The 71,714-nt window shown below is 44.6% G+C and overlaps 1 protein-coding gene across 1 annotated transcript; it reads left to right on the top strand.

Moving 5' to 3' along the window:
* Positions 1-48,742: 48,742 nt before the first annotated feature.
* LOC111140161 (rho GTPase-activating protein 17-like) lies at positions 48,743-71,329 on the top strand. Its single transcript, XM_022492507.1, has 9 exons — positions 48,743-48,804; positions 51,946-52,050; positions 57,485-57,558; positions 58,710-58,821; positions 59,079-59,155; positions 62,444-62,555; positions 65,963-66,031; positions 66,191-66,272; positions 71,061-71,329. Exons 2-9 carry the CDS (start codon positions 51,976-51,978, stop codon positions 71,264-71,266), a joined length of 807 nt encoding a protein of 268 aa, XP_022348215.1. The 5' UTR covers positions 48,743-48,804; positions 51,946-51,975; the 3' UTR covers positions 71,267-71,329.
* Positions 71,330-71,714: the final 385 nt, after the last annotated feature.

Below are 71,714 nucleotides of genomic sequence, written 5' to 3'. Positions count from 1 at the left end.
GTAGTTGTGAGAACGCTTAAGATCTACTCTCAACAATTTTTAAGTATATAATATAGAATTACTATAATCCCCAGAGCTTATTCTTTTTCATTTCATTTATTTATTTATTTGACAGAGAGAGAAAGAGAGATCACAAGCAGGCAGAAAGGTAGGCATAGGGGGAGGGGGAAGCAGGCTCCCCGCCAAGCAGAGAGCCCAATTCGGGGCTCAATCCCAGGACCCTGAGATCATGACCTCAGCCGAAGGCAGAGGCTTAACCCACTGAGCCACCCAGGCGTGCCCCGCCCCCCCAGAGTTTATTCTTTTTATAACTGAAGGCTTGTACTCCTTGACTAGCATCTTCCCACCCTTTAGCCCCTGGTGACCATCATTCTATGTTGTTTCTATAGATGTGACCTTCTTTTTTTTTTTTTTTTTTTAGATTCTACATATAAGTGAGAGCATACAGGATTCGTCTTTCTTTGTCTGGCTTATTTTTAAACACAATATCCTTCAGGTTCATTCATGTTGTTGCAAATGGCAGAATTTCCTTCTTTCTCATGGCTGAATAATATTCCTCTGTGTGTGTGTGTGTGTGTGTGTGTGTGTGTGTGTGTGTGTGTGTGATGTATGTGTGTACATACCATAGACACATATATGTATGTACCACACTCACACCCCCTACATCTTCTTTATTGATCCGTCAACCAAGACTTAGGTTGTTTCCGTACCTTAGTTGTTGTGAATAATGCTGTGGTGAATATAGGAGTGCAGATATCTTTTGAGATGCTGACTGCATTTTCTTCAGATATATACTCAGCAAGTGGGTTTGCTGCATCACATGGTAGCTCTATTTTTAATTTTCTGTGGAACCTCTATACTGTTTTCCATGATGACTGTGTTCTCATCAAAATACACCTGGATCCCAATTTCTCCATATTGTCACCAACATTTGCTATCTCTCGCCTCTTTTATAACAGCCATTCTTACAGGTAGGAGGTGATATCTCATTACAGTTTTGATTTGCGCTTCCCTGATTATTAGTGATGTTCAGCACCTATGCATGTACCTGTCGGCCACATATATTTCTTCTTTGGAAAAATGTCTAGTTAGGTCTTTTGCCCATTTTTAAACCAGGTCATTTGGTTTTTTTTTTAACCACCGAGTTGTATGAATTCATTATGTATTTTGGGTATTAGCCCCATATTTATAATTTACAAATATATTTTCCCATTCTGCAGGTTGCTTTTTCATTTTCATTGTGTCCTTGCTGTGCAGAAGCTTTTTAGTTTCTGTAGTCCTACCTATGTATTGTTGCTTTTGCTGACAGTGCCTTTGGTGTTATATCCAAAAAATCAATGCCAAGGTAGATGTGAAGGAACTTTTTCCCTATATTTCTTCTAGGAGATTTGTGGTTCCTAATATTACATCTAATTCTCTAAATCATTTAGAGTTAATTTTTTTAGAGTGGTACAAGGTAGGGGTCCGGTTTGCCTTCTTTTCCCAATGTTATTCATTCAAGAGATTGTCTTTTCCCCATTGTGCATTCTCCGTGCCCTTGTCAACAATTAGATGACTATTTACATGTGGATTTATTTCTGGGCTCCCAAATTTTCCACTGATTTATGTTGTTGTTGTTGTTGTTTTTTAATGCCAAGACCATACTATTTTGATTACTACAGCTTTGTGACAAGTAGACCCTTGGACAACACAGGAGTTAGATGTGTTAACCCCTTTGCAGCCAAAAATCAGCATATAGATTTTAACTCCCAGAAATTTTAACTACTAATAGCCCTACTGTTGACCAGAAGCCTCACTGATTAACATCTTTATATGCTACGTGCCTTATTTACTGTATTCTTACAATAAATTCAGTTAGAGGGAAAAAATGTGATTAAACAAATTGTAAGGAAGAGAAAATACATTTACTTTACTGGACTGTAAAAACTCTGTATGTAAGCTATTCAAACCCATGTTGTTTGTTCAAGGGTCAAGTAGTTTGGAATCAGGAAGTCTGATGGCTCCAGCCGTGTTCTTTTTGCTCAGGATTGTTTTGGCTATTTGGGCCTATTGTGGTTGCATGTGGATTTTAGAAGTATTTTTCTCCTTCTGTGAAAAATGGCACTGGAATTTTTTTTAAGATTTTATTTATTTATTTGACAGAGAGACAGAGAGCACAAGTAGGCAGAGGGGCAGGCAGAGGGAGAGGGAGAAGCAAACTCCCCACTGAGCAAGGAGCTCTATGTGGGACTCAATTCCAGGACCATGGGATCATGACCTGAGCCAAAGGCAGCCGTTAACCAAGTAAGCCACCTAGGCACCCCAATGCCATTGGAATTTTGATAGACAGCTTTGGGTAGTATGGACATTTTAATAATACTAAATCTTCCAATCCATGAATACAGGATATCTGAGAAAGATGACTTTTAAGTGACAAATCATGATTCTGGAATGTAATATACAAATTGGGGTGGCTCCTTCACACAATAATACTCCCGCTGGCCTATGCTATCCCTACCTTCATTTTAGGGAGCCACCACTGCCCCTACTTCCCCCAACATGTGGTCCAAATAACTTGATCTTCCTCATCACTGCAACTGGTCCAAGTCTCAGTCCTTTGTATGTTGAATTGTTTTGAAGTGTTCATCTTTACCAGAGACCTAGAATTTTTACCCAAGGCAAGTCCAGCAAGTATTCAGAATACTGGCTACGGTGCCCATTTAAAGGATTTATAAGCCCCTTGGTTTTTACTGAGATGTGATTTTTTTTTTTAAAGGATTTTATTTATTTATTTACTTGAGAGAGAGCAAGAGTGAGAGAGCGTGAGCAGGTGGAGCAGCAGGCAGAGGGAGAAGCAGGCTCTCTGCTGAACAGGGAGCCCAAAGCAGGACTCCATCCCAAAGCCCTGGGGTGACAACCTAAGCTGAAGGCAGACATTAACCGACCAAGCCACCTAGGCGCCCCATCTGAGATGTGATTTTTTTTTATCAGATTTTAAAAATTCATTAATAAAGCAAAGAGGGGAGAAACATATTAAACTTATCAAGGCACCTTAAAGTGATCCAAAAATTTTAAAAATAATACTCGCTAAATCAGATTATTTTAAATCAGACATTTTGCTACACAGATACAAACTTTTTGTTATGTGGGCCTTTTTTCTGCTTTGTCAGAGCCGTCTTTGTGTGCAGTGTTCTGTGCTTGAAAACACACTTGAATGTTTCCTGTCTGTAACTGGGAAAACAATACAAAGCAGGAAAGCATTTCCCGCTCAACATTTTACTCTGGAGTTTGTTTTTTCCTACGCACGCCACTGTGCAATTTCACAAGTCATTCAAACAAGGCTTACAGCAAGCAGCAGTTGTAATTTCTTGATTACTTTTTGGTAAAGCATAACCTTTTTCCTTATAACTCCCAAAGCCTTATAGCAGCAGGGCTATGCAGACCTTTATGCCCCCCACCCCCTTCTCCCTTGACTGGTTGTAGTTCTGTCCCACCTTGCAGTTGAGGCTAACCAAAGTCTCACTCAGCCCCCTTCCCAGGCCACGAGAAAATGGAAATGCATCCAATCTAAAGTCATTCAGCTCACCAAAAAAGACAGAGATGCTTCAACTAGGACACAGGGCCAAAGGAGAATCTCCAGTTGGCCCAACAACTTCCAAGCCTAATGGCAGACTGACTTCTGGAAAGGTTTCTGCCAAGGCTATGTTCAAATGCCTGACACTATGATTGTGAACTGCCATCTTGTTTCCCAGGATACCACCTACCACACTCGGGCCACATACACCTACATGAGGCATGTATTCCAAGCGCCACAGAAATCAGTGCTTGAGGCCACATCTCCAATGCATGCTGTGATCATCCAAGCACTGCATATTACTAACCTCGCCCCTGCCAGCAGAGAGTTCCACAGAGGCAGAGACCAAGTCTATCGTAGCCATCGCTCCCCAGGCTCCAGCACCCTTCTTGCCACCTGCCTGCCACACAGCAGATGCTTCGTAAAAATACACCAAATGAATCAGTGGAAAAGTAAATGGCTGTCCCAACAATAGGGCAATGGCTTGAAAAAAGGATCTTTCTTGATTTCAAAAGAGGTAGCAAGAAAAAAAAAATTCAATAGCAGTAGGCAGGAAAGCAGACGTATGCATAGAATTGCCTTCCACAATAAAATCCACAATGACTACAATTCAAAGGTGATAGTGCCTTCCCAAGTTAATGTTTTTTTTTAATGAAAAAAAAAATACAGAAAGTAAACTATCCATATTACCAGGGGTCAGCAAACAATGGCCTACAGGTACAATCTAGCTCACTGCCTGTTTTTGTATGACCAGTAAGGTAAGAATAATTTCTACTTTAAAATGGTTGGGGGAGGGGCGCCTGGGTGGCTCAGTCAGTTAAGCATCTGCTTTTGGCTCATGATTCTGCTTCTCCCTCTGCCTCTGCTCCTTCCCCTTGATTGTGCTCTCTCTCTCATTCTGTCTCTCTAAAATAAATAAATCTTAAAAAAAAAAAAAAAAGGTTGGGGGGGAAAAAACTCAAAAGAGGAATATATAATGCAATGCACCAGAATTACTTGACATTCAAGTTTCCATGTGCACAAATAAAGTTTTATTGGAACACAGTGAGGCTGACTGGTGGATGTATTATCAATGGCTGCTTTCATGCTACAACAGCAGAGCTGTGTTGTTCTAACAGAGACCAGACGGCCTGTGGAGCTCAAAGTATTTACTCTCTGGCTGTTTGCCAACCAGTGTGCCAACCCCAGGTCAACACCAGTGACTCTCACAGGGTGTGGTGCAAACCTCACTAAGGAGAGTTTTGGGAATCGCTCTGAGGACTGGTATGTGAGGCTGGTCTGGAGGTGTATTTCGTCTTCTCAGACATTCCAACTCATGTCGGAGAAGCTGCTGCCAGAATGAATGGGGGTGGCTGACTGTTAATATGGCCCAAATGTGAGACACAGCCCAGGGCTGGTGATGCTGGTGACAGGGCGGGATCAGAAATTATGTCTCTCCTCCACCCACTCACCTCCCCTCAGACCACTGAAATATTGTAACTACTGTTTTCTTCCTGATTCCTACTCACAAACATATTTCAGGACAAGATCTCAATAAATACAACTGCCTGGGTCAGGAGTCAGCCAGCTTTTTCTGGAAAGGCCAAATAATAAATATTTCAGGCTTGCAGGCCACACCATTGCTGCTGTTATCACTGAGATCTGCCGTTGTAACACAAAGGTCACCAGAGACAACATAGAATGAGTGGACCTGGCGATGTTCCAATAAACTTGACTTATGGCCACTGCCATGTGAATTTGCAGAGGTTTTTTTTTTATCCTTCTAAGTAGGCTCCACGTCTAGCATGGAGCCCAACACGGGGCTTGAACTCGTGATCCTGAGACCAAGACCTGAGCTGAGATCAAGAGTCAGATGCTTAACTGAGAGCCACCCAGGTGCCCCATGAATTCACATAATTTTCATAGGTCGCAAGATATTCTTCTTTTGATTCCTTTTTTTAACCATTAAAAAAAAGGGAAAAACTCTTCTGAGCCGACTGGGGCTGGATCTGGCCCACAGGCCACAGTCTGCTGACCCCTGATCTGTGTACAAGTGAAGTGTGCTTTCCCATGAAGCTTCAAGCCTTTCTAATCACTTCCAAATTCTTCTTACTTTGATGGGGATTTCTGTGCTTTCCCAATTCGCTCTTCCGAAGGCAACACCTCACCAGGATTGCTCCTTTCAACCCCTGCAGGCATTCTGAGCCCCTGAGAGCAGTGCCTCGCTCACCTCTTCCCACTCAGTCCATCTCTACCCACTGACAGCTAACAGTTGGCCCAAGAGCCAACACTAACTTCAAACATCTGTGTCTTCTCATTGCCCCAGGATCACAGTTCTGATGGTTTGGGTTGACAAATCCACACGAGAGATGATAAATCTGTGGGTTTTTCACTTAAATAATGACTTCGATATATCAATTGAAAGGAAAGAAAGGGGGGCGGGCATGGGGAGAATTTTTTTGTTGTTGTTCATTTCTTTTTTTTTATTTTATTTTTTATAAACATATAATATATATATATATTTTTAAAGATTTTATTGATTTATTTTGACAGAGATCACAAATAGGCAGAGAAGCAGAGAGAGAGAGAGAGAGGAGGAAGCAGGCTCTCTGCCGAGCAGAGAGCCCGATGCGGGGCTCGATCCCAGGATCCTGGAATCATGACCTGAGCCGAAGGCAGAGGCTTTAACCCACTGAGCCACCCAGGCGCCCCATAAACATATAATATATTTTTATCCCCAGGGGTACAGGTCTGTGAATCGCCAGGTTTACACACTTCACAGCACTCACCATAGCACATACCCTCCCCAATGTCCATAACCCCACCCCCCCTCTCCCCACCCCCCTCCCCCCATCAACCCTCAGTTTGTTTTGTGAGATTAAGAGTCACTTATGGTTTGTCTCCCTCCCAATCCCATCTTGTTTCATTTACTCTTCTCCTACCCCCTTAACTCCCCATGTTCCATCTCCTCTCATGGGGAGAAATTTTAAAGCGATTTGAAATTCTGGTTACCTGCAAAGATCGAAGCGCATGTTTGCTAAGTGATAGAAACTGGGACCAATCAGTCGAGGAATCTTAATACTGTCTATGGGGCAACGACACACGTGGTCACTGCCTGCAGTGAAATTCCTATTTGCAGGGAAATTACAGAGGCCAGCCCCACAGCTAAGTGGTGTACTTCATCCTGCCAGGAACCAGATTTTGTGCAATGCCGTCTTCTCCTGGTACAAGTGTTTACAAAATCCATTTGAGCTTCTGTGCTGCGTTGGGACACACTCGTCTGGTTTCACAGCGAGCCAAGGGACGGCTGGGTGAGTTTTTCCTGTTCTATCTCATTAGATTAGCTGTCTTCTTAAATTTCTGGGCAGGGATCTGAAGGCTACTTAATTGGATGCTTTATAAATGCAACGATTTGTTACGCATTCCACAAAGGAGTTTAAAAAGTCTTACAAGAGGGTTTGTAGCCCTCTAAAGGAAAGTATGGGAAAAGAAAAACAAAAGATTCCCATGCGTAACACTGAAAAGAAAAAGGATATTTATCAGCAGAAAAATGATCAAATAGAAAGAATTTTGGTAATAACATGGGTGAAATACACCTAATACGTCTACACTCTAGGCTCTGAATTATTTCCCCAAATGAGGAAAGTCTGGCCACATAGTTACAGCTTTTCTGAGATAACATTTATTTTTTACTTGAAACAGCAGTAACACAACCCTTATCAATCTTAACTGACTCTCCACAATATTATTTGAATTCTAATCCATGACTAAGATGAACTATTATATTTTTTAAAATCAACTGAATTGAGGGTTTTTTTTTTTCTTTTTTTTTCTTCCTACACATGTAAGCTTATATGGCAGCTGTTTGTTTGGTCACTTGGCCTTTTTCCTCCCCTCTCTGGCACACGAAATGGAATCTCTTTGCTGTCCCGGCTGTAACCACGTGCTAAGTCTGAAAGCTCCACCAACAATTTCTGCTTATGGCAAAGTGGGAAGGAAGCTCCCTGCCACCCGCCACTCTGCAGACTCTGCCTTCAACAGTCTCCTGCCTCAGGCTGCTCAAGTCAATTACAGCACTGACTTGGACCTGGAGGCAGCTGAGTTTGAGATTTCAAAATGTATTCAAGCAGGCAGAAATACAAGCGATGTGCAAGGATCTCACTGTGGACAATGCACGTGGAGCTAAACCCTTTGGGGTGGGGGAGATCCGGGAGGGGGTCCGGTTTACTGGCACCCCAACGCAAAGAGGCCAGGCCAGGTGGAGCTGGACGGCCACACACAAAAATTGGAAGCAGAAGTGCCAGAGGCAAGGCCAAACAAATTCGAGGGCTCGGCTCTGACTCAGTGCTCGGGCCACTGGCCGGGAGGCCCTCTGCATCTTTTTTTTTTTTTTTTTTTAAAGATTTTATTTATTTATTTGACAGAGAGAGAGAGAGAGAGAGAGAGATCACAAGTAGGCAGAGAGGCAGGCAGAGAGAGAGAGAGGAGGAAGCAGGTTCCCCGCGGAGCAGAGAGCCCGATGCGGGGCTCGATCCCAGAACCCCGGGATCATGACCAGAGCCGAAGGCAGAGGCTTTAACCCACTGAGCCACCCAGGCGCCCCGGCCTTCTGCATCTTAAGACAGGTTGTGCAAGCCCTCTTCCAAATGCTTCTTCCTGAGTCAGCACACTTGGACTTTCAAGAGCATGTTCCCATAAAAGCAGGTTATAAATGATCATTAAGTTCTCAGGCCAGGATCCATTTTGCTTATAGCTTATCTGAGGGACCCATTACACTTGCAACTTATCTAGAAGACAGCCCTAGTAGGCGCCTACTGATTTCTCTGAGCCACGGTGATCCAGGGAACAGTAGTTAAAAAAAAAAAAAAAGTCTGAGATAATGATGATTCTCAACCATGGCTATGCATTATACCCCAAGGCCTTTAAAAATAATACGGATGATTCCATTTTTAAGAAAAGGCCAGAAAAAGCAAATCTAGGGGGGCCTGGGTGGCTCAGCTGGTTGAGCCTCTGCCTTCAGCTCAGATCATGATCTTGGGGTCCTGGGATCAAGCCCCCGCATCTGCTTCTCCCTCTCCTTCTGCTCTCTCTCTTCTCTCAAATAAGTAAATAAATATCTTTTTTTTTTTTTTTAAAGATTTTTTATTTATTTACTTGACAGAGAGAGATCACAAGTAGACGGAGAGGCAGGCAGAGAGAGAGAGAGAGAGAGGGAAGCAGGCTCCCTGCCGAGCAGAGAGCCCGACGCGGGACTCGACCCCAGGGACCTGAGATCATGACCTGAGCCGAAGGCAGCGGCCCAACCCACTGAGCCACCCAGGCGCCCAAGTAAATAAATATCTTTAAAAGAAAAAGAAAATCTATAGAGGCAGAAAGTAGAGTAGGGCTAGCTGGAAGGGAAGGATGGGCTAGACAGGGGCATGCGGAATCTTACTGGGGTGATTCAATGGTTGTCCAATCAGATGGTGGTAATAGTTACACAACGCTGTCAGTTCGCTTAAAAAAAAAAATCACTGAATTATAAACTTAAAATGGGTGAATTTTATGACATATAAATAAAGTTGTTTTAAAAATAATACCTGGGGGCGCCTGGGTGGCTCAGTGGATTAAAGCCTCTGCCTTCGGCTCACGTCATGATCTCAGGGTCCTGGGATGGAGCCCCGCATCGGGCTCTCTGCTCAGCAGGGAGCCTGCTTCCTCCTCTCTCTCTCTGCCTGCCTCCCTGCCTACTTGTGATCTCTGTCTGTCAAATAAATAAATAAAATCTTAAAAAATAATAATAATAATAATACCTGGACCCCAACCCAGAATGACTGAATAGGAACTCCGTGGCGGAGGGGAGGGGAGGGGGCACCTGGCATTTTGTTTTAAAGCTTCCCAAGCCATTCCAAAGTGTGGCGAGGGTTGAGAACCCCTGTGTCAGAAGGGTCAGGGTACCAAGCCAGCAGATAGTGGCGTAACCACCAGAACATGACAGAAAGAGGGTCCAGTGGTAAGTGGTTGGCAGTAGCAAAAACAGTCAGAGGTGTCCCTCTAGCACCGGCCACAGACGAGCTCTTGCTATGTCAAGACTGCCTGGTACGTGGTCTGATGTACATGGCTCGTCACGGAGTTCACTCTCCTACCTTCACAGGAAGGGTGAGCTGAGTGATAAGAAGCCAGCAGACAGCAGATTCTAAGTTGCAATGTAGGCAAAGGAGGAGACAGAGTATGGTATGAGCTGAGTTAGGGCTCTAGGGTCAGGCAGACCTGGCAATTAATCCCAGTGCTTGGGCTCTACCACTGTGAGTGTCCATGTCCTCCCCAGTAAGATGGGAGTGATGGAAATAATAATACCACCACCCCAGGGATTGTTTTAGAAACACCACAATCTCATTTCTCTCACTGCCATGGTCCCTGGCGCCCTGTGAAGCACCTGGGGCATGAGCCGTTCTGAGCATCATGACCCACCACCACCACCTTCAGAGAGCTCCCAAGCTATGTCATCTCTGGGAGAGACTTTTCTGCAGTGACCAGGCTGTTCTGGCTTCTCCCAGAAGTTACACAAAGACACAGAGTGGCAGCGGGAGGAGGGCAGCCTGTTTCATCACAACAAAGGGTTGGTTGTAGTGACCCTGCGTGGGCTGGAGGCCACCGAAGAGAATCACGGGCACAGAATGCACAGAAATGTGCAGACTGGGAGTGTGGTGAGTTAGCAAAAAACCCTTCACCACAGGATCACTGTCTTAGCCCTCTCCTGAGCCTGCAGAAGTCCCAGCCACAGCCATCCTCAGCACTGCATTCATGGAGGGCCAGAGAGCTCTCGGCACAGAAACCATCTTAGCGCAGCCTCACTATGAGATACGCGGGTCCTCATTCACTCAGCCAGTATTTATGGCTCTAAATGTCAAGAACTGGGGAGGACTGAAGGAGGGACAGGAGCCACAGTCCCCGCCCTTGGCAGCTAATAGGAAAGACAGCAATGTAAACAACCAACTTCAGTCGATGTTTCTAGGAGCAGAGAGAGAGGCCAGGAAAGGCTTCACAGCGAAACAGCCTAAGCAGATCTCAGATAAGACAGAACACCCAAAGAGGACCGGCGAGGGAATGGAGAGAGGGTCCTCCACCTGGGCCCAGAATCAGGGCTGAAAAGAATCAGGAAGCAGGGGGCCATGGGGAGCCATTGACAGTTTCTCCCCAGTGGAGTGGCATCAGATTTGAGTTTTCAGAATGCAAATTCTGACAGCACAGTACAGGCTAAAGGTAGGAGAACATCTGGAGGGCCTCTGCCGTGATTCAAGGAATGAATAAGAACAAAGGCACGAAGCCCTACCAGTCTGATGCTGGCTGGCCAAGGATATGTTGCTATTTTAACAGAAATGGCATGGCTGAATCACTGACTGTAAACCATCAACTTGAAAAACACTTTAAAAAGTTCAAGAAAAACCCATAAAACATGGAGATCTTTCTGATCAAGAAATGAATCAGACATAGAAACTAGAATTCATGGGCCATAAGTGAGCTGATCACCAGATTTCCAATACTAGATTAAGTCTGCATTTGTACATTTTTTTCTTTTATGGAAGCACTTTTGCATATATGATTTCATTTTATTATGACATGTACCCTTATGGGGCAATTTTCACCTCTATTTCATGGGTGTGGAAACTGGGCAGACACCCATTAAATAAATGAACCAAAGTCTTTGGACCCTCAGAAAGAGAGCAATTTTAAGGTCACTGACCAAAGTTGACTCTCTTAATTTGTTTTCAAATTTTGTTTTCCACAGCAAACTAACCATATGCTCTAAAAATACAACCCCTGACCTTCCTGTACCTCACTTTATTTATATTTGCACCAACATCTCACACAACTTTTAAGAGACTATAATAGAACAGAATATTTGAGAGAAAAGGAACTATTTGAAACCTTCAAAACTGTGCTTTGCAAAAGCAGGGCTGTATCTATATAAACAACGAGAAACGTTACATATTTTTAAAAGGCATGCAATGCTGAGAATTTGGAGTAATTGTGGGTCCTCTAAGTTTCTACAAGGAATACACATGACAGAGGTAGCCCAGAAATTTCTATGATTAGCATGGTGCACAAAATGAAGGGAAAAAAAATGTTCACCTGGAAAAATGGGGTGAGGCTGCTTTTAATGGATGATGGATAGATTCTGGGTGGAGAACACCATAAATCTTCATTTGCCCTTTTTTAAAGGTCAAAGAAAAGAGTGTTCCAACACCACAGCTTGATGGATGGAAGGACACTGTTGATGACTCAGAACAGAATATCGATTTTTTTTTTTTAAATGAGGTCTTTTTCTCAAAAGGATATTCAGAATAATAAAATGTTCTCTGAGTGAAGCTATGTGGCCCGTCTCTACATTCAGCCACAGGCGGGTGTCATGCATGCTTTGCCACTAACCTTTTCATCAGGTTAGTCACTGAACAAATATTTGTTGGGTTCCCTTCTGTGAGCCATCATGAGTAAGAGACATGGCCCCTATTCTGACAGGGCTCGATGACTGTCGAGGAAAATCAGCAATTAGACTCCAGTGCGATGAGTGCTGTGCCTGGGGAAGCCCAGGGCCTCTGAGGGTAGAGGCCTGTCATCACTATCACAGCTGACGTTTAGGGAGCTAATACCCTGTGCTTGGCACTGGTCCACGTGCTTGGTAAGAATTAATCCCCTTGATGTTCACAAGAACCCCATGGGGTAAGTATTGTTGCCTCCATGTTATAGATGAAGAAACTGAGGTAGAAAACAGTGAACAGACTTGCTCAAACTTTCATAGGTAGGCTCTGAACCCAGGCAATTTTGCTCCCCAAGACCCTATTCTTAACTTCTGGGCTCCAGGTGCTTTACATGTAGTAACTCATTGAATCCTTGAGATAACTGTGTGATCCATGCTATTACTGTGCCCTTTCTGGAGATGAGAAACCTGGGCATTGAGAAGTCATTAATGTGCCAGAGGTTTGAAAACATGGGAGGGCATCTGAAGCAGACTTAAGATACCAGGAAAGTTTTTGAAACTGGTGATGGCTTTTGAAACCCAATAAGTGAGTTGGAGCTGGATGCTTGGATGTTGGATAGCAGAAGGATATGTTAAGGCCGTGAGGACAGAGGTAAGAGGGAAAGTGCAGGAAGGACACACACAAGGTGATACAGCTCTGGGAGAAGACTTGCTCCCACTCCCCGGACCCCTTAGGCTTGGGTGCATGGGGTCTGCTGAAGTCTGAGGGCCAAGTTGGAGAACTAAAAGGAAACTTCCAATACTGAGCCACCTAGATGCCCCAGAAGTTTCCAAATTTAACGAACAATGAACAATCCACTGACCTAAACTCAGAGAACTCCAAGGAGGATAAACACAGATACAAAAAAACAAACCTAAAAAGGTCAAGGTCACACTGTGGAGAAAGAGAAAATCTTGAAAGTAGACAGAAAAAAAGGGGGGGGTACTTAACAGGCAGGGGAGCAATGTAAGAATGATGGCTGACTCATCATCAGAAACGCTATGACCAAATGACAATAGAATGACACTCTAAAGTCCTGAAAGAAAAAAAGTCAACCTATAATTGTACATCCAATGCAAGTATTTCAAAGATGAAGGCAAAATAACAAGATCTCTGTGCCCAACATGGAGCTCCAACTCCCGACCCGAGATCAAGGGCCACCTGTTCTTCCAACTGAGCTAGCGAGGAAACCCTGAAATAAAGACATCTTTCAGAGACAAAGGCTAAAGAGATTTCATCTCCTGAAGACCTCACCACAGCACTTTCATAGGGAGAGGAAGGATAGAGAGGTGGAGAAGGAAAGAATTTAGGCATTTGACATCTGCACTGGACCAGTCCAGGGTGAGGAAATTTCTTAGGGAAGGTGCAAGGACTCTTACTTCCCATGCCAACGCTGATTAGTCATGGCTGCCTGCAGCCCTGGTCGAAGGAGAACTGGAAGGTTACACCCATGCTCCCTGGGAAAGAGAACCAGAGAGACTGACAATGACGACAGAAAGATGTACCAATCGTTCCAACTATAGATGTCCTCCCCCCCAGGCTAAATATCATTCTTGATGTCACACATTCCGTTTCACTATGCAGCAGATTAGGCACAAGAAATGCTAGAGATTTTATCTACTTTCTAGTAAAGTATTAGGCTAGTTTAACAGAAGGAGACTGCCAATTTTCAGGGTACAGCTTTTAACTTCTCGGGTCTCTGACGTCTTGGGAGATTAAGAAGCAGGTCTGGTTGCAAGTGGCTAGGCAATTTAGAGTTAACTCTTTCTCCACCTTGGCACTTTCCACATTTTGGTCTAAATAATTCCTTCTTGGGGGGCTGCCCAGAGCACTGTAGAATGTTCACAGCACCCCTGGTTCCTGTGTGCTCAGAAGCCAGTGGCAACATGCCTCCCTCTCCCCAGAGGTGACAACGAAAAACATGTGGAGATATTGCCAAATCGAGGGGGTGGGGGGGCAAACTATTTCCAGTTAAGAACCATGCAGATAATAATAATAATAAATCTTTACAGTTGCCAGAAAGGCAAAAAGATAGCAGTCTTTCTGTGTGAAAATCAACATAACTTGGTCACATTAATAGGATGGGGGGTTTGCAGGAAGAGGAAGGATGTGCCTCTGATTCTATAATAACCTAGTAAATAACTCTTCTTTGGTTTATCAGTGCTATTCCTGATGATGTACCTTTGGGGGAGTCCTATATCCTGAAAAATGAAAGAACACAGAAACTTGCTTTACTTCCTTTCTAAAGGCTGTTTCTTTTTTTAGTTCCCTGGGACTTCTAAATGAATTAGTGACAGATTTTCTTTTTTAAAGATTTTATTTATTTATTTGACAGAGAGAGATCACAAGTAGGCAGAGAGGAAAGCGGGGTGGGGGGGGGGAAGCAGGCTCCCTGCTGAGCAGAAAGCCCGATGCGGGACTTGATCCCAGGACCCTGAGATCATGACCTGAGCTGAAGGCAGAGGCTTAACCCACTGAGCCACCCAGGTGCCCCCCCCCTTTTTTTTTTAAAGATTTTATCTCTTTATTTGACAGAGAGAGCACAAGCAAGGAGAGGTGCAGAGGGAGAGGGAGAAGCAGGCTCCCCTGCTGAGCAGGAAGCCTGGTGTGGGACTTGATCCCAGGACCCTGGGATCATGACCTGAGCCGAAGGCAGATGCTTAATTGACTGAGCCACCCAGACACCCTGTGACAGATTTTTTAATTTCCAAGAACTCTGTGTCTTTTTCTCAGTAGCCTGCTTTTTTTTCTTTTTTTTTTTTAAATGGATGTAATAGCCTTTCTGAGGTTTTTCTTACATCCTATTGTCCCGTCTTGGACAAGGAATGAACAAATAAAACAGTACTTGCTATAGTCAGTCACGGACCTACTTAATCAGTCATCTGGAACTTTTTCTGAATGGCTTTCAGTATCATATTTTTTAATTCCCAAGAATTAAAAAAAATATATCTTTCCTAGCATTTCAATGGATTTCAAAGATTTACCTATTTATTTGAGAGGGGGAAGGAGGCAGAGGGAGAGGGAAAACCTCAAGCAGACTCCTCCTGAGCTCGGAGCCCAATGCAGGGCTCAATCCCACGGCCCTGATATCATGATATGAGCTAAAACCAGGAGTTGGACACTTAACTGACTGAACCACCCATGACTCCCTCAATGGATTCTAATGAGAGAGAAGAAATACACACGTGTTCAGTCAATGACCTTAAACTGTCTCCTCTAATGTATTATGTCCATGAGAGAATTTTCCTATAATGGATAATTTCAGGAACTTACCAGTGGAGACAACAGGTCAACCTGCTGTGCTCTAACATGTTATTATGATAGTTGTGTTCCTAAGGGTTCATGAAAAATTCCAAATTATGAAGTCAATTCATACAGTGGCAGGAGGGAGAATAATCAGAATGAAGCGTGTTACACTGACAGAGGAATTTCTACGGCGTTACGGGGCAAAGCATTTCACCGTTTCTGGATATCACTTGAACATGGTGCTGGTCTCTTCTGATCACAAACGCTCCTATTAACAAGAACATCTTTATACAAGTATACCTTCTTTGCCACCCACAGTTCTAAAAGAACAGAGAAATACTCCCAGAAGGGTGAGTTCAGAAGGTGCTCACTCCTTTTGAGCAGGCACATTGGCTAAGACTGACAGCCTAGAGCACATTTGCTGGGGGTCAAAGCCCTGTCCACCACCTAAAAGCTGTGCAACTATGAGCAGGTTACTTAATGTCTCTGTGCCGCCATTTCCTTGTCTGTAAAAACAGAAATACTAAGAACTTCCAACTTACAGAATTGAGTGGATTGAAGGGAGATAATATACACACAGTGCTAATGCCTTGAAAGCTCAAAACACGGTTGTTATGGTGATGACATAAGTGGTTAAGAGCAGAGACTCTGGAGACGGACTTCCTAGTTCTGTGACGTCAAACAAGTTATCGAATGTCTCTGTGCCTCTGTTTTCTCACCTGTAAGAGGGGATAATACCGTACTGATTTGGGTATTAAATGAGTTGATACATGACTAGCACTTGGAATAGTGCCTAGTACACAGCTAGCATCCAAATAAATGTAAGCAATCAGTATTACAATTATTTTTTTTGGAAGGATCTTTCTGGCAACAGTGTGGAAGAGCGTGGAAGGGGAGGGAAGACATACTGGTGGGCAGGGAAACTGAGGAGGTGAGTATTAAGAGACCTGAGTATATGAGACCTAGTGAGAAAAGGGAGGTCCGCCCTACAGCAGGGAGTAAGGAGAGGAGGGGACAGAGAGCTGTTACAAAGACACAATAAGCAGGACTTCGTGTCATGGCATGGATGGGAAGGGAGAAGGAATCCCCTAGAATGATCACCATGTTCCTATCTTGAGTGACTGGCTAGATAGTGAGGTTTTTCAACTGGAGGGACAGTTTGGAAGGCTCTGAGGGTGAGGTCAACAAGGTCAGCTCCGGAAACGCTGGGTTTAAGGGATCTATTGAACATGCAGGTGGAGCTGTCCAGTTTGATTTTTTGCTCTGTGGTTCTGAACCACAGAAGATGCATCTGCAGAGAAAATTCCGAGCGCTGCCAGCAGGAGTGGCAAACAATGCCTTGGGGTGGGGGGGTTCGCTCGGAGTGCAGATCTGCATAAAATAGGAAGGCTGAGCACAGAAGCCTGATGAGGAACACAGTGGAAGGGCAGGTGGAGCAGGGAACAGCAAAGCAGCGCCCAGGGAGGGCAGGGAAGAAGCCGGGCATATGGTGCCCCCGAAGCAAGGATGGAGGGCTGGCTGAAACTGCAAGGGTGGCAGAGGGGACAGGAATGCTCCCTGAGAGCCAACGTGCAGGGCACTGATGGCAAACAGAGCAGCAAAGCCCTGCACGGGAAGGAGAGAACTGGAAACAACAGCCTGAACATCACAAATGGCTGGGAAGAGCCTGGGGAGAGAGGGAAGCTGGAAATGCAGAGTGGACAGGGTAAGCTCCCCCCAACCCCCGCCCTGGGGACAGTGGCTCATGAGGATTGTGGGGCAATGACCACTTAGACTGATTACTTTGAGCCTGAGGGACATGGACAGGGTGGCAGTAGCCAGTTTTCTCTGGAAACAGGGAGGCAGGTCATCCAAGGGGAGTGGGTGTGTCTAGAGTTGGGTGGAGTGGGTCTGAGAAAAGTCAAAGTCTGGCAAAAGCACTTAGGAAAACGGGATAGGAAACTGAGCCAAGGGCAGGGAGGCAGTCTTTGGAGCCCAGCTGAGCATAGAGACCAGAACATCTTGGCCGCCCTGCCCTGGGAAGTGGGATGAGCTTTCTGGACCATGCCCTGCATCCCAGGTACAGGCACCAAGAGATGTCCGAGTAGGGCTGTAGGGCTGCAGGATGGGAGAAGGAAAAAGGCCAGCTGGACAGAGTGCTGGAAGTGTGAGGTCAGAGACCAAGCTATGACTGACTGAGGTCAGAGAAGGAGGGGACTTAAGAAAACACAGAGGGGGACTCTTTGGGAAAGGGATCCAGAAGGATAAGAGATTGGAGGACACTGTGGATGATTCAGGTTCCAATCTCAGAAATGGTTCTTAAAATGCAATGGCAAATTTCCTTCTGGAAAAGAATGCCCGTTTATATTCCCACCTCAGTATGACTGGATAAACACAGCCCTTGTCGGCTCTCCCAAGACAGTAACATATCATTATTTTGAGCTTTGCCAATTTGGTAAGTGAGAAATGTTGTCTCGAAGCTTTGTACTTCTTCAATTAGCTGTAATTTTGAAATGAGTCTCATACACTTACTGGTCATCTGTGAGCGTTCTGTTGACGGTATTTGCTCATTAGAGAGCACTTCTTTAAACTGATTGATAAGAGAGCTTTATACACGAAGGACATTAACCCTCCATTGTGGCTGCTCTCAGTTGTCTCCAACTAGTCCTCTGTCATCATCTTAACTATGACATATGACAGACAAAAGTTTAATTATTGGGTGGCTGTGAATTTATTGGTTACCTTTTATTATTCATTCTCTGCACTCTTGTGCCAGAGCATGAAGAACTTTCCATCTTTTCCTCTATTTTAGGGTTCGGTTTTTTACTTGAAACCCTTAATCCATCTGGAATTTATTTTGGTCCCTGGTGGTGAGGTGAAATATAACCTGCCTATTCTTTCCAGTACTAACCTGCTGTCTCCTGCTTCCTCACTGTCTTATGATGCCTCCTTACCTCATGCCAACTTCTTAAACCTATCAGGGCTGGTCCCTGTACGGTATCAGGAGCCCTGTCTAACCAGCGTGGGAGCACAGCGGGAGGCTCGGGCAGCCAAGGTCAGAGAGACAGCTGGTGGACAGCATAGACTCATGTCCAGTTCACCTTTTACTATACTCCAGCTGCCCTAGAGTGGTTTTAGGTTTTCAAAGTCTTCATCTAAAAGCTTTGAAAACATTCTGGAATGGAGGCGCCTGGGTGGCTCAGTGGGTTAAGCCTCTGCCTTCGGCTCAGGTCGTGATCCTAGGGTCCTGGGATTGAGCCCCGCATCAGGCTCTCTGCTCGGCAGGGAGCCAGCTTCCTCCCTCTCTCTCCACCTGCCTCTCTGCCTACTTGTGATCTCTGTCTGTTAAATAAATAAATAAAATCTTTAAAAAAAAAAAAGAAAAGAAAACATTCTGGAATGAAGTCATTGCCAAAAGAAGCCGATTATTTTTTTTTTTAATTTATTTGACAGATATATGACGAGTAGGCAGAGAGGCAGGCAGAGAGAGAGGAGGAGGCTGAGCAGAGAGCCCGATGCGGGACTCGATCCCAGGACCCTGAGATCACGACCTGAGCTGAAGGCAGAGGCTTTAACCACTGAGCCACCCAGGCGCCCCAAGAAGCCGATTATTCAGGGAAAGTACTTTAAGGTGATCGCCACATCTCATCACCCAGAATATCCCATTTCGGCTTTTCTGGGGGAGGCTCCCACATAGAGGTCAAGTGTGTGTTCTGGAGAACATGTAAGAAGTATACCTGCAGCTACACGATTCTCCAGGAGCTAACAGGATTCTTTAATCCTGGGGTTCTTGGCCTTGGGCTTGAAGAGGTCAGTGAAGTCCGGGAAATTATATGCAAATCTATGTGGGTGAATGATTTTTTTTTTTTTTTCAGGTACAGGGCTGTTAGAACCTCCATCTAAATCAAAGTGTAGCAAGGTTTCTGTTCCTCAAGACTGCTCCAAGAGTCAAAGTCTGCAATTAAGTCCACTGCCCCACGACGTGCTAACCATTTCTTTAGAAGTTATAGTAACTTATTTTCACATGTGCTCCATTTCAAATTTCTTTTTTTTTTTTTAGGATTCTGTAAATGTAGATTTATTTATTTTTTTTAATTTAATTTCTTTTCAGTATAACAGATTTCATTGTTTATGCACCACACCCAGGGCTCCATCCATTTCAAATTTCTCTTCCAGTTCCTTCCTCAGTCCAAGTGTACTGTGGTTGTTTTCTCTGTATGGATGGACTACCACGAGTTCAGTGTTCTGCCTTTAAGCCACACACCTGCCAATCTTATGACTAAGCTCAAACATCACACATACTAAAAGGTGTTGTGGCTCCAAGAAGACAGGGAAAAGGCTTGTAGATTTCCATCAGGAACCACTCAGATTAGGACATTTGCATTTAAACAGGGCTTTACCAGTTCTTGTCACATTTTTGGAATGCCTAATAGAGGTGAAATCACATGACCTTTATACAATATTGCTGCAAACAATTACACAGCTACACATTATTTTGGAGTCTAACCCATTAAATGAGAGATGAAAGAAAAATCACTGAAATAAATAATAGGAAAAGAAGAAATAAAAACATGATGGATAATATTATATACATGGAAATTCAAAGAAGTAACAAAATGATCAGCTGCAACTAGTTTAGTAAAGTAAATATATATACAAACATGAACATCACTCATGTTTACCAACTAAACTAATTAGGCACTATTTCCAACAATAACAAAATACTTAGGAAGCACATAAAAGCTTTGTATGGAAAGAGTTATGCCATGCTCATGCTGAAAAGACATCAACCTTCCCGAAGGTTTAGTTCACAGATATGCTAGACCATAAATACCTAGGATGTATTTCCTTTTATATCCTCAGGACCTACACCATTGCAGGTGCCCAACAAATATTATGTGGATGAATGAGCTCTAGACCAATCAAAATCATAAGTGAATTTTGCTAGGAGCTAGAAACAAAGGGATGCCCAAATTCATTTCTATACAGAAAGAGGAGAGACTGAGTAAGAAAAAAAGCTGAAGAAGACCAGCTTCGCCAGATTTAAAACACGTTACTCATTGGTAGTTATTATTAGCACAGTGTGGTGTCCACACACACAAACACACACACACCCAAAGCCATCAGTCAGTCAATGAAAAGAAAGCCACAAAAAGTCAAAGCCGGCGTGAGAATTACATGTTTAAAGAAAGAGAAGCATTAGAAATGAATGGAAGTGAAGATCGCTGTGTGACTTATGTCAGTAGATAACATCCAGCCATAACCCGAATCACTACAACCCTTCAGTTTCTCCCTTCCTCACCCCAAACACCGTGGTGCTAAACATCTGCAAGTCAGTCAGCACACCATGGTCCTACTCCCCCTTAGCCTGTTGCAACAGTTTCTTACACTTTACCCCCAACCATCCCCTGCTTCCACAGTCCCAAGTCACCTGCCACCAGAGTGGTCCTCCTAGAGCACCCACTTGGCTTTCTCAACCTTCCGCATACACAGGCTCCCCAATTCTACTGCAGTGGTCCTCAACCATGATTCCCCAAAACTGGCATGGAAGCTTTCCTACCCATTGTCTTCCACAGATGAGAACAAAAGCCAGTCAACACTGCCGGTCTCTAAAATTTGGTGTCCACAGTCATAGGTGCTCGTGTGTTTTAGTCCTGCCATCTTGGGGTTGTTTGGGGACCATCATGCATCCTAGCGGGTCCAAGAATGCAAAAGCAATAAGAGTACTGAAAAGGTTGTAAAAGGGAATGACCGAGTATGATGAAAACTAAAGAAATTAAAAGTGACACTCTGAGAAATGATGCCACCACAGAGTTTCAACATACAACAAAATTTCCCCTTTGGGGAAAGATGGCCATCAGTTTTTATTAGGCAAAGGAAGTAAGAGTATGCTGCTTTCACAGCTTTTTAAAACTTTGTAAAGAACCAACTTGCTCCATCTATTGGAGGGGGCTGCATCCAGAGACTTGTGAATTTCAACACCACAGTCACTCTGGGCTTTAGTACATATGGATCTACAAAAAAAGTCAGTTCACTGCCTAATTTGAAAATAAGAGCTGGACAGAGTTTTCCCACTGATAGCAATCAGATATAGACAATTTATAGACAAAAAATACTGAGTTAATGTATAGATTAAAAAAAAAACAACAACATTAAGTTAAAGGATAAAACTGTCAGTGGGTTAGGTTTCCTGAGAATTTTTCTTCCTTCTGGGAGTTCTCGATCACCCATCATCTCTACTTCCTATTATCAAGATTGCTCAAGTGTCGCGTGTCAGAGAAATCTTCGCAGAAACCCAAGCCAGTGTCCATGCTCCATCTATCCTAGCACCCATTAGAGCTAGTGAAGTGAAACACTTTGGTGTTATTTCCCCAAGGTACAGATGGGCATGGGTTCAGCTGGCCAGTCCAGCCCACATATCTCAACGTATCCAGTGACCATGTGAAATACAAGCTGGTAGACTTAGAAATGTTCACACTGACAGGTCACGGGTAGCTGGTCATTGCTCAGAATTTCTGGGCAGTTCTGAACATTGATTTATTAAAACTTTAATATTCACTTGAGTACCTATTTACTTAGTTTACCACTTATAATTTAAATTCTTTATTTAGGAGGCATAAATGTGGCTATCTCACTTGGAAATGATAGAAGACATGCTAATAAAACATTTAAGGAGGGATTAAGCGGACTACTAGAACAAAGTATCTTTGATAAGGAAGACACCTAAAAAGAACTGTGGAAAAAGACAGTCCAAGAAAAATATCTTCAGACTAATCAAAAGGAAGCAGCTTATGCAAATCATTAATAAGCTGTAATTAACAGGAAATAGTAAGACATTAGAGACCAGTCTTACAGCCTGCAGAGCTTAAGATGAACTTAGCATTGTTTTCACATCACTGGCTACAAGTATGTTATATTTATTCAAAAGCAGTGTCTTTGGGGTGCCGGGTGACTCAGCAGGTTAAGCGTCTGCCTTTGGCTCAGGTTCTGGGATCGTGCGCCACATTGGGCTTCCTGCTCAGTGGGGAGTCTGCTTCTCCCTTTTTCTCTCCCTCTTCCTCCCTCACTTGTGCCCTCTCTCTCTCACTCTTTCTCAAATAAATAAATATTTAAAAAAAAAAATACTTGAGTCGGGAGACAGACCTACAAGCAGATAATTCGAGTACTCGAATTATCTGCTTGTAGGTCTGTCTCCCGACTCAAGTATTTTTTTTTTTAAATATTTATTTATTTGAGAAAGAGTGAGAGAGAGAGGGCACAAGTGAGGGAGGAAGAGGGAGAGAAAAAGGGAGAAGCAGACTCCCCACTGAGCAGGAAGCCCAATGTGGCGCACGATCCCAGAACCTGAGCCAAAGGCAGACGCTTAACCTGCTGAGTCACCCGGCACCCCAAAGACACTGCTTTTGAATAAATATAACATACTTGTAGCCAGTGATGTGAAAACAATGCTAAGTTCATCTTAAGCTCTGCAGGCTGTAAGACTGGTCTCTAATGTCTTACTATTTCCTGTTAATTACAGCTTATTAATGATTTGCATAAGCTGCTTCCTTTTGATTAGTCTGAAGATATTTTTCTTGGACTGTCTTTTTCCACAGTTCTTTTTAGGTGTCTTCCTTATCAAAGATACTTTGTTCTAGTAGTCCGCTTAATCCCTCCTTAAATGTTTTATTAGCATGTCTTCTATCATTTCCAAGTGAGATAGCCACATTTATGCCTCCTAAATAAAGAATTTAAATTATAAGTGGTAAACTAAGTAAATAGGTACTCAAGTGAATATTAAAGTTTTAATAAATCAATGTTCAGAACTGCCCAGAAATTCTGAGCAATGACCAGCTACCCGTGACCTGTCAGTGTGAACATTTCTAAGTCTACCAGCTTGTATTTCACATGGTCACTGGATACGTTGAGATATGTGGGCTGGACTGGCCAGCTGAACCCATGCCCATCTGTACCTTGGGGAAATAACACCAAAGTGTTTCACTTCACTAGCTCTAATGGGTGCTAGGATAGATGGAGCATGGACACTGGCTTGGGTTTCTGCGAAGATTTCTCTGACACGCGACACTTGAGCAATCTTGATAATAGGAAGTAGAGATGATGGGTGATCGAGAACTCCCAGAAGGAAGAAAAATTCTCAGGAAACCTAACCCACTGACAGTTTTATCCTTTAACTTAATGTTGTTGTTTTTTTTTTAATCTATACATTAACTCAGTATTTTTTGTCTATAAATTGTCTATATCTGATTGCTATCAGTGGGAAAACTCTGTCCAGCTCTTATTTTCAAATTAGGCAGTGAACTGACTTTTTTTGTAGATCCATATGTACTAAAGCCCAGAGTGACTGTGGTGTTGAAATTCACAAGTCTCTGGATGCAGCCCCCTCCAATAGATGGAGCAAGTTGGTTCTTTACAAAGTTTTAAAAAGCTGTGAAAGCAGCATACTCTTACTTCCTTTGCCTAATAAAAACTGATGGCCATCTTTCCCCAAAGGGGAAATTTTGTTGTATGTTGAAACTCTGTGGTGGCATCATTTCTCAGAGTGTCACTTTTAATTTCTTTAGTTTTCATCATACTCGGTCATTCCCTTTTACAACCTTTTCAGTACTCTTATTGCTTTTGCATTCTTGGACCCGCTAGGATGCATGATGGTCCCCAAACAACCCCAAGATGGCAGGACTAAAACACACGAGCACCTATGACTGTGGACACCAAATTTTAGAGACCGGCAGTGTTGACTGGCTTTTGTTCTCATCTGTGGAAGACAATGGGTAGGAAAGCTTCCATGCCAGTTTTGGGGAATCATGGTTGAGGACCACTGCAGTAGAATTGGGGAGCCTGTGTATGCGGAAGGTTGAGAAAGCCAAGTGGGTGCTCTAGGAGGACCACTCTGGTGGCAGGTGACTTGGGACTGTGGAAGCAGGGGATGGTTGGGGGTAAAGTGTAAGAAACTGTTGCAACAGGCTAAGGGGGAGTAGGACCATGGTGTGCTGACTGACTTGCAGATGTTTAGCACCACGGTGTTTGGGGTGAGGAAGGGAGAAACTGAAGGGTTGTAGTGATTCGGGTTATGGCTGGATGTTATCTACTGACATAAGTCACACAGCGATCTTCACTTCCATTCATTTCTAATGCTTCTCTTTCTTTAAACATGTAATTCTCACGCCGGCTTTGACTTTTTGTGGCTTTCTTTTCATTGACTGACTGATGGCTTTGGGTGTGTGTGTGTTTGTGTGTGTGGACACCACACTGTGCTAATAATAACTACCAATGAGTAACGTGTTTTAAATCTGGCGAAGCTGGTCTTCTTCAGCTTTTTTTCTTACTCAGTCTCTCCTCTTTCTGTATAGAAATGAATTTGGGCATCCCTTTGTTTCTAGCTCCTAGCAAAATTCACTTATGATTTTGATTGGTCTAGAGCTCATTCATCCACATAATATTTGTTGGGCACCTGCAATGGTGTAGGTCCTGAGGATATAAAAGGAAATACATCCTAGGTATTTATGGTCTAGCATATCTGTGAACTAAACCTTCGGGAAGGTTGATGTCTTTTCAGCATGAGCATGGCATAACTCTTTCCATACAAAGCTTTTATGTGCTTCCTAAGTATTTTGTTATTGTTGGAAATAGTGCCTAATTAGTTTAGTTGGTAAACATGAGTGATGTTCATGTTTGTATATATATTTACTTTACTAAACTAGTTGCAGCTGATCATTTTGTTACTTCTTTGAATTTCCATGTATATAATATTATCCATCATGTTTTTATTTCTTCTTTTCCTATTATTTATTTCAGTGATTTTTCTTTCATCTCTCATTTAATGGGTTAGACTCCAAAATAATGTGTAGCTGTGTAATTGTTTGCAGCAATATTGTATAAAGGTCATGTGATTTCACCTCTATTAGGCATTCCAAAAATGTGACAAGAACTGGTAAAGCCCTGTTTAAATGCAAATGTCCTAATCTGAGTGGTTCCTGATGGAAATCTACAAGCCTTTTCCCTGTCTTCTTGGAGCCACAACACCTTTTAGTATGTGTGATGTTTGAGCTTAGTCATAAGATTGGCAGGTGTGTGGCTTAAAGGCAGAACACTGAACTCGTGGTAGTCCATCCATACAGAGAAAACAACCACAGTACACTTGGACTGAGGAAGGAACTGGAAGAGAAATTTGAAATGGATGGAGCCCTGGGTGTGGTGCATAAACAATGAAATCTGTTATACTGAAAAGAAATTAAATTAAAAAAAATAAATAAATCTACATTTACAGAATCCTAAAAAAAAAAAAAGAAATTTGAAATGGAGCACATGTGAAAATAAGTTACTATAACTTCTAAAGAAATGGTTAGCACGTCGTGGGGCAGTGGACTTAATTGCAGACTTTGACTCTTGGAGCAGTCTTGAGGAACAGAAACCTTGCTACACTTTGATTTAGATGGAGGTTCTAACAGCCCTGTACCTGAAAAAAAAAAAAAAATCATTCACCCACATAGATTTGCATATAATTTCCCGGACTTCACTGACCTCTTCAAGCCCAAGGCCAAGAACCCCAGGATTAAAGAATCCTGTTAGCTCCTGGAGAATCGTGTAGCTGCAGGTATACTTCTTACATGTTCTCCAGAACACACACTTGACCTCTATGTGGGAGCCTCCCCCAGAAAAGCCGAAATGGGATATTCTGGGTGATGAGATGTGGCGATCACCTTAAAGTACTTTCCCTGAATAATCGGCTTCTTGGGGCGCCTGGGTGGCTCAGTGGTTAAAGCCTCTGCCTTCAGCTCAGGTCGTGATCTCAGGGTCCTGGGATCGAGTCCCGCATCGGGCTCTCTGCTCAGCCTCCTCCTCTCTCTCTGCCTGCCTCTCTGCCTACTCGTCATATATCTGTCAAATAAATTAAAAAAAAAAATAATCGGCTTCTTTTGGCAATGACTTCATTCCAGAATGTTTTCTTTTCTTTTTTTTTTTTAAAGATTTTATTTATTTATTTAACAGACAGAGATCACAAGTAGGCAGAGAGGCAGGTGGAGAGAGAGGGAGGAAGCTGGCTCCCTGCCGAGCAGAGAGCCTGATGCGGGGCTCAATCCCAGGACCCTAGGATCACGACCTGAGCCGAAGGCAGAGGCTTAACCCACTGAGCCACCCAGGCGCCTCCATTCCAGAATGTTTTCAAAGCTTTTAGATGAAGACTTTGAAAACCTAAAACCACTCTAGGGCAGCTGGAGTATAGTAAAAGGTGAACTGGACATGAGTCTATGCTGTCCACCAGCTGTCTCTCTGACCTTGGCTGCCCGAGCCTCCCGCTGTGCTCCCACGCTGGTTAGACAGGGCTCCTGATACCGTACAGGGACCAGCCCTGATAGGTTTAAGAAGTTGGCATGAGGTAAGGAGGCATCATAAGACAGTGAGGAAGCAGGAGACAGCAGGTTAGTACTGGAAAGAATAGGCAGGTTATATTTCACCTCACCACCAGGGACCAAAATAAATTCCAGATGGATTAAGGGTTTCAAGTAAAAAACCGAACCCTAAAATAGAGGAAAAGATGGAAAGTTCTTCATGCTCTGGCACAAGAGTGCAGAGAATGAATAATAAAAGGTAACCAATAAATTCACAGCCACCCAATAATTAAACTTTTGTCTGTCATATGTCATAGTTAAGATGATGACAGAGGACTAGTTGGAGACAACTGAGAGCAGCCACAATGGAGGGTTAATGTCCTTCGTGTATAAAGCTCTCTTATCAATCAGTTTAAAGAAGTGCTCTCTAATGAGCAAATACCGTCAACAGAACGCTCACAGATGACCAGTAAGTGTATGAGACTCATTTCAAAATTACAGCTAATTGAAGAAGTACAAAGCTTCGAGACAACATTTCTCACTTACCAAATTGGCAAAGCTCAAAATAATGATATGTTACTGTCTTGGGAGAGCCGACAAGGGCTGTGTTTATCCAGTCATACTGAGGTGGGAATATAAACGGGCATTCTTTTCCAGAAGGAAATTTGCCATTGCATTTTAAGAACCATTTCTGAGATTGGAACCTGAATCATCCACAGTGTCCTCCAATCTCTTATCCTTCTGGATCCCTTTCCCAAAGAGTCCCCCTCTGTGTTTTCTTAAGTCCCCTCCTTCTCTGACCTCAGTCAGTCATAGCTTGGTCTCTGACCTCACACTTCCAGCACTCTGTCCAGCTGGCCTTTTTCCTTCTCCCATCCTGCAGCCCTACAGCCCTACTCGGACATCTCTTGGTGCCTGTACCTGGGATGCAGGGCATGGTCCAGAAAGCTCATCCCACTTCCCAGGGCAGGGCGGCCAAGATGTTCTGGTCTCTATGCTCAGCTGGGCTCCAAAGACTGCCTCCCTGCCCTTGGCTCAGTTTCCTATCCCGTTTTCCTAAGTGCTTTTGCCAGACTTTGACTTTTCTCAGACCCACTCCACCCAACTCTAGACACACCCACTCCCCTTGGATGACCTGCCTCCCTGTTTCCAGAGAAAACTGGCTACTGCCACCCTGTCCATGTCCCTCAGGCTCAAAGTAATCAGTCTAAGTGGTCATTGCCCCACAATCCTCATGAGCCACTGTCCCCAGGGCGGGGGTTGGGGGGAGCTTACCCTGTCCACTCTGCATTTCCAGCTTCCCTCTCTCCCCAGGCTCTTCCCAGCCATTTGTGATGTTCAGGCTGTTGTTTCCAGTTCTCTCCTTCCCGTGCAGGGCTTTGCTGCTCTGTTTGCCATCAGTGCCCTGCACGTTGGCTCTCAGGGAGCATTCCTGTCCCCTCTGCCACCCTTGCAGTTTCAGCCAGCCCTCCATCCTTGCTTCGGGGGCACCATATGCCCGGCTTCTTCCCTGCCCTCCCTGGGCGCTGCTTTGCTGTTCCCTGCTCCACCTGCCCTTCCACTGTGTTCCTCATCAGGCTTCTGTGCTCAGCCTTCCTATTTTATGCAGATCTGCACTCCGAGCGAACCCCCCCACCCCAAGGCATTGTTTGCCACTCCTGCTGGCAGCGCTCGGAATTTTCTCTGCAGATGCATCTTCTGTGGTTCAGAACCACAGAGCAAAAAATCAAACTGGACAGCTCCACCTGCATGTTCAATAGATCCCTTAAACCCAGCGTTTCCGGAGCTGACCTTGTTGACCTCACCCTCAGAGCCTTCCAAACTGTCCCTCCAGTTGAAAAACCTCACTATCTAGCCAGTCACTCAAGATAGGAACATGGTGATCATTCTAGGGGATTCCTTCTCCCTTCCCATCCATGCCATGACACGAAGTCCTGCTTATTGTGTCTTTGTAACAGCTCTCTGTCCCCTCCTCTCCTTACTCCCTGCTGTAGGGCGGACCTCCCTTTTCTCACTAGGTCTCATATACTCAGGTCTCTTAATACTCACCTCCTCAGTTTCCCTGCCCACCAGTATGTCTTCCCTCCCCTTCCACGCTCTTCCACACTGTTGCCAGAAAGATCCTTCCAAAAAAAATAATTGTAATACTGATTGCTTACATTTATTTGGATGCTAGCTGTGTACTAGGCACTATTCCAAGTGCTAGTCATGTATCAACTCATTTAATACCCAAATCAGTACGGTATTATCCCCTCTTACAGGTGAGAAAACAGAGGCACAGAGACATTCGATAACTTGTTTGACGTCACAGAACTAGGAAGTCCGTCTCCAGAGTCTCTGCTCTTAACCACTTATGTCATCACCATAACAACCGTGTTTTGAGCTTTCAAGGCATTAGCACTGTGTGTATATTATCTCCCTTCAATCCACTCAATTCTGTAAGTTGGAAGTTCTTAGTATTTCTGTTTTTACAGACAAGGAAATGGCGGCACAGAGACATTAAGTAACCTGCTCATAGTTGCACAGCTTTTAGGTGGTGGACAGGGCTTTGACCCCCAGCAAATGTGCTCTAGGCTGTCAGTCTTAGCCAATGTGCCTGCTCAAAAGGAGTGAGCACCTTCTGAACTCACCCTTCTGGGAGTATTTCTCTGTTCTTTTAGAACTGTGGGTGGCAAAGAAGGTATACTTGTATAAAGATGTTCTTGTTAATAGGAGCGTTTGTGATCAGAAGAGACCAGCACCATGTTCAAGTGATATCCAGAAACGGTGAAATGCTTTGCCCCGTAACGCCGTAGAAATTCCTCTGTCAGTGTAACACGCTTCATTCTGATTATTCTCCCTCCTGCCACTGTATGAATTGACTTCATAATTTGGAATTTTTCATGAACCCTTAGGAACACAACTATCATAATAACATGTTAGAGCACAGCAGGTTGACCTGTTGTCTCCACTGGTAAGTTCCTGAAATTATCCATTATAGGAAAATTCTCTCATGGACATAATACATTAGAGGAGACAGTTTAAGGTCATTGACTGAACACGTGTGTATTTCTTCTCTCTCATTAGAATCCATTGAGGGAGTCATGGGTGGTTCAGTCAGTTAAGTGTCCAACTCCTGGTTTTAGCTCATATCATGATATCAGGGCCGTGGGATTGAGCCCTGCATTGGGCTCCGAGCTCAGGAGGAGTCTGCTTGAGGTTTTCCCTCTCCCTCTGCCTCCTTCCCCCTCTCAAATAAATAGGTAAATCTTTGAAATCCATTGAAATGCTAGGAAAGATATATTTTTTTTAATTCTTGGGAATTAAAAAATATGATACTGAAAGCCATTCAGAAAAAGTTCCAGATGACTGATTAAGTAGGTCCGTGACTGACTATAGCAAGTACTGTTTTATTTGTTCATTCCTTGTCCAAGACGGGACAATAGGATGTAAGAAAAACCTCAGAAAGGCTATTACATCCATTTAAAAAAAAAAAAGAAAAAAAAGCAGGCTACTGAGAAAAAGACACAGAGTTCTTGGAAATTAAAAAATCTGTCACAGGGTGTCTGGGTGGCTCAGTCAATTAAGCATCTGCCTTCGGCTCAGGTCATGATCCCAGGGTCCTGGGATCAAGTCCCACACCAGGCTTCCTGCTCAGCAGGGGAGCCTGCTTCTCCCTCTCCCTCTGCACCTCTCCTTGCTTGTGCTCTCTCTGTCAAATAAAGAGATAAAATCTTTAAAAAAAAAAGGGGGGGGGCACCTGGGTGGCTCAGTGGGTTAAGCCTCTGCCTTCAGCTCAGGTCATGATCTCAGGGTCCTGGGATCAAGTCCCGCATCGGGCTTTCTGCTCAGCAGGGAGCCTGCTTCCCCCCCCCCACCCCGCTTTCCTCTCTGCCTACTTGTGATCTCTCTCTGTCAAATAAATAAATAAAATCTTTAAAAAAGAAAATCTGTCACTAATTCATTTAGAAGTCCCAGGGAACTAAAAAAAGAAACAGCCTTTAGAAAGGAAGTAAAGCAAGTTTCTGTGTTCTTTCATTTTTCAGGATATAGGACTCCCCCAAAGGTACATCATCAGGAATAGCACTGATAAACCAAAGAAGAGTTATTTACTAGGTTATTATAGAATCAGAGGCACATCCTTCCTCTTCCTGCAAACCCCCCATCCTATTAATGTGACCAAGTTATGTTGATTTTCACACAGAAAGACTGCTATCTTTTTGCCTTTCTGGCAACTGTAAAGATTTATTATTATTATTATCTGCATGGTTCTTAACTGGAAATAGTTTGCCCCCCCACCCCCTCGATTTGGCAATATCTCCACATGTTTTTCGTTGTCACCTCTGGGGAGAGGGAGGCATGTTGCCACTGGCTTCTGAGCACACAGGAACCAGGGGTGCTGTGAACATTCTACAGTGCTCTGGGCAGCCCCCCAAGAAGGAATTATTTAGACCAAAATGTGGAAAGTGCCAAGGTGGAGAAAGAGTTAACTCTAAATTGCCTAGCCACTTGCAACCAGACCTGCTTCTTAATCTCCCAAGACGTCAGAGACCCGAGAAGTTAAAAGCTGTACCCTGAAAATTGGCAGTCTCCTTCTGTTAAACTAGCCTAATACTTTACTAGAAAGTAGATAAAATCTCTAGCATTTCTTGTGCCTAATCTGCTGCATAGTGAAACGGAATGTGTGACATCAAGAATGATATTTAGCCTGGGGGGGAGGACATCTATAGTTGGAACGATTGGTACATCTTTCTGTCGTCATTGTCAGTCTCTCTGGTTCTCTTTCCCAGGGAGCATGGGTGTAACCTTCCAGTTCTCCTTCGACCAGGGCTGCAGGCAGCCATGACTAATCAGCGTTGGCATGGGAAGTAAGAGTCCTTGCACCTTCCCTAAGAAATTTCCTCACCCTGGACTGGTCCAGTGCAGATGTCAAATGCCTAAATTCTTTCCTTCTCCACCTCTCTATCCTTCCTCTCCCTATGAAAGTGCTGTGGTGAGGTCTTCAGGAGATGAAATCTCTTTAGCCTTTGTCTCTGAAAGATGTCTTTATTTCAGGGTTTCCTCGCTAGCTCAGTTGGAAGAACAGGTGGCCCTTGATCTCGGGTCGGGAGTTGGAGCTCCATGTTGGGCACAGAGATCTTGTTATTTTGCCTTCATCTTTGAAATACTTGCATTGGATGTACAATTATAGGTTGACTTTTTTTCTTTCAGGACTTTAGAGTGTCATTCTATTGTCATTTGGTCATAGCGTTTCTGATGATGAGTCAGCCATCATTCTTACATTGCTCCCCTGCCTGTTAAGTACCCCCCCCTTTTTTTCTGTCTACTTTCAAGATTTTCTCTTTCTCCACAGTGTGACCTTGACCTTTTTAGGTTTGTTTTTTTGTATCTGTGTTTATCCTCCTTGGAGTTCTCTGAGTTTAGGTCAGTGGATTGTTCATTGTTCGTTAAATTTGGAAACTTCTGGGGCATCTAGGTGGCTCAGTATTGGAAGTTTCCTTTTAGTTCTCCAACTTGGCCCTCAGACTTCAGCAGACCCCATGCACCCAAGCCTAAGGGGTCCGGGGAGTGGGAGCAAGTCTTCTCCCAGAGCTGTATCACCTTGTGTGTGTCCTTCCTGCACTTTCCCTCTTACCTCTGTCCTCACGGCCTTAACATATCCTTCTGCTATCCAACATCCAAGCATCCAGCTCCAACTCACTTATTGGGTTTCAAAAGCCATCACCAGTTTCAAAAACTTTCCTGGTATCTTAAGTCTGCTTCAGATGCCCTCCCATGTTTTCAAACCTCTGGCACATTAATGACTTCTCAATGCCCAGGTTTCTCATCTCCAGAAAGGGCACAGTAATAGCATGGATCACACAGTTATCTCAAGGATTCAATGAGTTACTACATGTAAAGCACCTGGAGCCCAGAAGTTAAGAATAGGGTCTTGGGGAGCAAAATTGCCTGGGTTCAGAGCCTACCTATGAAAGTTTGAGCAAGTCTGTTCACTGTTTTCTACCTCAGTTTCTTCATCTATAACATGGAGGCAACAATACTTACCCCATGGGGTTCTTGTGAACATCAAGGGGATTAATTCTTACCAAGCACGTGGACCAGTGCCAAGCACAGGGTATTAGCTCCCTAAACGTCAGCTGTGATAGTGATGACAGGCCTCTACCCTCAGAGGCCCTGGGCTTCCCCAGGCACAGCACTCATCGCACTGGAGTCTAATTGCTGATTTTCCTCGACAGTCATCGAGCCCTGTCAGAATAGGGGCCATGTCTCTTACTCATGATGGCTCACAGAAGGGAACCCAACAAATATTTGTTCAGTGACTAACCTGATGAAAAGGTTAGTGGCAAAGCATGCATGACACCCGCCTGTGGCTGAATGTAGAGACGGGCCACATAGCTTCACTCAGAGAACATTTTATTATTCTGAATATCCTTTTGAGAAAAAGACCTCATTTAAAAAAAAAAAATCGATATTCTGTTCTGAGTCATCAACAGTGTCCTTCCATCCATCAAGCTGTGGTGTTGGAACACTCTTTTCTTTGACCTTTAAAAAAGGGCAAATGAAGATTTATGGTGTTCTCCACCCAGAATCTATCCATCATCCATTAAAAGCAGCCTCACCCCATTTTTCCAGGTGAACATTTTTTTTCCCTTCATTTTGTGCACCATGCTAATCATAGAAATTTCTGGGCTACCTCTGTCATGTGTATTCCTTGTAGAAACTTAGAGGACCCACAATTACTCCAAATTCTCAGCATTGCATGCCTTTTAAAAATATGTAACGTTTCTCGTTGTTTATATAGATACAGCCCTGCTTTTGCAAAGCACAGTTTTGAAGGTTTCAAATAGTTCCTTTTCTCTCAAATATTCTGTTCTATTATAGTCTCTTAAAAGTTGTGTGAGATGTTGGTGCAAATATAAATAAAGTGAGGTACAGGAAGGTCAGGGGTTGTATTTTTAGAGCATATGGTTAGTTTGCTGTGGAAAACAAAATTTGAAAACAAATTAAGAGAGTCAACTTTGGTCAGTGACCTTAAAATTGCTCTCTTTCTGAGGGTCCAAAGACTTTGGTTCATTTATTTAATGGGTGTCTGCCCAGTTTCCACACCCATGAAATAGAGGTGAAAATTGCCCCATAAGGGTACATGTCATAATAAAATGAAATCATATATGCAAAAGTGCTTCCATAAAAGAAAAAAATGTACAAATGCAGACTTAATCTAGTATTGGAAATCTGGTGATCAGCTCACTTATGGCCCATGAATTCTAGTTTCTATGTCTGATTCATTTCTTGATCAGAAAGATCTCCATGTTTTATGGGTTTTTCTTGAACTTTTTAAAGTGTTTTTCAAGTTGATGGTTTACAGTCAGTGATTCAGCCATGCCATTTCTGTTAAAATAGCAACATATCCTTGGCCAGCCAGCATCAGACTGGTAGGGCTTCGTGCCTTTGTTCTTATTCATTCCTTGAATCACGGCAGAGGCCCTCCAGATGTTCTCCTACCTTTAGCCTGTACTGTGCTGTCAGAATTTGCATTCTGAAAACTCAAATCTGATGCCACTCCACTGGGGAGAAACTGTCAATGGCTCCCCATGGCCCCCTGCTTCCTGATTCTTTTCAGCCCTGATTCTGGGCCCAGGTGGAGGACCCTCTCTCCATTCCCTCGCCGGTCCTCTTTGGGTGTTCTGTCTTATCTGAGATCTGCTTAGGCTGTTTCGCTGTGAAGCCTTTCCTGGCCTCTCTCTCTGCTCCTAGAAACATCGACTGAAGTTGGTTGTTTACATTGCTGTCTTTCCTATTAGCTGCCAAGGGCGGGGACTGTGGCTCCTGTCCCTCCTTCAGTCCTCCCCAGTTCTTGACATTTAGAGCCATAAATACTGGCTGAGTGAATGAGGACCCGCGTATCTCATAGTGAGGCTGCGCTAAGATGGTTTCTGTGCCGAGAGCTCTCTGGCCCTCCATGAATGCAGTGCTGAGGATGGCTGTGGCTGGGACTTCTGCAGGCTCAGGAGAGGGCTAAGACAGTGATCCTGTGGTGAAGGGTTTTTTGCTAACTCACCACACTCCCAGTCTGCACATTTCTGTGCATTCTGTGCCCGTGATTCTCTTCGGTGGCCTCCAGCCCACGCAGGGTCACTACAACCAACCCTTTGTTGTGATGAAACAGGCTGCCCTCCTCCCGCTGCCACTCTGTGTCTTTGTGTAACTTCTGGGAGAAGCCAGAACAGCCTGGTCACTGCAGAAAAGTCTCTCCCAGAGATGACATAGCTTGGGAGCTCTCTGAAGGTGGTGGTGGTGGGTCATGATGCTCAGAACGGCTCATGCCCCAGGTGCTTCACAGGGCGCCAGGGACCATGGCAGTGAGAGAAATGAGATTGTGGTGTTTCTAAAACAATCCCTGGGGTGGTGGTATTATTATTTCCATCACTCCCATCTTACTGGGGAGGACATGGACACTCACAGTGGTAGAGCCCAAGCACTGGGATTAATTGCCAGGTCTGCCTGACCCTAGAGCCCTAACTCAGCTCATACCATACTCTGTCTCCTCCTTTGCCTACATTGCAACTTAGAATCTGCTGTCTGCTGGCTTCTTATCACTCAGCTCACCCTTCCTGTGAAGGTAGGAGAGTGAACTCCGTGACGAGCCATGTACATCAGACCACGTACCAGGCAGTCTTGACATAGCAAGAGCTCGTCTGTGGCCGGTGCTAGAGGGACACCTCTGACTGTTTTTGCTACTGCCAACCACTTACCACTGGACCCTCTTTCTGTCATGTTCTGGTGGTTACGCCACTATCTGCTGGCTTGGTACCCTGACCCTTCTGACACAGGGGTTCTCAACCCTCGCCACACTTTGGAATGGCTTGGGAAGCTTTAAAACAAAATGCCAGGTGCCCCCTCCCCTCCCCTCCGCCACGGAGTTCCTATTCAGTCATTCTGGGTTGGGGTCCAGGTATTATTATTATTATTATTTTTTAAGATTTTATTTATTTATTTGACAGACAGAGATCACAAGTAGGCAGGGAGGCAGGCAGAGAGAGAGAGGAGGAAGCAGGCTCCCTGCTGAGCAGAGAGCCCGATGCGGGGCTCCATCCCAGGACCCTGAGATCATGACGTGAGCCGAAGGCAGAGGCTTTAATCCACTGAGCCACCCAGGCGCCCCCAGGTATTATTTTTAAAACAACTTTATTTATATGTCATAAAATTCACCCATTTTAAGTTTATAATTCAGTGATTTTTTTTTTTAAGCGAACTGACAGCGTTGTGTAACTATTACCACCATCTGATTGGACAACCATTGAATCACCCCAGTAAGATTCCGCATGCCCCTGTCTAGCCCATCCTTCCCTTCCAGCTAGCCCTACTCTACTTTCTGCCTCTATAGATTTTCTTTTTCTTTTAAAGATATTTATTTACTTGGGCGCCTGGGTGGCTCAGTGGGTTGGGCCGCTGCCTTCGGCTCAGGTCATGATCTCAGGTCCCTGGGGTCGAGTCCCGCGTCGGGCTCTCTGCTCGGCAGGGAGCCTGCTTCCCTCTCTCTCTCTCTCTCTCTGCCTGCCTCTCCGTCTACTTGTGATCTCTCTCTGTCAAGTAAATAAATAAAAAATCTTTAAAAAAAAAAAAAAAGATATTTATTTACTTATTTGAGAGAAGAGAGAGAGCAGAAGGAGAGGGAGAAGCAGATGCGGGGGCTTGATCCCAGGACCCCAAGATCATGATCTGAGCTGAAGGCAGAGGCTCAACCAGCTGAGCCACCCAGGCCCCCCTAGATTTGCTTTTTCTGGCCTTTTCTTAAAAATGGAATCATCCGTATTATTTTTAAAGGCCTTGGGGTATAATGCATAGCCATGGTTGAGAATCATCATTATCTCAGACTTTTTTTTTTTTTTTAACTACTGTTCCCTGGATCACCGTGGCTCAGAGAAATCAGTAGGCGCCTACTAGGGCTGTCTTCTAGATAAGTTGCAAGTGTAATGGGTCCCTCAGATAAGCTATAAGCAAAATGGATCCTGGCCTGAGAACTTAATGATCATTTATAACCTGCTTTTATGGGAACATGCTCTTGAAAGTCCAAGTGTGCTGACTCAGGAAGAAGCATTTGGAAGAGGGCTTGCACAACCTGTCTTAAGATGCAGAAGGCCGGGGCGCCTGGGTGGCTCAGTGGGTTAAAGCCTCTGCCTTCGGCTCTGGTCATGATCCCGGGGTTCTGGGATCGAGCCCCGCATCGGGCTCTCTGCTCCGCGGGGAACCTGCTTCCTCCTCTCTCTCTCTCTGCCTGCCTCTCTGCCTACTTGTGATCTCTCTCTCTCTCTCTCTCTCTCTGTCAAATAAATAAATAAAATCTTTAAAAAAAAAAAAAAAAAAAGATGCAGAGGGCCTCCCGGCCAGTGGCCCGAGCACTGAGTCAGAGCCGAGCCCTCGAATTTGTTTGGCCTTGCCTCTGGCACTTCTGCTTCCAATTTTTGTGTGTGGCCGTCCAGCTCCACCTGGCCTGGCCTCTTTGCGTTGGGGTGCCAGTAAACCGGACCCCCTCCCGGATCTCCCCCACCCCAAAGGGTTTAGCTCCACGTGCATTGTCCACAGTGAGATCCTTGCACATCGCTTGTATTTCTGCCTGCTTGAATACATTTTGAAATCTCAAACTCAGCTGCCTCCAGGTCCAAGTCAGTGCTGTAATTGACTTGAGCAGCCTGAGGCAGGAGACTGTTGAAGGCAGAGTCTGCAGAGTGGCGGGTGGCAGGGAGCTTCCTTCCCACTTTGCCATAAGCAGAAATTGTTGGTGGAGCTTTCAGACTTAGCACGTGGTTACAGCCGGGACAGCAAAGAGATTCCATTTCGTGTGCCAGAGAGGGGAGGAAAAAGGCCAAGTGACCAAACAAACAGCTGCCATATAAGCTTACATGTGTAGGAAGAAAAAAAAAGAAAAAAAAAAACCCTCAATTCAGTTGATTTTAAAAAATATAATAGTTCATCTTAGTCATGGATTAGAATTCAAATAATATTGTGGAGAGTCAGTTAAGATTGATAAGGGTTGTGTTACTGCTGTTTCAAGTAAAAAATAAATGTTATCTCAGAAAAGCTGTAACTATGTGGCCAGACTTTCCTCATTTGGGGAAATAATTCAGAGCCTAGAGTGTAGACGTATTAGGTGTATTTCACCCATGTTATTACCAAAATTCTTTCTATTTGATCATTTTTCTGCTGATAAATATCCTTTTTCTTTTCAGTGTTACGCATGGGAATCTTTTGTTTTTCTTTTCCCATACTTTCCTTTAGAGGGCTACAAACCCTCTTGTAAGACTTTTTAAACTCCTTTGTGGAATGCGTAACAAATCGTTGCATTTATAAAGCATCCAATTAAGTAGCCTTCAGATCCCTGCCCAGAAATTTAAGAAGACAGCTAATCTAATGAGATAGAACAGGAAAAACTCACCCAGCCGTCCCTTGGCTCGCTGTGAAACCAGACGAGTGTGTCCCAACGCAGCACAGAAGCTCAAATGGATTTTGTAAACACTTGTACCAGGAGAAGACGGCATTGCACAAAATCTGGTTCCTGGCAGGATGAAGTACACCACTTAGCTGTGGGGCTGGCCTCTGTAATTTCCCTGCAAATAGGAATTTCACTGCAGGCAGTGACCACGTGTGTCGTTGCCCCATAGACAGTATTAAGATTCCTCGACTGATTGGTCCCAGTTTCTATCACTTAGCAAACATGCGCTTCGATCTTTGCAGGTAACCAGAATTTCAAATCGCTTTAAAATTTCTCCCCATGAGAGGAGATGGAACATGGGGAGTTAAGGGGGTAGGAGAAGAGTAAATGAAACAAGATGGGATTGGGAGGGAGACAAACCATAAGTGACTCTTAATCTCACAAAACAAACTGAGGGTTGATGGGGGGAGGGGGGTGGGGAGAGGGGGGGTGGGGTTATGGACATTGGGGAGGGTATGTGCTATGGTGAGTGCTGTGAAGTGTGTAAACCTGGCGATTCACAGACCTGTACCCCTGGGGATAAAAATATATTATATGTTTATGGGGCGCCTGGGTGGCTCAGTGGGTTAAAGCCTCTGCCTTCGGCTCAGGTCATGATTCCAGGATCCTGGGATCGAGCCCCGCATCGGGCTCTCTGCTCGGCAGAGAGCCTGCTTCCTCCTCTCTCTCTCTCTCTCTGCTTCTCTGCCTATTTGTGATCTCTGTCAAAATAAATCAATAAAATCTTTAAAAATATATATATATATTATATGTTTATAAAAAATAAAATAAAAAAAAAGAAATGAACAACAACAAAAAAATTCTCCCCATGCCCGCCCCCCTTTCTTTCCTTTCAATTGATATATCGAAGTCATTATTTAAGTGAAAAACCCACAGATTTATCATCTCTCGTGTGGATTTGTCAACCCAAACCATCAGAACTGTGATCCTGGGGCAATGAGAAGACACAGATGTTTGAAGTTAGTGTTGGCTCTTGGGCCAACTGTTAGCTGTCAGTGGGTAGAGATGGACTGAGTGGGAAGAGGTGAGCGAGGCACTGCTCTCAGGGGCTCAGAATGCCTGCAGGGGTTGAAAGGAGCAATCCTGGTGAGGTGTTGCCTTCGGAAGAGCGAATTGGGAAAGCACAGAAATCCCCATCAAAGTAAGAAGAATTTGGAAGTGATTAGAAAGGCTTGAAGCTTCATGGGAAAGCACACTTCACTTGTACACAGATCAGGGGTCAGCAGACTGTGGCCTGTGGGCCAGATCCAGCCCCAGTCGGCTCAGAAGAGTTTTTCCCTTTTTTTTAATGGTTAAAAAAAGGAATCAAAAGAAGAATATCTTGCGACCTATGAAAATTATGTGAATTCATGGGGCACCTGGGTGGCTCTCAGTTAAGCATCTGACTCTTGATCTCAGCTCAGGTCTTGGTCTCAGGATCACGAGTTCAAGCCCCGTGTTGGGCTCCATGCTAGACGTGGAGCCTACTTAGAAGGATAAAAAAAAAACCTCTGCAAATTCACATGGCAGTGGCCATAAGTCAAGTTTATTGGAACATCGCCAGGTCCACTCATTCTATGTTGTCTCTGGTGACCTTTGTGTTACAACGGCAGATCTCAGTGATAACAGCAGCAATGGTGTGGCCTGCAAGCCTGAAATATTTATTATTTGGCCTTTCCAGAAAAAGCTGGCTGACTCCTGACCCAGGCAGTTGTATTTATTGAGATCTTGTCCTGAAATATGTTTGTGAGTAGGAATCAGGAAGAAAACAGTAGTTACAATATTTCAGTGGTCTGAGGGGAGGTGAGTGGGTGGAGGAGAGACATAATTTCTGATCCCGCCCTGTCACCAGCATCACCAGCCCTGGGCTGTGTCTCACATTTGGGCCATATTAACAGTCAGCCACCCCCATTCATTCTGGCAGCAGCTTCTCCGACATGAGTTGGAATGTCTGAGAAGACGAAATACACCTCCAGACCAGCCTCACATACCAGTCCTCAGAGCGATTCCCAAAACTCTCCTTAGTGAGGTTTGCACCACACCCTGTGAGAGTCACTGGTGTTGACCTGGGGTTGGCACACTGGTTGGCAAACAGCCAGAGAGTAAATACTTTGAGCTCCACAGGCCGTCTGGTCTCTGTTAGAACAACACAGCTCTGCTGTTGTAGCATGAAAGCAGCCATTGATAATACATCCACCAGTCAGCCTCACTGTGTTCCAATAAAACTTTATTTGTGCACATGGAAACTTGAATGTCAAGTAATTCTGGTGCATTGCATTATATATTCCTCTTTTGAGTTTTTTCCCCCCCAACCTTTTTTTTTTTTTTTTAAGATTTATTTATTTTAGAGAGACAGAATGAGAGAGAGAGCACAATCAAGGGGAAGGAGCAGAGGCAGAGGGAGAAGCAGAATCATGAGCCAAAAGCAGATGCTTAACTGACTGAGCCACCCAGGCGCCCCTCCCCCAACCATTTTAAAGTAGAAATTATTCTTACCTTACTGGTCATACAAAAACAGGCAGTGAGCTAGATTGTACCTGTAGGCCATTGTTTGCTGACCCCTGGTAATATGGATAGTTTACTTTCTGTATTTTTTTTTTCATTAAAAAAAAACATTAACTTGGGAAGGCACTATCACCTTTGAATTGTAGTCATTGTGGATTTTATTGTGGAAGGCAATTCTATGCATACGTCTGCTTTCCTGCCTACTGCTATTGAATTTTTTTTTTCTTGCTACCTCTTTTGAAATCAAGAAAGATCCTTTTTTCAAGCCATTGCCCTATTGTTGGGACAGCCATTTACTTTTCCACTGATTCATTTGGTGTATTTTTACGAAGCATCTGCTGTGTGGCAGGCAGGTGGCAAGAAGGGTGCTGGAGCCTGGGGAGCGATGGCTACGATAGACTTGGTCTCTGCCTCTGTGGAACTCTCTGCTGGCAGGGGCGAGGTTAGTAATATGCAGTGCTTGGATGATCACAGCATGCATTGGAGATGTGGCCTCAAGCACTGATTTCTGTGGCGCTTGGAATACATGCCTCATGTAGGTGTATGTGGCCCGAGTGTGGTAGGTGGTATCCTGGGAAACAAGATGGCAGTTCACAATCATAGTGTCAGGCATTTGAACATAGCCTTGGCAGAAACCTTTCCAGAAGTCAGTCTGCCATTAGGCTTGGAAGTTGTTGGGCCAACTGGAGATTCTCCTTTGGCCCTGTGTCCTAGTTGAAGCATCTCTGTCTTTTTTGGTGAGCTGAATGACTTTAGATTGGATGCATTTCCATTTTCTCGTGGCCTGGGAAGGGGGCTGAGTGAGACTTTGGTTAGCCTCAACTGCAAGGTGGGACAGAACTACAACCAGTCAAGGGAGAAGGGGGTGGGGGGCATAAAGGTCTGCATAGCCCTGCTGCTATAAGGCTTTGGGAGTTATAAGGAAAAAGGTTATGCTTTACCAAAAAGTAATCAAGAAATTACAACTGCTGCTTGCTGTAAGCCTTGTTTGAATGACTTGTGAAATTGCACAGTGGCGTGCGTAGGAAAAAACAAACTCCAGAGTAAAATGTTGAGCGGGAAATGCTTTCCTGCTTTGTATTGTTTTCCCAGTTACAGACAGGAAACATTCAAGTGTGTTTTCAAGCACAGAACACTGCACACAAAGACGGCTCTGACAAAGCAGAAAAAAGGCCCACATAACAAAAAGTTTGTATCTGTGTAGCAAAATGTCTGATTTAAAATAATCTGATTTAGCGAGTATTATTTTTAAAATTTTTGGATCACTTTAAGGTGCCTTGATAAGTTTAATATGTTTCTCCCCTCTTTGCTTTATTAATGAATTTTTAAAATCTGATAAAAAAAAATCACATCTCAGATGGGGCGCCTAGGTGGCTTGGTCGGTTAATGTCTGCCTTCAGCTTAGGTTGTCACCCCAGGGCTTTGGGATGGAGTCCTGCTTTGGGCTCCCTGTTCAGCAGAGAGCCTGCTTCTCCCTCTGCCTGCTGCTCCACCTGCTCACGCTCTCTCACTCTTGCTCTCTCTCAAGTAAATAAATAAATAAAATCCTTTAAAAAAAAAAATCACATCTCAGTAAAAACCAAGGGGCTTATAAATCCTTTAAATGGGCACCGTAGCCAGTATTCTGAATACTTGCTGGACTTGCCTTGGGTAAAAATTCTAGGTCTCTGGTAAAGATGAACACTTCAAAACAATTCAACATACAAAGGACTGAGACTTGGACCAGTTGCAGTGATGAGGAAGATCAAGTTATTTGGACCACATGTTGGGGGAAGTAGGGGCAGTGGTGGCTCCCTAAAATGAAGGTAGGGATAGCATAGGCCAGCGGGAGTATTATTGTGTGAAGGAGCCACCCCAATTTGTATATTACATTCCAGAATCATGATTTGTCACTTAAAAGTCATCTTTCTCAGATATCCTGTATTCATGGATTGGAAGATTTAGTATTATTAAAATGTCCATACTACCCAAAGCTGTCTATCAAAATTCCAATGGCATTGGGGTGCCTAGGTGGCTTACTTGGTTAACGGCTGCCTTTGGCTCAGGTCATGATCCCATGGTCCTGGAATTGAGTCCCACATAGAGCTCCTTGCTCAGTGGGGAGTTTGCTTCTCCCTCTCCCTCTGCCTGCCCCTCTGCCTACTTGTGCTCTCTGTCTCTCTGTCAAATAAATAAATAAAATCTTAAAAAAAATTCCAGTGCCATTTTTCACAGAAGGAGAAAAATACTTCTAAAATCCACATGCAACCACAATAGGCCCAAATAGCCAAAACAATCCTGAGCAAAAAGAACACGGCTGGAGCCATCAGACTTCCTGATTCCAAACTACTTGACCCTTGAACAAACAACATGGGTTTGAATAGCTTACATACAGAGTTTTTACAGTCCAGTAAAGTAAATGTATTTTCTCTTCCTTACAATTTGTTTAATCACATTTTTTCCCTCTAACTGAATTTATTGTAAGAATACAGTAAATAAGGCACGTAGCATATAAAGATGTTAATCAGTGAGGCTTCTGGTCAACAGTAGGGCTATTAGTAGTTAAAATTTCTGGGAGTTAAAATCTATATGCTGATTTTTGGCTGCAAAGGGGTTAACACATCTAACTCCTGTGTTGTCCAAGGGTCTACTTGTCACAAAGCTGTAGTAATCAAAATAGTATGGTCTTGGCATTAAAAAACAACAACAACAACAACATAAATCAGTGGAAAATTTGGGAGCCCAGAAATAAATCCACATGTAAATAGTCATCTAATTGTTGACAAGGGCACGGAGAATGCACAATGGGGAAAAGACAATCTCTTGAATGAATAACATTGGGAAAAGAAGGCAAACCGGACCCCTACCTTGTACCACTCTAAAAAAATTAACTCTAAATGATTTAGAGAATTAGATGTAATATTAGGAACCACAAATCTCCTAGAAGAAATATAGGGAAAAAGTTCCTTCACATCTACCTTGGCATTGATTTTTTGGATATAACACCAAAGGCACTGTCAGCAAAAGCAACAATACATAGGTAGGACTACAGAAACTAAAAAGCTTCTGCACAGCAAGGACACAATGAAAATGAAAAAGCAACCTGCAGAATGGGAAAATATATTTGTAAATTATAAATATGGGGCTAATACCCAAAATACATAATGAATTCATACAACTCGGTGGTTAAAAAAAAAACCAAATGACCTGGTTTAAAAATGGGCAAAAGACCTAACTAGACATTTTTCCAAAGAAGAAATATATGTGGCCGACAGGTACATGCATAGGTGCTGAACATCACTAATAATCAGGGAAGCGCAAATCAAAACTGTAATGAGATATCACCTCCTACCTGTAAGAATGGCTGTTATAAAAGAGGCGAGAGATAGCAAATGTTGGTGACAATATGGAGAAATTGGGATCCAGGTGTATTTTGATGAGAACACAGTCATCATGGAAAACAGTATAGAGGTTCCACAGAAAATTAAAAATAGAGCTACCATGTGATGCAGCAAACCCACTTGCTGAGTATATATCTGAAGAAAATGCAGTCAGCATCTCAAAAGATATCTGCACTCCTATATTCACCACAGCATTATTCACAACAACTAAGGTACGGAAACAACCTAAGTCTTGGTTGACGGATCAATAAAGAAGATGTAGGGGGTGTGAGTGTGGTACATACATATATGTGTCTATGGTATGTACACACATACATCACACACACACACACACACACACACACACACACACACACACACACAGAGGAATATTATTCAGCCATGAGAAAGAAGGAAATTCTGCCATTTGCAACAACATGAATGAACCTGAAGGATATTGTGTTTAAAAATAAGCCAGACAAAGAAAGACGAATCCTGTATGCTCTCACTTATATGTAGAATCTAAAAAAAAAAAAAAAAAAAGAAGGTCACATCTATAGAAACAACATAGAATGATGGTCACCAGGGGCTAAAGGGTGGGAAGATGCTAGTCAAGGAGTACAAGCCTTCAGTTATAAAAAGAATAAACTCTGGGGGGGCGGGGCACGCCTGGGTGGCTCAGTGGGTTAAGCCTCTGCCTTCGGCTGAGGTCATGATCTCAGGGTCCTGGGATTGAGCCCCGAATTGGGCTCTCTGCTTGGCGGGGAGCCTGCTTCCCCCTCCCCCTATGCCTACCTTTCTGCCTGCTTGTGATCTCTCTTTCTCTCTCTGTCAAATAAATAAATAAATGAAATGAAAAAGAATAAGCTCTGGGGATTATAGTAATTCTATATTATATACTTAAAAATTGTTGAGAGTAGATCTTAAGCGTTCTCACAACTACTGTTATAAAAAAGGAAACTGTGGAACGTGATGGATATGTTCATTAACCTGATTAGGGTCATCATTTCACAATACATATGCAAGCTGAATTGTCACATTATATACTCTAAATATATATATATAATATACATAAGTATAGTTTTATTTGTCAGTTATAGGTCAATAAGGCTGGTAAAGCGCAGTAAAGTAATCATTTCTGATAATAGGTAATTTTTAATAATTTCAGTGAATTTTAAAAATCTGGTTAAAAAGATACATTTGGGGGGATGCCTGGGTGGCTTAATCGGTTAAGCATCCTCTTGATTTGGGCTCAGGTCATGAGATCGAACCCCACGCTCAGTGGGGAGTCTGCCTGAGATTCTCTCCCTCTCCCTCTGCCCTCCCCCTGCTCATACATGTGTGTTCTCTCTCTCAAATAAACAAGTCTTTAGAGAAATTGGATTTCTCTCTCAAATTAATTTTATCACAGTGCCTGGGTAGCTCAGTCAGTTAAGCATCTGCCTTTGACTCAGGTCATGATCCCAAGGTCCTGGGACTGAGTTCCGTATGGGGCCCCCTGCTCAGCACGGGGGGCTTGCTTCTCCCTCTCCCTCTGCCTGCCACTCTCCCTGCTTATGCTCTCTCTTTCTTTCTGTCAAATAAATAAATAAAATCTTAAAAAATTTTTTTAAATTAAAAAAAAATAAAACTAATTTTATCAATGTAATATAGAGTGTCCACAGGGGCAGGAAACATAGGATAAATTTATTTTTAAGCAAGATGTTAACATTTTCCTATTATATGTTCCATGTATATCTCCACCTCCAAATAGCTTTTTTGGTAAAGTACCTCTGAATTTAAAGCAAAGGGTTGGTTGTTAATTTGAAAAGAAGGACATTAAATATACAAATTTGTTTTATAGTCTGGACACTCTGTATAGTTTTGTGCAGATTAGCAGTTGGACCCATTGTTTTAAGTTAGAGTTATGCTTCACTTGAAGTTATGCATCACTTGAAACCATATTAAACATGTCCCTGAAAAATGTAACTAATATATTATTTTTTAAAATTTGAAACTATCTATACAGGTAGTTTAAAAAGTCAAGTAATGGTAAAAGACTTACCACAGTGGGTTCTCTCTCTATTAATCTCATTCTCCCAGGTGAGAGTCCCCAGCCCCAGAGGAAACTATTTTCAAATTTCTGTTTATTCTGGCATTTACTCATGTATACATTTATAGACAAATATGTAAACTGCTATCCTTCAAGTTATGAAGTTTTAATTACTTATTGGCTTACTGTCATGATAACGAGGGTTTCGTGCTCTTATGTGACTTTCTCCTCACTTCTGTTCCCTTATCCTTCTGATACAGTTATATTAACAATTTTTGGATACACTACTGTTTGATATTTACATTTTTATATACAATCAATTATTTGCAGCTAAGCATAGTAGTGTACTATGACTCTGATGGACTTTTTGTTTTTTCTTGCAGTTAATACTTGGTTTGTTTTTACGTTTGCTTTATTTTCTTTGTGGCTGTTGCAGTGCTGTGCTCATAGATGTTTGACACCCCCACCCCCAAGAAAAGCCCTGATTTGTATCGTTTGCATTTGTTTGTATTGTGTTTGATTTTTCATTTCAAATTACCAGTGTGAGGTCACTAAACAAGTTGCTGGGAAAAGATGCATACAGTTGGTTCTCAGCTATTAGTAACTTCCTCATACCTGCTAATGGTCCACATTGGGACTTTAAAATTGAGTTTCCCTCTTCTTCTGTTATATTTTTTAAATAATTTTATCTCATCAAAGGACTTACTGGTTCTGAATCTCTTCTTTTGAACTCTGAATGTTTCAATAGGCCTTGGGGACTTTGGTCTGTGTATACTTATACTTACAGAAGGAAGAGGTTTCACAGTTCTATCCCAGGCATACAGGGTCCTGGCCAGAGAAGATGAGGCCAAAGTTATACAATCTAGTGCTGCTATTTTGCTAGAGGAGGGACAAGGCTATTGGAGAACAGGAGTCATGGTGAAGCTATGGTGGTCTCATGTGAGGTATGTCCCTGTGAGTCTGGTCATCAGGGTTCTTTTTGAGGCTGGTTGCTTGAACTCCTAGTCAGCTGGGGCCCTGCCCCACTTCCCTAACTGGCGTGCTTACTTATGTTTGGTGCTTCCGCAATGCCTGGCACCATGCATGCCAAGCAAGGTCTGGGATGGCATAATTTGGCCCGCTGCTTGCGGAACTTATTCATAGAGTTGAAAGTTGGCCTTCTCTGAAAGTGGGGGCTTTGACCTCATCTCCAGGCTCTGCTCCTGTGGACCTGGGAGGTATCTGAGTTCTGGTATCCCAGGTTCAGGTAACGTGGGAGCCCAGAGTTCTGGGTTCCTGCAGGAACTGGTGTGTGAGCCACTGCTGTTGGCATCTCTGCGTTAACTAGGGCACTGCAGCGACAACTGGTCTTGGAATCCTTTGTAGCAGTGCCAGCTTTTACTTGATCTGCCATCGTCCAAGCGTGGGCTGGAGGTGTGCACCACCACACCTCAAGCAGATGACTTGTACTGAACTAAGCTTAGCAGTGTTTTGAGGTCAGTCTCAGGGGGTCCCATCCACTTTCTGGCCAAATGGCTTTTCCTTCTCTTGCATTAGATTCGTTCACGGGGAAGGTCATGCAGCCTTCCATTCTGCAGTAAATCTTATTAAAAGGCTTCAGAATTCTGGTTCATTGATGGTCTTCCCCTTTCTCCAACTCTGCCAACATTCAGGGCTGAAACAGACTTTTTCTTTTCCCTTTAAAAGTTTCCTTGTTCATTTCAATGGGAGTTAGGTAGGGATGTTCATTGACTTGGCTTCAATCGCTGTTTAAAGCAGAAGTCCCAACAGGGCACCTCAATTGCTGTCATTCTGGGTTTATGTACAGCAAAGGCGCTGTCCTTTTGGACTGCAGAGGAAAGTCTTCTTAAGAAAGTACTGTGATCGAGGTGCCAGGGGGGCTCAGTCTGTTAAGCATCTGCCTTCAGCTTAGGTCATGATCCCAGGGTCCTGGGATTGAGCCCCGCATCGGGCTTCCTGCTCAGCGAGGACCATGCTTCTCTGTCTCCATCTGCCTGCTGCTCCCCTACTTGTGTGCGCTCTCTCTCTCTGTCAAATACATAAATTAAAAAAAAAAAAAAAAAAACTTGAAAAAAAAAAAAAGAAAGTACTGTAATCTGGCAACCGAGGCTCGAGCAGCTCTGAATGCCCCGGTGCTGATTGTGGGGCAGCCGGTCGGCTTTTCTGGAAAGGTCTATGGGGTTAATGTAGTTAATGGTATTTGGAAGGCATAGGTGGAGGAAAGCTGAAAATACGGTTTCTTTTTAAAGGCGAGATGAGATACTGGAAAGAGAGAATGCTCAGATGTTACCATCTTGAGTGGGTATTGTTGAATCCTGTTCCTGGATTTGTGACAAACCTGTTTCAGTAAGGCCGTGAAACTCAGAAATGATCATTTTAAGAAATGAAGTTTAAGCTTCTCTAAGCAGGCTTTTCCCAAAGGGTGGTCTGTGGGTCTGGGGCCATTGAATTCTGGGCAGGAGGGGCTTCTTCAGAATGCAGCAGGACCTTGTCCTGGACCTGCTAAATTAGAATAGAGGTGGGACCTGGAAACTGGCATTTTATATCAGCACACTCCCCCCGCCCCCCTGCCAGGGATTCTGTACAGCCCACGTGGGGGAGCCATTGGTCTCGATCCTTGATTCTTGTTTAGGGTTGCCATTTTCTGCAAACTTTGGTTTTCTTTGGTTTTGCTTAAGCAGCCCTCTGATGTAAACATAGGTGGAATTTCTCCCCACGTTATCATTCATTCCTGCCTGTTTTGTTTTAAGCTCCAGGATGATTATTACTGAATTTCCTGAGTTGCTTTGCATTTCTGGATTCCAAACTCTGAACTTTTGATTTTCCCCCCTCCACAGAGCCGAGAAAACAGAAGTCCTCAGTGAAGATCTGTTACAGGTAATAAAAATCTTTTTCAGGTGCTTTGTTTAAAGAGGAAAACCAAACCAAACCAAATCTCGTAGGTGAGAATGGAAGCAGATGGATGGATGGACATATGTGTGTATGTGTGTATTCTCTGACGAAACAGAATAAAATAAAACGGATCAGTGTGGTTCTGATCCTTAAAAAGAGCAGTTGGGCTGTGTGGTGATGGAAAAGGGATCTGAAACTCTGGTGTCATGTTATGAAGTTCAGATGGGGCTAGTCCTGCTTTCAAGTGCCAGGTGTTGGGGTGGGGTATATGGGCCAGTTCACTGGCACTGCGGCCTGGTCACGGGTCCTGGGCAGGCAGAGGGACTGTTGTTTGCTGCTGGGATGGTGTCCTAGATGGGACAGGCCCTGCCAGCTGTGGCGGAGGGCCCCACTGGCTCCAACCTAGAGTTTCCACTTCTCCTTCCCTTTCACGCTGTTGTTCCCCAGTTCTGGGCTGAGCTGGGTCCCGAGGGACTTAGAGTCTCAGTGACAATGACCAGATCTGGCAGAACTGCTCTGAGGCCCTGAGGTGGTCTGCCACCCACCTGGATGTCTTTTCCTCTCCATAGAGAGGGGTGTTTCCTGTGGGGACCTCAGCCAGGGCTCCTGCACTTCATCTCTCAACAGGCTTCCTGAACTCTGAGGCTCGGAGTTTCTCCCAGAAGGCCTGGGACCCTTTATACACATGCCTTCGCTCCACCTCAGAACCTCCCCTCCCCCGCTCACCGCAGAGCACACTGGGAAGGACAGAGCCCCTCCTGCACTGAGGTTTCTCTGAAGCCTCCTTGCTCGTGTCATTTCCATAACCCACAGTAGGTGTGTGCACTTGACCCCAGAAGACCAAAGATCTGCTCCCAGGTGACACTCCGTCTCTCCCTAGGGAGAGAAGGAGCTAGCATGGTTTAGAAGAATGTGGCTTGTACCACCCCGTGTCAGAACATCCTTCTCAATTATGACAGCCGGCCACAGGTACAAGATTTTAAGAGCACCCCTCCCCCCCCCCTTTTTTTAAAGGACAGAAGTTTTTATTAAGGATTAGAAGGTTTTTTTTTCCCCCCAGATTTATTAGACAATCATGTTCTTAATAATATTTCCTCACTGGCTTTTACCATGTATTTCAACTTCATTTTCAGACTTCCAGCAATGTTGTTTGGTATTAGTTAACCTTTAACTTGACTGGGTTTTCATGTCCATGTTCTGTCTCCCACATCCCGCATCAGTAAACACATGATCTCATTGAATCCTTGAAGCCCCAAGATGCAGCCCAAGGGCCTCTCAGGCAGTTCAAGGATGGCAGAGTTCCCATAGAAGGCAGGCGGCAACGGTCTGTGCTTGTCTCTTTGCCGGTACATCCACTGGGGACCCAAGAGTGTGCCAGTTTCTAGGAACACCTCAGTTCATGACACGGATACTTACTCCACATCTGCCATCATTGCTACAGATGGTTTCCCCCTTCTTTGACTATAAAGAAAGAGAGTAATGGGTAAAAGTGTGGAACCTTCCTACCCAGGTCTGCCCTTGACTCGCTCTGTGGCCTCAGAGATTTATTGAACCTCCCTGTGCCCCAGTTTCCACTTCTCTAAAATGAAGATAATGGCTATATCCACCCCATAAGGTTATTAGCAGGAGTTAATGGGTTAAACAGGAAAGCAGGAGGGATGGATACCAAGCCACAGAGATTTGTTTGTTTGTTTCTGGTGTGAAACTTCCCTGAATTTGCTCTGTGTGCCCCTGCCTCTTAGATCAGTTCAGGAGGCTCTATTTTGCCTCTTGTTTTTCACTGTTAAGTTTATTTTGCTCGTGTGGCAATTCCCTGGGAGGCTGTGAATCCCGGGAGGGTGAGAACCTCAACTTATTTACTATTGTTTTTCTACTACCTTGCCCAGAGACGGGATGCATACTTGTCCTTTCAACAGATATTAAATGAACACCTTATATTTGCGAACCAGATAGCATTCCAGGCACTCGGGAGAAGTCAGTGAACAAAAGACACGGAGGCCCCCGTTCCTGTGAACTTGACAGTTTTCTCGTGGCAATCAGAATCAAAGTGAAATGATGGGTGCTCTTGTTTATTTTGGTTTTGATTTTGCCTGTTTTCTTGGCAAGTAAAGAGTGTGTATTATTTTTCCAGTGTTTTAAAATCTGGTCATTATAAGATCGGGGGGAGGTGATGTGGCATCTGCTCCTTATATGCCTGCCAGATCAGGGTCCTGGTGGTCGGGCCTTGGCTCTGAAGAAAAGCTGCTGGGGCAGTGAGGACCTTCAAGGAAGAAACACAGAACCATAACACTGGGCAAAATATTGTAGGGTAATAATGCATTCTGTTTTGAATTTGTTGATTTTTCTTTAAAATAGAAAGCATCCCTAAGGGCCTGCACTCAGTCTTAATGAGTCATCAGAATACACATTTTTGGCATTCCTTCCCGTGAAAAGCAGCTCTCTTTGCCATAAACAGCCATATCCCAGCAATAACATTTTGGGAAGCTAAATCGTGATGCGTGGGTCCCCTTAGTCGGTATTTCTTACTCTTGGCTGTCCCTTCTGCTTTAGAGGTTTATTCAGAACAAAACAAAAACAAAGCCAAAAACCCATCCTAAACCCAATAAGGAGCCATTTTGAAGATACTGACCTTGCGTGGAAATTGCAGAACTTTGATTCTGGTCCCTCAGCCTGATGTCCTGTGCATGGAAGGCATGGTCGCCATCTGCGGGAGATCGCTTCTGAATGTCCCTGTGATTGTTTCCGCTTGGCAGTGGGACTGGGCCTGAGGTGTGCACCTGCATTCCCGCAGGCTGGAGCCCGGGCTTTGCGGGCACTGTGGTGTGTAACTGGGCTGCCACCACTCTTTCTGATGGCAGGTTTTGGTCCAGACTCCACTCCCTCCCTGCGTGCAGATTTAGCCCTTGAGAGATGGAAACCCCTCCCACACCCGGAATTATTTGGCCCCAAATATCAGTAGTGAGAATCGCTGGTGTAAGTGAATGGGAACCATTTCCACGTCCACCCAAGAGCTGAACACTTAGACCATGGGATGCTTTTCCTGCCTGCGTGCCAGCGCCATGGAGGAAGAGGCTGGATGTGTTCTTCAGCCCCTTGCAAATGGCTCATTTGTCTCTGTTTTGTCAGATCGAGCGGCGCCTGGACACGGTTCGGTCAATGTGTCACCATTCGCACAAGCGTCTGATGGCATGTTTCCAGGGCCAGCACGGCACCGATGCTGAGAGGAGATACGTGAGTAGCGGATGTGACTCGGGGCCGTGGTCCTTGCGTCTCTGTGATGCTTTGCACGCGGCAGCCCGTTGGTTTTCCTCAAGCAGGAGCAGCAGCGTTGCCTTGCTGATTTATACCTTGTATTGCCATTTACTCTCATGCCATCTGCCTGACCAGAACGTTCTTTTGTGCCTAAGATGTTGCTGAGCCAGGGGCACCTGGGTGGCTCAGTGGGTTAAAGCCTCTGCCTTCGGCTCAGGTCATGATCCCAGGGTCCTAGGATCGAGCCCCAAATCGGGCTCTCTGCTCAGCAGGAAGCCTGCTTCCCTCCTCTCTCTCTGCCTGCCTCTCTGCCTACTTGTGATCTCTGTCTGTCAAATAAATAAATAAGATCTTAAAAAAAAAAAAAAAAAAAAAAGACATTGCTGATCCAAAAGCCCTGCTCACACTGAATTTTCTCCAGGTGCTTTTAAAGACTTAGTGAGCCATTTGTCATTGATACGACAGATGTCTGTTAGGAATGCTTTGATGGCAAAAAAGCTGAAAGCCTGTCTTAAATGGACTTGGAAAATGGACATAATTTATTGGCTTACTAACTGAAACGTCCAAAAGCTGGGGTGGACTTGAGGTAAAACTTGGGCTAGCATTTCAGTGGTTTGACCAGAACCCTACTTTCTTTCCTTCTGTCCCCTCTGTCTTCTTCATTGTCTGCTTTATCCCTACATGGGCTCCTCTCAGTGGTCACAGGTTGGCCACCAGCAGCTTCCATGAGCTGCTTGCTTCCTTGTGCGTGTCTGGCAGAAATAGAAAGCGTGCTTCAGTAGTTTTCTTAATGGAGTGGGAAATCTTCTTTTTCCAGGTCCTTGGCAAGTAGAAACCACCTCCCATTGCATTGGTCCATATTGAGCCATATTTCCCATTCCTGAACATTCCCATTCCACCCTGGTTACTGTGGGCAGGGGTGAGGTTGGAGAGGAGATGTGGTGTGCTGGTTGGCTTAAGCTAATTGGGGCCCAGCCCTAGAGTGTGGGCTTCAGAGCCACTTCCAGCTCACAGGCTTTATTGACCCCCGGGTGAATCCCTAAGAGAAGTCAGGATGCTGTCGTAGAGAGGAAGAGGGCTGAACTCCAGGAGAACCGTCGAATGTGTCCATCCATTTCCTCCTGTGCCACCAGCAACAGTGGTCATGGGGCCATCCCGTCCTTGGGTTTACGAGATCCGGACTCAGCTGCATATGCTAACCCTTGGAAGCCCACATACCATTAAGGTGATAGTTTCAGGGGCATCCTGGGAAGCTGTGATTTGCCGCAGTGTTTTGTCTGTCACCGGATGTCTCAAAAGGAAGAACTGGCATGTGGGTGATCTGTGTCACCCTTTGATTTTTCCTACAGACATCTATGGGACATCGAGACAACAGGGTTCTTCCTCTCTTGTGCAATACTTGCTCAGCTGCAGTAGTTATAGACCAGCGAGTGGAACTTTGCGCACACCCACGATTGTAGGAATGTCTGCTGCAGGTCCAGTCCCACAGAACTGGAGCCAGTTCCCTGGTCCTGTCCCCACGGCTCCTCTCCTCTTGCCATGGCTTCTGTTCTACCGATCCTTTTCACACGGTACCCTAAGGCTCTGTCCTTCTCCTTATTCCCCCAGCCACATTCCTTGGGCCACCTCCTCTGTTCTCATGGCTTCTGGCTGGTGTGTTTATGCCAGCGACTTCTAAACCATCTCAACCAAGCAAAAACACTTCCTTCCCCAGATGTCTATTTCAGCATGCGTGACCAGTTCTTCCTTCTGTGTTGACTCTCAAGTTCCACCCACCCTATTATGCAAGCCAGAAACTGTAGGGTTACTTTAGGTTCCCTTTCCTTTTATCCTCACCCTCCCATAGCTGCTTGATGAGCAAGTCCTGTGATTGGGAATATCTTTTGAATTCCTCACCTCCACTCCCATCTCTGCCACCTTTGCCTTAAAGCAAAACCTGATTACCTCTCACCTGGACAGTGAGGTCATTCCCTCAGCTTCAATTCCTGCCTCTGGTTCCCTTGTTTTCCAGCCTGTCTCCAGCCAGATCACCAGAATGTTCTGAAATGTCATCTTCCTGCCTGGAAAAAAAAAAAAAAAATCTTAGCTTCATGGTTCTCAAGAAGGACCACAAGGACACCCCTGGGGAGATTTGGAAAAATGTAGAGACACTTTGGGTTGCTGTAGGAACTGGGGAACACTTTTGGTGTTTGGAGGGAGGGGACCAATATGCCAAACATTCTGCAGTGCCTGGAGGGGTAATTCCACACCGGAAGTGGCCCCTAATGCCCATGGTGCCTCTTTCAAGGGGGCGCTGGCTGCTTCCCGTTGGTGGGATTAATAGTCCAAGCTCTTCAGCATGACAAGCCCTTCATAATCTGACCCCATTTCCCCTGACAGTCCCGGTGTCTCCCGCTTCCTCCCATTCGTACTTGTGCCTTGTCCTTCATGTTGTTATGTCTGGTCGTTCCCTCTGACTGCTTGAAGACACAACCTGGGTGTCCCATATACTCCTTAAAAACAAACAAACAAGTATTTATCAAATGCCTACAGTATACAAGTGCTAGAGACAGAAGATGAAGAAGAGGTAGTCTCCACCTTAAAGGTGCTCACAGCCTGGTGGGGAGAGACGCGCAAAGGGATCATTATAAAATGACATGTGTAGCAAAGTGTGCACGGGGCATCATGGGAGGACCAAGAATGGGGCATCACAGGACGAGAGAAGTAGTCAGGCAAGGCTTCCTGGAGGAGGTGGTAGCCCCACAATAAAGGAGGGCAATGAGTGGCAGGCGATGGGCATATGCTAGGCAACAGGGGCAAAGGTGCCCAACCCTCATTTCTAAAACCTAATGCCAGAGGCTTCCTTTTCCAGCCTCAGACAGAAGAGCCAAAGACAGGGCTCTGAGGCTGTCTACACTGTGCACGTGGGAGGAGCAGTCACCATAGAAACGATAGAAGATAGGTGACCACAGAGGTCGTACAATGCGGAGAAAACAGCAGCAGCCTCTAGGGCCCTAGAATACACAGGAGGAGCCTCTCAGAGGCTCGCATGTGTGTGAAGAGACAAGACTCGGAGGCAGTGGTTTTCCCAGTCTAAGACCTGGACACGGCAGAGCTCATGCTGTGCGTCCTGTGAGACCTGGAGTGACTGCTTTTTGTGTAGTTGGCACACATTTTATGAATTATGACTTTAGAACTTTTTAAATGAATCCCTGGCGATAAAAAAGCTGCCTGTGCCTTGGCAGTGTGCAGCTGTGATCGTGGAGGAGCATGGCGGTGGTCGATAGCATCTTCATCAAGGAGCCCAGGGTTAAGTAAGCACAATGTCCTTATTTGTATACATCAAAAACAGGATTGTCGCAGCTTTGGGGTCAGAGCCTGCAAACCACAGGGCTCTCTGATACTTGCAAAGTAGACTCACTCTTTTTATGATTTTTTTTTTTTTTTTTTTGTCCAGAGCTCCGGAGTGGCACAAAGTATATTTCTCCTGATTATTGCATTTATCCTAGATTTAAATTCCCTCAGAAAGTCAGCATTACTGGGGTGCCTGGGTGCATTGCTGTGCGTCCAGCTCTTGGTTTTCGCTCAGGTCATGGTCTCGGGGTCATGAGATCAGGCCCCACGTTGGGCTCCGTGCTCAGCACAGAGTCTGCTTGAGATCCTCTCTCCCCCTCCCTCTCCTTCTGTCCCTCCCCACCCCTGTCTGCATGCTCACTCTCTCTATCTCTCAAATAAAATGAATAAACCTTAAAAAGAAAGAAAAAGGCAGGCAGCATTATGAAAATGTCTGAATTACGCTCACCATGTTCAAGGCACGCTGCCCGTTTTCTCCTGTTTTCCTAGTCTTGAAGTGTAGAATCTGGGAATGTCTCCTTGTGGGGCAGGTGAGGCCTGCTATTTAGTTACCTGAAAACAACTTGAGAAGATAAGAGATGGGTAAATACAGTTGTTGTTGTTTATCTTGGCATTTCAAATACTGTTTTGAATAGTATATTTATAGTATATTTAGTATAAATAGTATAAATAGCATATTTATATATAGTATATTTCACCATATTTACATGGTGAAAAATCCAGTATGTACAGGAGAAGGTAAAGCGAGGTCTGTCCCAGTCCTGTTCCCCGGGCACCCTGCTGCCCTCTCCGAATGACCAGCACTGGTAGTTTCTTGTGTAGCCCTCCAGAGACATTCTCTACAATGCAAGCAAATGTGGTGCAAGTATTGCACGGAACCCTCTGAAAGCAGGGAAGGCAGGTGACATGCGACAGGTCAAGGCTCAACAGTGCCACGGCAGTATGGACCCTGTGTCTTTGCCGTGAGGGCCCTTTATACTGGGGAGGCAAAGCCGCTTGGAGCCCTGCAGCACTGAACGCGGGTTTTTTTGTTAGCAGATTGTGTTATCGCCAGCCCCTGGTACTTTCCAGGCCCCTTCGACCCATATTCTGAGATGAGCCATCAGCCCGTGGTGGCAAGGCCCTAACCCTGGGCTCAGGCCATGGGCACGGGGTTCTGGCTCTGGGGCCCCTCACTGGGGTGCCTGGCCAGTCCACCTGACCTCCCCGGGCTTCAGGTCCCTTGGCTGGACAATTAGAACATTAATTAGAGGATCGTTATGGTCATTTCCAGCTGAACAAGGAATCACTAATAGGCTTTGGGCTCAAATACCTTAAAAAAACCTTTTTCAGACATTTAGCCAGATATTTTTAGATACTTAACTGAAGCTATTTCGTTATGATTACAGCCAAATTAAGAGCCAGTTTAAGAATGAGTATTCTTAGGGCACCTAGGTAGCAATGTTGTCTAAATGACCAACTCTTGGTTTTGGCTCAGGTCATGATCTCAGGGTCGTGAGATCGAGCCCTGTGTCAGGCTCAGCACGGAGTCTGCTTAAGACTCTCCCTCTCCCTCTGCTCCTCCCTGCTCTCTCTCCCTCTCTCTCTCTCTCAAAATAAATAAATAAATCTTAAGAAAGAATGAATATTTTAGCAAAAGTTTTTGAAATTAAGCATTTTATTTTACGTATTTGTTATGATCATCAGAGAGCAAAGTCTGTGTCTTCTGTTCCCAGTATCTGGGACACAATATGCACTTAAGTAATTAAAAATGACAGCTAACAGCAACCACAACAATACTAGCAGTCAGCACATACTGAGCACTTACCGCGTGCTGGGCACTTGACGTTGAACGTCTCCTTAGACGGACAGCCCTGGGACACCTGTGTTGTTACCATGCCTCTGTATTACCCAGGCATGAGGACATGGACATAGAGCTCACATAGCTTCTGCCTTCGAGACCAGAACCTGAATCCAGACAGGCTCTGTCTTACCTGTGTGGTTTTCCTGGAGGAGAAATTACTGAAGGGTGACCTGAAGCAGGTCTTCAAGAACGGGTGTCAATAATAGTGAAACCAACACACTGTCTTCTGCCTTCCAGAAAAAACTCCCGCTGACCGCTCTCGCTCAGAACATGCAAGAAGCATCAACTCAACTGGAAGAATCTCTGCTGGGGTAAGAGTTGGCTGCTTTCAGGGAGAGAGCGCAGAGCCCCGTGGGTCAGCGGGGGTGGGGGGGCAGCCATCTGTGTGACAGGGTGACTATGAGTGTGACGGTGTGGCTCATCCACCAGGAGAACAGTGCAGTGTCTGTGGGGAAAAAGTGGGGTCCAGGCCACTGGGATGGTAGAGAATCTTCCATTTAGTGGGAGCAGGGCTGGAGACAGACTGAAAAGGCTGCGAGCAAAAGTGATCGATAGGGTCCATATTTATTTCCCTGAGCTTGGGTATAAAGAACGGATCTCTTTGCTGTTCCAGCTGTTGACTCAGGTTTACAACTGACCAGTCTGACCAGTCCCTTCTGGTCCTTAAGAGTCACTTCCTAGGGGACACCTCGGTGGCTCAGTTGGTTAAACATCCGCCTTCGGCTCATGTCATGATCCCAGAGTCTTGGGATTGAGCCCCATGTCAGGCTCCCTGCTCAGCGGGGAGTCTGCTTCTCCCTCCCCCTCTGCTGCTCCCCCCCCCCCCCCCCCCCCCCCCCTCCCCCCCCCCCCCCCCCCCGCTGCTTGTGCTCTCTCTTTCTCTCATGCTTTCTCTCTCTCTCAAATAAATAAAATCTTAAAAAACAAAAACAAAAACAGGGGTACCTCGGTGGCTCAGCCGGTTAAGCGTCTGCCTTCGGCCCAGGTCATGATCCCAGGGTCCTGGGATCAAGCCTCACATCAGGCTCCCTGCTCAGCAGGGAGTCTGCTTCTCCCCATCCTTCTGCCCCCTCCCCCGCTCATGCTCTCTGTCTTCTGCTCTTTCTCTCAAATAAATAAATAAAATATTTTAAAAAATAGAAAAATAAAAATAAAAAACAGATTCTTTGGCTACCTAAATTTAATATTTTGTACAATAACAGATGAAATGTCAACCATGCAAGATAGTTATCAATTCCATAGAGGCATAAGACACATTTGATAACATATATGTGTTAACAGTCTTTTTCATCCTAAAGCATAAATCTGTAGACTCACATTTTAGGCAATGCCCAAAACATATAACGTTTTTGAGGTTCTACGGCGTGGCCCCCTAATGCATTCCCATCACGTAGAGAGCCGAACTGGCCCAATACAGTAATGAGGTGCCTGATGCTTGTGGGGGTGTCTTGTGTTTTTAAAGGAAGATGCTGGAGACGTGTGGTGATGCCGAGAATCAGCTGGCTCTAGAACTTACACAGCATGAAGTCTTTGTTGAGAGAGAGATTGTGGAGCCTCTGTGCAGCATAGCAGAGGTGGGTGCTTTTGCCGGGAGGCACAGAAAAGCTAAGACTAGTGTGGGCTGCGTGGTGAATGGTTTGCTTGTGTCTATGATTTTAACAGTAACCAGTGGCATTGATGTATGCTTCTTTTTGGAAGTAAGGGGAATAAATTGAGGGTACAAAATCCTATGCCTACAAGAACAAGAGAAGTAAATAAGTATTGCCCTTTCAAATGTTAAGTTTAAAACCCCAAAGCTTATCCCATTCGATATGTGGTATGTTCTTCCTAGGTGGAGATTCCCAACATCCAAAAACAGAGGAAACAGCTCGCTAAATTGGTGTTAGACTGGGATTCGGTCAGAGCCAGGTAAGGTAGAGCTGTAAAAATAACCAATAATGCAGGACTATTGTCCCTCCCTCAGCAACCGTCTCGTCCCCAACACAGATGAGAGAAAGGCCAGTTGTTGGACAAGACGCAGGTTTCCAGACTCATGCACTTGACCTGTAGACCAAGTCACACCCACTTCCACCTGCTTTTTAGGGCTTATTCTCCCAAGCATGGCAATGGGGATGATGTTAGAACATCCTGTTCTTAGTGGATCAGCAATAAAAAGAGACAGGGGGAAAAAAAAAAGGAAAAAAGAAACTTAAGTAAATGTTTTAAGGGGAGAGGGGTCAGTGGCAGGATGTTCTACGAGTGTTCATTGCTTGGATAGGGGACCGTAGGAATAGATCTGTGATCTTAGCGGTTCTGAGGGTCCTGCCGTGTCCAGACTCCGTGTAGTTATGATACTTTCATGATCAAACACTGCTCTCAAGAGGGAGGAAATCCCATAGAACTAAGAACCCATCCCAGAGGGCTGCTGACTTGTGGGTTGATGCCTGATGACGATCTGCAGAGCCTCGTGGCAGGATTCCAGGCTAGCTCTGTCCACAAGGGCATTTGTATCAGTGACTTACATGGTTTTCTTCTCGGATGAGAGTGGGAAATAATGGAGGCAGCCACCCCGGCCCTGTCCTTTCTCAGACTTTATCACAAAGGTTGCTAAACTTTCTGTGAAGTATTTTCAGCTCTGCAACCCACGTGGTCCCTCTCACAGTTAATGAACTCTGCTGTTGTAGCATAGGAACAGCTCTGGATCATAAGTAAATGAAAGTGTGGCTGTCTCCCAATAAAACTTTATTTAAACAAGAAGTGGCTTTGTTAGCTCTCTGTTTTTGTTTGCTTTTGTTGTTGTTGTTGTTGTTATTGAAGAATAATTGGCACACAATGTTGTATTAGGTGCACAACATTGATTCGACAGTTCTATACGTTGCTCAGTGTTCATCACCTTAAGTGTCGCCCCCATCTGTCCCTGTACAGTGTTACTACAATTTTCTCGGCTGTACTGCCTATGCTGTGCTCTTCATCTCTGTAACTTACTTATTTGGTAACCGCGTTCACATTGCAGTCCTGTGAAGTGGATACGATTATTTCTCTTTGGCAGATACACGGAGAGACAGCCATCATTTCCTGAGCTTCTACCTGGGACATGTTTTTTTTTTTTATTGCAGATTTAGAACATGGGTAGCAATTCTACAAGGCAACCTTTCCTCGTTTCTAAAATACCACTGAGTATCAATGCACCACTGATTTAAGATCTACTTTTTTGAGGGACGGGGTAGGGGGAGAAACACCACTCCATTCAATGTACAAATCACTTGTCCTGATTTAAGAAACATTGAGCTCATAAAAGGTAATGATCATGGTAAAAATAATTGCCACCACTTACCGGACACTTGCCACGTGTGAGGCCCTGAGCTCCGTGCATGGTCTGTCAGCTCACTTGATTCTTCCACCAGTTCCTATCATTCTGCTCATTCATGTTTTCGACAGATCTCATTTGGGTGCTTACTGTGTCAGACTCCATGCTAGGTACAAGTGCCAAGGCCCCTCAGGATAGGAGAGGGAACAGGGGTCAGTGGGTTAGTTCCTCTTGAAAAGAGACTTCTTTTATCAATCAGGGAGGGACCTGCACAAAGTACCCACATGACTTGCTTCATGCCTCAGAGAAGATAAACGTCTGAGCTAGGTCCCTGGCTTAAAGTCCACCATCTCATCTCCTTGTCACATGGACAGAATCATCTGGGCCAGGACTGGGAGTGGAGGCCACCCTGAGGTTGAAATTTTTTTTTTTTTTTTTTTTTTTTTTTTTCTCCAAATAAGGAAGCATGTTCTAATGGTTAATTAAATGAGGCTGTGAATGCTCCCTCACTAGAGTTGGTTGAGTGACATAATAGATGCTTATCTGCTAGAAGCTTCACATGTACGGTACATGTATCCTTGAGGGGATTTCAACACAGATTCTTGATCTGCATTCATGGTCTTGTCCACTTAACCAATCAAAGCAGGTATCAGAGAAACAGACAGTGGAATTTCTTTACTTCTTCCTGTGGCTCTTCCCTGGAGGAAAATGATCCTACCTAATGACTACTTACTGCTTATTTTCTAAGCAGGAATCAGTTATAAGGCAGATATAATCTGCACACACATATGCATGCATATGTATATGTATTTGCTCTCTCCCTGATTCCTTATGATGGTTCTGCAAGGCAGACGGTGTTGGCTGTCTTCGTGTTATAGATGAGTTTACTGAGGCACAGAGAGGTTAAGTCATCGCCCAAGGTCACACAGCTAGTGGCGGGAGAGCCAGGCTTCAGATTTGAGCATGTCTGACTCCAAAGTCCAGGCTCTGTGTGCTCACTATACAGCCTCACTAAGCTGAGCTTGGCAGACTCGCCGAAGCTCCACTGTGGGGAAGTGCCTCACATCAGGAGCTGGAGAGAAGGCAGAGCATACTGTTGGGGTGGGGTGGGGGGCACAGAGCAGCAGCTGGAAAGCTTGATGAATTGCTAGTATGGGTTTTCATCTCTATAATATCCATGTTTACATTGAAATTGCTGGCACTTTCCAGAATAGCACACATAATCCAGACTCAAACAGAAGGTCAAAGCGTACTTGAAAACCACACGGAGATTGTTTTAGATTACTGTTCCCCCTGTACTCGCCTATTCTTGCTATGGTATAATTCTTCCTTTTTTCAGTACTTCTCACCTACTGTAAAGGGAATGCGAATATTCCACGTGACAGTTCAGATTTGTTGAAAATTTGGTCTTTAGTATATTAATTCTAAGAACTGTTTTTTATTCTACAAGTTTTTGCTACCTCTGAATTGCTAGCTGCTTGACTGAAGTTCTGGGTTTTACATGATGGCAGTAATCACAGCTGAGGATGGTAGCAGGAAGAGTCATAGGAGCCCAAGAGGAGGACTGACTCCCAGTGGCACAGGAACATTCCAGGTCAAAGCAGGAAAGTGCAAGGGTGTTTCACTGCAAGGATGCCACGATTGGACAACACCAGAAAGGGGTTTTGCGACGTGATTTCCAGCAGTGGGGCATGTATGAGACAAGATGTGGTAGATTATATTCCGAGCAGATAGCTTTGCAAGAGTCCTGTCATGCTTGCTTCCATTCCTGGAGGATAAGCTCAAGAGAGGCTAGCATCCGATGTATGCTGTATGTTTTGGAGAAAATCTGTCTCCTTGAGGGCCCTGATTCTACAAGGTCGAGAATGTGCAGCTGCTTTTCAGATGCTGGTTGCCCCCATGTTTTGCAGGTGGAACCAGGCTCACAAATCTTCAGGAACCAACTTCCAGGGGCTTCCGTCAAAAATAGATACCCTAAAGGAAGAGATGGATGAAGCTGGAAATAAAGTAGAACTGTGCAAGGTACGAGACTTCCCTGATAAATAATAGTTGCATCAGCCTGGTTCTTGCAAATGACAGAGGAAAGGGTAAATCCTGCAGATTATTTAGTGTTTCACACAAGTCCTATCAGAATACTCTGCATGATAGGAAAGGTGGGTTTTAGTTTCTTCTTTATTTTCTAAGACCCTGTGTTACTTTATAATGAGAATAAGACTTTTTCAAAAAAAACTGAAGCAGCGGTGCCTGGGTGGCTCAGTTGGTTAAGCATCTGTCTCTGGCTTAGGTCATGATCCCAGAATCTTGGGATCAAGCCCCACATCAGGCTCCCTGCTCAGCAGAGATCCTACTTCTCTCTCCGCCCCTCCCCACCTCACTTATGCTCTCTCTCCCTCTCTCTCTCTTTCTCAAATAAATAAAATCTTTAAAAATTTTTTAAAAAATAAAATAAATTCGAGTAGGATTTTTTTTTAAATAACAAAAATATCTGAGCTTATTTAAAATAAAGAATAGGTGAAAAAAAATGGGTGGGAGAAAACCATAGCAAAACATACAAAGTTACACCAATTAAAACAGTGCACAACAGGGGTACCTGGCTGGTTCAGTCAGTGGAGTGTGTGATCCCAGTCTTGAGGTTGTGAATTTGAGCCCCACACTGAGTGTAGAGATTATTTAAAAATACATTTTTAAACTTTGTTTTTCAAGATTTTATTTATTTATTTATTTATATATAGAGAGAGCACACGCACACTAGCCAGGAGAGGAGCAGAGGTGGAGGGAGAGAGGAATCTTAAACAGACTCCCCACTGAGCCCTTTGTGGGACTTTATCTCACCACCCTGAGATCATGACCTAAGTCGAATCCAAGAGTCACACACTCAATGGACTGAGCCACCCAGGCAGCCCCCAAAATAAAATCTTTTTTAAAAAATGCACAAGAGAAAAAAAAAAAATGCACAAGAGGAAAAAAAAATGCACAAGAGGAAAAAAAAAGCACAGGAGCCACAAAAATAATCTGTGGAATAGCATAGGTTTTCTAGAATCAATGCTATTATTTTAAACAATTGAATATATAGTAAAGGGGGTCATTGTATATCCACAGAGAAGGAAAGGATTATTTTTAAATGTTGCTGGACAATTGGTTTGTAATGGGGAGAAATATAATTTTTTATCTCCTAAAATAAATTCAGATTAGATGGTTAAGTGACTACATCTATCTGTGAAGATAGCTCTTTATTCTAAATGTTATTTGAGGTGGTAAAGAAACAGGCTTTGGTGAATCTTAAGATCTGCGTTTTTCTTCGTCTTATTATTCATCATTTTCTGAAAATGGAGTCTATCCTTTCAGATAGTGTTAGGACTATAATATTTTAGTTTGTTTAGGTCATACTATAATTCATTCTTCAAGATAGTGAACTTTAAGATCAGTTAACTGCAGAGGCATGCCTGGGTGTCTCAGTGGGTTAAGCCTCTGCCTTTGGCTCAGGTCATGATCTCAGAGTCCTGGGATTGATACCCACATCGGGCTCTCTGCTCAGCAGGGAGTCTGCTCCCCCTCTCCCTGCCTGCTTCTCTGCCTGCCTGTGATCTCTATCAAATAAATAAATAAATAAATTAAAAAAAAAAAAAAGGTCAGTTAACTGCAGTAAAATGACTTTTTGAAAGTAATATAGTGGATAGGAATTAAAACTGAACTCACAAAGTCATGTCATACATAGCCTTTGCATTTAAAAAGATGATATTTGGATAAATGCTGCTGATAAAATAGTCTCATAATGGCTTATTCTTGTTCAGAAAAGTCGTAACTTCACTAATGTAATTACATAGCTTTCCTCAGATCCAGTCTAACCTGGATCTCAGCTATCGGGTACTTATCAGACATGAATTTGGCAGCGGTCTCAGGAGTCTGAGCTGGTGTGTTATGGGCTGATGTGTCTTCTCAACTTCCATGCCATGCCTTCTCATTTCAAATGGTGAAAATAGTTTGTCTCTTTTTATGTTAACTTCTGGGTAATTTCCTGAGATTTAAGTTCTTTTTTTCACTGATTTTCTCTTTAGCTAGGTCTTATCTACTTATAATTAATTAACATCGAGTTTTGACTTTCATTTACTGTGTTTTTCGGTTCTAATTCCTCAAAGCCAGCCTTCTTTGATGGTGGATTATTGTTTTTGCTGCTTCTTTCTTTTTTTTTTTTTAAGATTTTATTTATTTGACAGATAGTGCTTATTTCTTTTTAATGTTTAATCATTTTATATATACTTATCATAACAGTCTTTGGTAATTCTGTTTCCTCTGTGAGAGTGGTGGGCTTTTGCTTCATGGTGGATTGTTGCCTCCTGTGTTTTGCAATTTTGTATCATATGTTTTGCAATTTTGTATTGTCAGCTCATTTTAAGACTTTGTGGGACCCTTAGGTATTGGCAGTGATTCTCCCTAGAGAGTGTTACCAGTTTGAGATCTTTTTTTTTTTTTAAAGATTTTTACTTATTTATTTGAGAGAGGGAGAGAAAATGAGCAGGGGGGAGGGGCAGAGGGAGAGGGAAAAGCAGACTCCCCGCCAAGCTGGGAGCCCAATGCAGGGCTCAATCCTGGGACCCCGAGATCATGATCTGAGCTGAAATCAGAGAGTTAACCGACTGAGACACCTAGGTGCCACTTGAGGCCGTTCTTAACTAAATTTTCTCAGTTTGAGGATCCCTGGACCACACATACAGTAAACTCAAACTTCGGAGCCTCATGAAGGCAGATCTGTGTTTACAAAATCCAGGGTAATGTTTTTACTTTCCTAGACCAGAGCCCCATGCAAAACGCAGATACTCTAGTCTTCCCATACACTACTGAGCTCCACTTATGCCAGGTCTTTCCTCTACCTTTTCTTTTTTTCTTAATTCATTTTTCAAGTTTTTATTTATATATTTATTTTATACACATGTGGCAGTAAAAATATAACACTTCTTTCTCTCCTATTTTCACGTAGATGGCAACATAGCATACATAATGCTCTATACTTCACTTCTTGATAAGGAATATTAGTCATATATTTTGGAGATCCTCCCCTATCATTCCCCTAATAAGCTTCCTTATTTATTTATTTATTTTTGTCATCCCAGTTGATGGACATTTGTTTTTTTTAAGATTTTATTTATTTATTTGAGAGAGAGAGCAAGCATGAGTGGGGGGAGGGCCAGAGGAAGAGGGAGAAGCAGACTCTCCACTGAGCAGAGAGCCCTACACAGGGCTCGATCCCAGGACCCAGGATGATAACCTGACCTGAAGGCCAATGTTTAACCAGCTGAGCCATCCAGGTGCCCCACCAGTTGATGGACATTTAATCCATGGCTCATTCCATGACATTTTGCTCTAAGAGTCCACGAATACTAATTCTCAGATGCCATTTTATTCAGTGACCTGTCTTCCCTTCCACTCACCAGGATCAACTTGCCGCAGATATGTACAACTTTATGGCCAAAGAAGGGGAGTATGGCAAATTCTTTGTTACGGTAAGTACCTCGCCTTGCCGAAATATGAAAGCATTGTAAAAATTGAGTCATTTTAGCTTTTTTTGCAAAAGATTTCATTTTTGGTTTTGCTCAGCCATTGTGTGTGTGTCCATCCGATGCTAACGTTACTTTTGTTTTTGAATGTGGGTCTGTTCTCAGTTATTAGAAGCCCAAGCAGATTACCATAGAAAAGCATTAGCAGTCTTAGAAAAGGCCCTTCCCGAAATGCGAGCCCATCAAGGTAATGTAACCTGCGTGCTGGCTGATGCCCCCTTTCCTAAGCCTCTACCACTTCTGCCTCTGTTCTTCTTCCCCCTGACTCCTTTGCATGCCTCTCCTCTGGGTAACGCCTCTCTGCCTAGGAGAGTACTATCTCCCAGCATAATTTCATCTTTCCTTGCCACATTCTCTAATTTCTTCCAAACCTAGATTAACCTACTAATGGGACATTCGCAGCGGTTCTGACATCTTTAGTTGTGGAGAAAGCTGGACCCTTTGGGGATGGCTGCCTGCATGGGTCTTCCGGTCTTACCCTCTTCCAAGTCCGTTATTCAGTCCATTGGGTTCAATTCTGACCCTGTGATTCCAAGAGCATACATTCTGGGGAAGATACTGTGGACCTTCTGAAAGGAATTTTAGAAGCCAGTACTTGGGGGCCCATCATCAGCGTCACTGAATCATCAGGCCGTGACCCCTCCTTCCCCCTCTTCCTTGTGATCCCACAAGGCTCTGGTTCTTAGCATTCATATCTTGCCCACTGTACCCAGGCTCTCAGCCGACTTCACCCACACAAGTCATGAGTGGACTGAGCTTTCTCCTGATGCTTAGTTTTACCTGCACATTAAAGCTTTTGACTCTTAATTCTCTGATTTGCCATCAGGGCATCTCCCAGCAGAGATCATTAGACACAGCTGAGGCAGAAGTTGCCCTGTCTTCTTTGGCTATCTCATACTATCTTGCTTGCGTAGACCACACGTTGGGAGCTTAGTTTCCCCCTGCAGAATCTTTGGTATGGGCTGAAGAGGATCAAGCCGGGTGCTGAGTGTGGTGACTCTGTGATCTGGGAAGCGAGTCAGCAGGTATATGGGTGGGATGTTTGTGTTGGGGGGTGTGCACACTAACTGCCGTCCTCAAGGCTGTCACTTCTCCTAGTTTGAGGAGGGCCCCCACAGCTTCTGGCTTTGTGCATGAAAGGTTTTGGATGACAGAATTCGAAAATTCTATCTTGACCACCTGCATAGTCAGACCTTCAGCCATCTTGAGTAAATGCATCTGATTGACTCTTCCTAGGATGAGCTGCCCTTGCTTTCCTAAGTGATCTAACATCCTTGTTGGGGGATGATGAGGTTGAGTTGCAGTGCAAAGGAGTGAAGCTGCTGGCAAACATTCAGCCTTGCAAGGGGCAGGCTCTAGCGGGGCAAGTTCCAAATGCCAAGAGTGTGTATCTGTGGGATTACCTACCCTGTGCCTGGCCCTGTGTAGGACGGAATAGGAACCATCATCGTCTTAGACTTTGAATGCATTAAAGTCTGGTTTGGAGCTGACTGATAAGCATTAAAAAAGAGAAGATTGGGGTTCGTGAGCAGGTCTTTTTTTTCCCCCCTAAGACTTTATTGATTTATTTGAGAGAGAGAGAGCATGAGAGGGGAGAGGGGCAGAGGGAGAAGGAGAAGCTGACTCCCCGCTGAGCAGGGAGCCCAATGCGGGGCTTAGTCCCAGGACCCTGAGATCAAAACCTCGAGCTGAAGGCAGATGCTTAACTGACTGAGCCACCCAGGCACCCTGTAAACTTTTTTTTAACGATTTTTTTCCCCAAGGTTTTTTTTTGGGTTTTTTTTTTTTTAAACAATTATTTCCCCCCAAGTCTATTTTCCCTAGAGAAGTATGCCAGCAAGTGACAGGGAACAGGAAGAGGGCAGGGGGGAGGCTGAGAGTGGAACAAGGAGCAGGTGTGCGGAGCAGAAACCCAACAAAGGAAACATGATCCATCTTTCTCTCCAAGGTTGCCAAGCCTTGGGATTCAACCCCTTCCACTTCTGCTTGTCCTCCCATCTCCCTATTGTCTTAGTTCCTATCTTCCTCTTTCTTTTTCTTCTTCTGTTTTCAGAAAGACTCAGAGCATCCTTACAGTAGGAAAAAAAAACACCTTGACCCCACAGCACTGTACCCCTGCGCACCCCAATCTCACACGCACTGTCAGCCAACCCGACTTGGTACCTGCCTGTTCACAACACAGTGCCCTGTTCAGTCTCATTCTATTCTGTTCTTCTGGTAGGCTCTCTGAATGTCTCGTTTCCACCAGCCAGCCCTTCACACTGTGCACAGTCTTGCTTCTACTCCCAGTTACCCTTCTATTAAGAGTAAAAAATACTGCAGTTCCCAGTGGACCAGGCTCTTAATTGTTTGATTCTGGCATCTGATGTGGCTTGGGCTGTCTCTCCCTTGATGGAACGTGTGCCCCTCATTGCACCTGATTGTGTCTTCCATTGTTAGGGCTGTGTATGTCCCTTCCTCATCCCTTTGTCCCCAGAGTTCCCTCCTGGTGACAGCCCTCATGTCCCCCGTGTCTTCACCCTCATAGCCACCTCAGTGCTGGTTCCCTCTGAGACTCCTCTGGCTGTCCCCAGAAACTCCAATGCATCCCAGAAAGCAAGCTGATTCTTCCCCCAAAACCAGCTGTCTTTTTCTCCTCTGTGTCTCCTGGGTGCCACCTCCCTTCAAACCATGCAGACTTGACCTTGGAGCCATCTTGTCCTTCCTTCTCCATACCCTGTAGCTGGGGTCCATCTTTTCTGCCCTCTGCTGGGCCGTCTGCTCTGCTCACACCGTCCCCCCTTCTCTGGGCTCTTGTCACCTTGAGCAAGAGCTATGGAATCAAATGTAAATTCTGAGACTCAAGATCCTGGTCTTTTCTCAGCCCTTCTTCCTGGTCTGTTTCATTCAGAGCCCCCAGCTCCCTGCCTTGAAGCCAGCAGCAAACACTTTGTCTCCCAAGTCATTCTAATGTCTGTGGTCTGTGCCAGAAGTCGCAAACGGGTGTATCTCATTTTTCAAAAAATTGTGCCACCATTTAAACACCAGACACCTTCACATAACAATCCAATTTCTGGCTTCTCTTGAAAGTCCTGGAAGTCTGGCGACATGGGTCAGCAGGCACTAAGGGGGTGTTCAGGGCTGCCTTTCAGTGGACCCCCGCCCCCATCCTGACTCAGCACCTCAGGGGCCTCACCGGCCTCTGTGGGCACCCGCATCTGCGACCCTGATCTGTACCATTTTCTGGCCATGACTTAGCAAACATGTCTTGTCTTTTTAATGACTGTTGTATGTTTACATGTGTTTCGTCTTGTCTTCCCAGTTAGAAGGGTGGGGAGTCTCTGGGAACGTGGGGTGTCCACTGTTGATGAGGCCAGCCCCTTCGGGCAGTTTGGCTCAGGAGTTGTCTAGGTAACTGGTTCTCACGTCCTCCCTCTGCCAATGTTACACCAAGGTTGGGGGTGGGGCACACCATAGAGCATTAACTAGAAAGTTCCAGCAGGTGTTCAGAGGATAGGGTCAGGCATTCAGTGGCAGCGATGGCAGATGCCATTTGCAAAACTGCCCTGGGGGTTCTGATGTTCCCCCCAGGGGAGGGGCCTCATAGCCATTTTCTGCTTGTGTTGAGAATCATTTAATTCAAAGGGACAAAGTGTGCAGGGAAAGGACTGGCCTCTGAGAGGAATGTCACAGAGTTCTGTCTTCTGAGAAGGGCCAGACCCCCAGATGCTCTTGCTACCAGGGCTGGGGCCAGGATCAGAGATGAGGAGGACACCCACCTCCCTGGTCCTCACCCCTCTTCTACCTGGATCCCACTTGCTCTTTCCATCGATTTTAACCTTGTAAAAGCTCTTGGGTCCATGGACATGGGGGTTCCCTCTTTTTCCTTCCCCTGTGTGCAGATCACGTGATGGGGCCCGTCCCCGCTCTTCCACGTAGCTGAGGGTAAGGGGCACATCAGCGTCCTACTGCCTGCTTTGAACCTAAGGTTCGAACAGCAAAGTGGCTGTGTGACAGTTGTCCATTAACGGTGCCGAGAAGGACGCGAACCCTTCCCGTCTCTGGAAGAAACTAAGTGTTGCTCAGCAAAGTAGTTTCCACGGGCTGGTTTCCCCTCTTCTGCGTCTGTGTGCGTCTCAGGCAGCTGGGGATCCGTACGCACCCACCGGCGGGCCAAACCCAGTCAAAATGCCTCTCGTTCTAATGGAATATGTCCATTCACAAAATTCTTGTTTCTGTTTCACTGCTCTACTGTGCGTATTCCTGCTAAGCTGCCTCACACCTCTTGTGGAATGAAGCAGAGTATGTGACCCCAAAATAATAGAAACGATCGCTTTACTGCTGACGCAGGCTTCAGCCTCAGCTGCTTTGGGGCTGCAGATACCGCGTGGTTTCCTACTCGGAATGTTCGGGACCTGGCTGGGGCGATGGCACTCGTAGGCCCTGCATGTCCTGGACATATTGCGTTTAATACGAGTTCACATCGGCCGTCTTCCGGTCCTGTGTGATGACGCTTGGCTTTTGTTTAAAATCTTAAGAAGTTATTTCCTCTTTCATATTGAAGGAGTCTGTTTCTTGTCCTCGAGATAGAAGGCCAGTGGTGCTTTGCACGGTGAGAGTAAATTTCCTTCCAGTGAAATCCGTCTGCTCGGACGAATCCTCGGGTTAGGGTTAGCGCCAGGCGGCCCACTTGTCCCTTGCAGGAGCCCCCTCACGCCTTCTGCTCAACAGCTTCCCCTGGAGAGCGTTCAGGGCTCTGTTCTGAAAGTAACCCCCCAGCCTGGGACCTATTCTTGTTCTAGAAAATGGTAAATAACCAAAGCAAACAGAACAGATGCTTCCCCTTTTCCCAAGCCTCAACTACCAGCCTGCTTAAAAAAAAAAAATAAAAAAATAAAAAAATAAAAATTCCCCTTTGGTGGTTTGGGGAGAAAAGAAACTCCCCACTGATGCCATGAGATCGCTGAGAGTCTTACTGGATGGTTTGCTACTCTAGATAAGTGGGCGGAAAAGCCAGCCTTTGGGACGCCCTTGGAGGAACACCTGAAGCGGAGCGGCCGTGAGATTGCCCTGCCCATCGAAGCCTGCGTCATGTTGCTCCTGGAGACGGGCATGAAGGAGGAGGTGAGCGGCGCTCTGTGGCCCTGCCTGCCGCCGCCTACGCTGCATGGACTGACGGCTTTCCAGCTTCAGTTGCCATGACCCACATTTTAAATGGGGACCCTGCACATTTTACCTGGAACAGACACTATGAATGAAACGAGTTTCACAGAACATTTCCCTTTTCTGTGTGTGGTACTCTCTGACTTTCTTTTTCCCCACTTGATTGTTTCATTTTCGACTCTGGTTGTGATTTGTGACATTGAATTTCATTTTTTAAGAAAAGTTTTTACAAGATTTTATTTATGTATTCATAAGAGAGAGATAGAGAGGGAGACAGAGGCAGAGGGAGAAGCAGATTCCCTGTGGAGCAGGGAGCCAAATATGGGACTTGAACCCAAGGCTCTCAGATCACAACATGAGCTGAAGGCAGATGCTCAACCAGTTGAGCCACCCAGGTGCCCTAGTGCCCCTTAATGTTTTAAAAGGTTTTACTTATTTGTTTGAGAAAGAGAGAGAGAGAGAGAGAGAGAGAGAAGGAGAGCACAGA

Source organism: Enhydra lutris, unplaced genomic scaffold (genome assembly GCF_002288905.1).
Source record: "Enhydra lutris kenyoni isolate GAN:26980312 unplaced genomic scaffold, ASM228890v2 scaffoldscaffold204, whole genome shotgun sequence".
In the NCBI taxonomy this organism is placed as follows: Eukaryota; Metazoa; Chordata; class Mammalia; order Carnivora; family Mustelidae; genus Enhydra; species Enhydra lutris.
This window is presented reverse-complemented; position numbering and strand designations above follow the sequence as displayed.

Bases quoted from the DNA above. Each gene is read 5' to 3' on its own strand.
- LOC111140161 (XM_022492507.1), top strand. From the start codon at position 51,976: ATGTGTCACCATTCGCACAAGCGTCTGATGGCATGTTTCCAGGGCCAG. The intron at 57,559-58,709 runs GTAAGAGTTGGC...GTGTTTTTAAAG, and splicing joins CTGGAAGAATCTCTGCTGGG to GAAGATGCTGGAGACGTGTG. The intron at 59,156-62,443 runs GTAAGGTAGAGC...CATGTTTTGCAG, and splicing joins TGGGATTCGGTCAGAGCCAG to GTGGAACCAGGCTCACAAAT.